At 35.6% G+C, this 72089-nt stretch overlaps 2 protein-coding genes and 1 pseudogene across 2 annotated transcripts; 1 reads left to right on the top strand and 2 right to left on the bottom strand.

The window, feature by feature from the left end:
- Positions 1 to 35639: 35639 nt before the first annotated feature.
- LOC149189781 (21 kDa protein pseudogene) lies at positions 35640 to 37905 on the bottom strand (annotated as a pseudogene).
- A 744-nt stretch (positions 37906 to 38649) lies between these two features.
- Positions 38650 to 44544, top strand: LOC149189780 (nematode resistance protein-like HSPRO2). The gene is made up of 3 exons (XM_089410339.1): positions 38650 to 39196; positions 39335 to 39773; positions 44442 to 44544. Exons 1-3 carry the CDS (start codon positions 38650 to 38652, stop codon positions 44542 to 44544), a joined length of 1089 nt encoding a protein of 362 aa, XP_089266465.1.
- A 6937-nt stretch (positions 44545 to 51481) lies between these two features.
- Positions 51482 to 51919, bottom strand: LOC149189779 (uncharacterized). The gene has a single exon (XM_089410338.1). It carries the CDS (start codon positions 51917 to 51919, stop codon positions 51482 to 51484), a length of 438 nt encoding a protein of 145 aa, XP_089266464.1.
- Positions 51920 to 72089: the final 20170 nt, after the last annotated feature.

Genomic DNA, 72089 nt, shown 5'->3' with positions numbered 1-72089 from the left:
TGAGTAAACAATGCTACTCCTTAAATTTATTTTCGTAAATATCGTATTTGCAACCCATTCACAAAAAAATGATGACAAATAAGAAATAAATATCGTAACTAAATACATTGTCAAACTTAACCGGTTTAAATCAGTCGTTAAAATTTATAACTTACCATTTAAATATTTATACATCAAATTGAATGTTTGAAAATACGTATATGTAAAAAAAACTGTTTGTAAAAGGTCAAATTTCCAGGCCTGATGGGGACAAATAGATGTTCTATTACTATGTAATACCAACCACCTATTTTCGATACACTTCCTCGACTTCAAGGTAGCGTTCACATGGATAGTAATAGCTCAGCGCATTACTATGGTCATTCGATGCCATGGTAATGCGATGCTGTCGGCACTGAAAATCCTACAATGATGGTTCCAGGCCATCACCTACCGCTTACAATTGACTGACGACAGCACCAGGGAAATGAATTACCTAAACCCACGAACAAGAACCATCATAAATATATTGCGACGGAAAGTGCCCCACAGCATTTTTGGTATTTGCTTAACCGACTGTGTGGTTTTGAGATCTTTGAAAATATAAGAGTTAAGTTGGGGGAGTGTTTTGTTGCATTACACAGGGGATTGCATATAATTTGTGGAGGGAATTTGTTGAAAAATAATCATGGTTGATCCTGGTTTTGTCCCTGGCCTTATTGGTGTGGGCTTACAGATGACAATCCACCAAATACTTGGGCACATTAACATTGCCCTCCGCTGCAGGAAAGTGTTGGCCGCTTTGAAAGATAAATTAATAAGAATTCAGCCTATTATCCAGCACATCCAGCATTGCCGGCTGGCATTGAACCAGCGCAAAGATGAGGCTTCAGCTGTTAACAAATGGCTTCAAGAGTTGCAGGTGCTTCTCAGAGAAGCATCAGAAATTGTGCATCAGTGTACAATACCTAGCTGGAATCTTGTTTCTCGATATAAAACCACCAAGAAGATCAACAATCTGATTGCAAATATAGAGAAATATGTAAGATTATCTCCTTTGGTTCACATGGTCCAAGTTCAAGAGCAAACTGCGAAGATCCTGGAGAGACAAAAGCAGATTATTGAAAATACCAAAGCTTTGGCTTCTTCAAGCACTTCTGCAACCACATCTCAAGCCGCGAATGCTCCAAAAAGCACAGCAAGGACTAAGTTGATCGACGAACCCCTTGTAGTGGGACAAGACAAAGCCTTTGCAAGGATGGAAAAATGGGTAATAGATGATGTTGAGGCTAACAGTATTGGCGTGCTCGGCAAGGGTGGATCTGGAAAATCTCTGCTTCTCAAGCAACTCTTCAACAGCGAAAAGGTGAGCAATCACTTCAGCGATGGTTTTTTACTTTGGCTAACTGCTTCGCAAAGTCGAACTATTACAAGTCTCAGGAATGAGCTTTATACACAAATAAATTTGCATAAAAATGTAACATTGGGGCAAAAAATGGACGAAGATGGTGTAAAAATATGTTTGAATAAGACACTGCAGCAGAGTAACAGGTTTGCCTTGTTCATAGATGATGTTTGGGAAAAGGACGCCACGGAATTGTTGGAGGGATTGGGCATACTGCGGGCTGTAACTCATCACTCCAACTCAAAAATTATTGTGAGTTCTAGGTATCGCAGTGTACTTTTAAAAATGGGAGTTGCAGATAAGTACACAGTAACAATGGAGAAGTTGTCCAAAGATGAGAGTTGGAAGTTGTTTGCATATCATGCATTTCCCTATAATAATAGAAGCATACCCGCAAACATCAATGAGGAAAACGCTAAATTGGTGTGTAGTAAGTGTGGAGGGCTTCCCCTGGCACTCAAAGTTGTAGGGAGGGAAATGGCCGGGTGTAGTGATGCACAACAGTGGAAATGGGCTGCTCAGAGGCTGGCAAATGACCATAGCCCCGATGCTTGCCTACGGTTGAGTTACGATGCACTAGGCAGGGGGAATATTGGTTTGTAGTTATGTTTTCTACACATTCCTGCAGCCAAAATTATTCGTGCCAACAATAAGATTCCATTGTGGGTAGGAGAAGGGTTGCTGGCAAGGAGAGATCGCCATCAGCTGATTTCTTAACAAGTAGTATACACTTGCATCATTTATTCTGTATCATCACGGCATATGTCATGAATCTTTGTCCACTCTTGCTCATTTTCTGTTGGAAACTCAACAGGTTCATCTCCTCTGGCACTCAAGACTCTGCACTGGCACTGAATTGTTTTCTTGATCTGTGAAGTTTCTCTGTTGGCATGAAATGAAACTTCCTTTCTTTGATTGGTTGATAATAAACTGGGAGATTGGTTGATAATAAAATGGAAGTTTCTCTGTTGTGTAAGACTGGAGATTGGTTGATAATAAAATGGAAGTTTCTCTGTTGTGTAAAACTGGAGATTGGTTGGTAATAAACTGGAGATTGTGTAAAATTTGAATAGCATTTTATAACAGGTTTATTCATTCGATGTATTGTTACACTACTATTCATATTTTTATGAGATAGAGTATCTTATTTTTATAAGATAGAATATTATTATCTTTTTAATAGATTCATACTCTCCGCATAAAGCCCCACATCACACATATAAACTTAATATCTTGTACGTGCTTGCCAGTGGATTCAGAAGGTAATTCCCCAACAAAATAAAAGATATGGAGAAACAAATACGAATATGAATACAGGCCCATATAGCAATGAGCCCTGGACACATAAATAATTAAATGGACACCTGGCACATATATGCAAATCATCCCCTATCACTTCATATTGCTAAAGTTAGGTCCGCACTCATCTCTTGCAGGTGGATCCTGGGCTTCCCAACAAAAGTTAAATCCTCACTCAATCCTTACAGGTGGGAACTGTGTTTCAGGGCTTTAGGCAGAAGGTACATGTTGATGGGTATCTTTGAAGCATGGAAAGAAAGGCTTCATACCGAAATAGAAGAAATTGAAAATGATATAATTAAAACTATAAGTTAATGTTCGAATTAAAATGATGTTTGTTATAGGGTTTTTTAAGTTGGATTTTGGATGCTATAAGATTTAAGTGTTTGGATGATTTATGGGACAATGTTTTTCGTTTCTAATTTCAATATTTTTCATATAAAATTTTAATTTTAATTTTAAATCTAAATTTAAATATTAATAGCATTTTAAATCTAAATCTAAATATTAATTTATTTCTATTAAGTGTAATTTTATTTTTATAATTTAAATTTATATACCAGTTTATATTTATTGGATCTATTAAAGTTTAAATAGATCAAATCTCTCAATTTTTCAGAGTATAAGTTTTTTTTTAATATAAAATTTGCATCTTAAGAAATTTAATCTAAATTAGTTGCTTTTTAATATGGTTTTTTATAATTGTGATCAAAATAATATCCACCATTAAACAACATTGTATTTATATATACATTATTATATTAATTTAATAAAATACTTTAACACAATCTTAATTTGAATAATAATCTCTTGTGTCATATTTTCTTACACTTCCTTTACACCGGTAACTAAGGGATCTCTATAATTAGCAATCATGACCAAGAAATCTTTTACTTTCTTTAGACTTTCTCTTTCCTTAGATTCTGTGCAAGATCATAATCATGAGGTTAGCTTTTGCCACTGCCCTTGCAACTTGATTGTCCTTTGCCACCTCGAGTTTTTGTTGAAGAAATCCTAAATTACCTTACATGTATATAAAACTAATTTTCCTTCAACCTTATATCATTACGCCCTAAGGCATTCTTCTCTGAAATCAACTCCCCTAACTGCCTTTCTGTCATAATCTTGACGTCAAATCCATTATTAGACGATTAAATGTTTTTCCACCATTAGATACTACTAACTGTCAAATCAACTAAATCTTGATTTGCACTATAACCATAGTCCCATTTACAATTCTTTCAACTCTGTGCTAGGTGCATCTAACTCTAACCCTATTGATTCTTTTTTTGTTTTCTTTCATCTTGCTAATTCTCTTTTTCTTGTCCTGCCTGCAGGTCCTCGGGTTGTTCTGCAATTCAAGGGCTTCCAGCACCGAGGAAGGCACTTGACTCCTTTGGTATAGGTAATGTGTTCTGAACCCTTTACGATTCACCAAACATAAGTGTTCTATTGTTAATCACTTCCCTGCGTCGACTTGCAAGTTATTTCCATATTCAACAGGCATTGTCGAGGGCAACCCACCTCAGAAACAAGAAATGGTAGTCGATACAGGCAGCTAGTTGTCATGGCTGGAATGTAATCCCTTATCAGCTCCTGTTTCCACTTTCAACCCCATTCTCTCCACCACTTACCGACCTATCCCCTGTAGCTCACCCGCTTGCACAAAAGAGACCAACAATTTTCGAGTTCCCACAGCCTGTAACAGCAACTGCCTCTGCCAATGCTGCTACTCTTATGCTGACGGGACCTTTGCAGACGGGGTCCTCAGTTCCGATACTGTGAACCTCAGTCTAATCCATGGCTTCCCTGTTCTAAAAATCCCCAATTATTCTTGCCTATCTTGCTCTTAATATGATATTCTTAATCACAAAACATGTTAATACTCTTTTCATTATTGATTGAGCAAGCTCAATTGATTTTTTTTCACTCATTAAGAGGCCCACCTTCTCCTCTAGTTTTCCATCGACTATAGCTACTATGAAACCCAAAATGGAGCCCAAATCTTAAAACGAACTTGACAAGACTACAATAGCAGAGAACATGGAGAAAAGGCCTCACATTCTTGTATTCCCATTCCCAACACATGGCCATATGATTTCCTTGCTTAACCTCACCCACACCCTTGCATCCCATGGCCTCTCTATAACGGTCCTCACAACTCCTCGAAATCAATCCCTCTTGAGTCCTCTTTTGCAGAGAGCTTCATCCGAGGGCCTCTAGATTCAATCTCTTATCTTTCCCCTCCCTCCCACTGAAGGGCTACCTCCGGGATGTGAAAACGCGGCGCAACTTCCTTATCATCTCATACCACTCTTTATGGATTCCTAAAAGGATCTTGCTCATCCAATAGAAGATTGGTTCCAACAACAAAAGAAGAGCTCAAATTATGAGTTCAACCCTCTTGTTTTCATTATCAGCGATTTCTTCCTTGGATGGACTCAGAACACAGCTGCCTCCCTGAGCTCTCTCATTATTCTCTCTCTCTCTCTTACTCTTGGATACTTAGAGTTTTCTTGGAACACTCTTGGAGGGTGTGGCATACTTGGATTTTTGGAGCAAGAAGGCAAAGGAAGAGCAGGAAAGCGCAAGAGGTCATAAGGATCAACTACTACAATGGGATTTGCTTGCGGGTACCGAGTTGCATGTATGTTTTCCTCACTAGTTTTGGCATGCATGGCATATGCATGTGGATTATTGATCATGATTTGTCACTGGAATGCAGGATTGCCTATATTGACAGTGGATTGCCTAGTCTTGCCATTTCCTGGATAGCCATGGAGATTGTGGGTTTATTTCCTTGTTTATTTTTGGTTGGCTCTTCTGTTTCCTTAGCTTGGGTTGAGTAACTATTTTCTGTAGCCTTGGTTGGACAAACGCTCTGGAGCCCTGTAACAGTTTGGGTTGAGTTACTAGTCCCGTAGCCTTGGTTCGAAAAATTCTTTGGAGTCCTCAGTGGGTTGAGTTACTAGTCCTGGAGCCTTGGTTGGACAAACGCTCTAGAGCCCAGAGACAACTGTGGGTTGAGTTACTAGTCCTTGAGACTTGGTTGGAACAAACATTCTGGAGCCTTGGATGACTGGAATAGAGACTGATATGATGATGGTTTTGTGATGTTCGACCGTGAGGTGGAATCACTGTTTGATGGGTTGAGGTGGTTTGGCCTCTGGAAGCCCTGGATGGTTTTGATTGATGTGTCTTATGAGACCCCAAATTCATGCTTGGAATATGGCACGGGGGTGAATGGATGAAGAGAGATTTGGCTCAATCATTCTACGATTGGGTGGAATGTAGAAGTCCCATCCCGGGTTTGGATTTTTCATCATCAATATGAGGTTGTTTCTCCTTGTATTTCTATGAGTATTATACTAGTTTTTATGTGGATCATATGGATGTGATTTCATTGGTATTTCTGTTGCTATTATGTTGGTTATATATATGTTTTATGACAATATATATGTATGGCTCTCATCATGTTTTTACTAGTAAATGAATGAATAATGTCTCTATGGCCTAATGGATGAAATGGAAGTTGATGTGTTTAGGCATCAATTCTTAACAATTCTAATCTGAGTATGCAACCCTTATGCTCAGATCTGTTATTTACACCTGTAGATTACATATTCATGATATGTTTGATGAAATGCCTGTCATGGCTAATAGGGGTCCAATCAAGGTCTCATTCAAGTGATTGCATTTATATTGTCATTTCCTTGTTATTTTACTGTTTTGAAGATGTCATTCAATTATGGGCAGTGACCTCGGCTCAGGAATTGAAAAAGTGACTCAAATCTTGGGGAACGCTGGCACAACATTGTGCAAAATAGTCCCTGGATGCTGACTTGCAAGCCTGTGAGAGCGTCCAGAGGTCCCTGGACGTTGGCATGCCCATAACATGAGAGCGTCCAGAGGTCAAGTGGTCCAAAAGCTCAGTGGGACCCAAGGGTTGGTTGGCAGAAAGGTTGGATTGGTTCATGAGGTTCCTAATGCTAATGTTGAATGTTTGTATAGTGTGTTTCCATCAGTTCCCTTCCTCAACATGACCTAAGATGTTAAATCATATCATAGTGGCTTATTGTTGCATGTTTACCCCGACTGGCCGGTTCCTTGGGTAGATGTGGGAGGAGGGTGGTTACAGAGTGGTATCAGAGCATGGTTCATCCCTTGGATTGGATGGGTTGTGTGTTTGTCATGCATGCATTTCAGTTGCATGTGTGTCTCTTACGCTTACATTCCATGTGCTTGTTGCATTTGCATAATGTTTATCATGGTTGTAGTGATGTCATCATGTGGAAGTTGATGTTGTTATTGTGGGATGCATTGTCATGAGTGTATGACTAGTTACATGTTGTTATATGTTGCTTACATGTATCATTTTTGTTTTCTTGGTTGCATGTATCATTCTTGTAGATTTGGTTTCAAGTATCGTTCATTCATGCTTGATCATATGTGTTTATGCATGTGTGTGGTTGGTTACACATTGCTTATGCATGTTCATGTTTGCATGTGGTCAAGTGTGTAGTGATGTAATGGTCGTTGTCATGCATGAGGTCATGGTATGTATTTTTGATAAGTTCATGCATTAATGACTGGACCCTAGCTAGAATGATGGTTTCATCGTTATATGCTTATGTGTTATGTTTCTATATGTTGTCATTATTATGTTATACATGTATCACACTAATTTGTCGATCTTTCAGACAAGGTATACTCCTAGATCTATGCTAAGTTACGTTGTTTTATTGTGATTTGGTTTAGTTGACATTATATACCTTGTAGGAAGAAATATTAAATGGCTAGCAAGATGGTAGACTAGAAAGACTCTCCCTATGAATTAGATGAGCAGTATGGTGTTGGGAATTCTTCTGATTTGGCAGATATAATGAGAAGCTTAAAGGAAGAAATAAGGATTTGTAAAGTAGATAACAACGTAATAATGTAGGCACAAGAGAAACAAGCAAAGGTAAATGCAGTGATGTTTTAGAGTTTGTCTGATCTGCATTGATAGGGACCATGTCGGATCAACTATGAGAAGGAGGACAGAACTAATGGGGCATATGGTAGTAAATCACATGGTGGTCACAGGTCAGATAGATATGGCAAATTTAGAGATGGTAGATTGTTGGAAACTCCAGATAGGAGGAGGGAGAGACACAGGTATTATTCTAGTTCTGATTCAGATAGGCACTATGATCGTCATCATTATCATCTGTACAGGAGGAGTGATAGGGGATACTTGCTGTATGGTTTTAAGAAAGCAAATCCACCTACTTTTGATGGAGAGATGAAGAAACCACGGGATGCAGGGGCATAGTTTCTTGGCATGAGGAAGTTCTTCAGGTTACATGACTATTCAGAGAACATGAAAGCCAGAGTAGGTACATTAAGTCTCAAAGGTAAAGCAGACATTTGGTGGGAAGATGTATTCATGAGGAGGACTTCAATTGGAGTGAGTTTGAGAGGCTATTCAAGAAGAAGTATTTTTCAAAGAGATACTTCGATGACAGGGAAAAATAATTCTATGAAATAAAGATGGTATCGATGATAGATGATGAGTACACTAATAGGTTCTTGAAATTATTGAGGTATGTGCCTTATCTCACAAAGGAGAAGGCCAAGATTCAAAGGTTCATCATTGAATTACCGGTTGCATTTATACACGTGATTTAGTTCGATGAGCCTAAATCCTTGAAGGAAACAATTTGAAAGATAAGGCATTTCTATGAGAAATCGAAGTGCAGGTCTGAGACTAAGCTAGATTGGAAAGGTAATGAAAGGAACAAAGGTAAATGGGACAATAAGTGAGCAATGCCTTAAGGTACAGATATTAAAGAGAATATTGCACCATCTAAGAAGTTTAATGCATCAGATAGAGGACAGTGACATTGACTTAAGGAGCACAATAAGGAGCTCGTGCGGTGTTGGACTTGTGGAGGAGATCATCGCAGGAGAGATTGTCCGCAGGATCAGGGTGGTAGGCCTCGGATATAGAGTGCACAAGACACACATACTGTTGGGGATGTTGGACAGAGTATTCTTCGTATTTATGCAGCATTGGATAACAAACAAGTAGACCATCATGCATCTATCATTGAGATGGATAGTAAGCTTTGTGATCAAGTTATTTCTATTTTGATTGACCTAGATCTAATATATATTTTTCAGTCTTGACTTAGTGGATAAGTGTGGTTTGAGTAAGGAATTTCATGCAGAATATTGGTTAGTGCAGTCGGCTACAAGTACAAAGAAGTGAGTTCATCCTTGGGTAAGAGCTTGTGCATTTGATTTGAATGGTATGCCTACATCAACACATTTGAATGTATTACTGTTGGGATCATACAATATGTTGTTGGGAATAGATTGGTTGTACCTTCATAGAACCAAAGTGGATTGTTATGACAAATCTATTGAGTGCTTGGATGACAATGGAGAACCAAGAGTCTTATAGGGTAAGAAGAAAGCCACATTGGTTATGATGGTGACAATTATGCAAGCAAACCATAGTCACAGAAAAGGGTGTGTGTTATTTGTAGTACATGTTTCTAGTGACAAAGGTGAGGAAGTTGAGGATGCAGATTTTTTGAGGAGGTACCCAGTTTTACAATAGTTCCAGGATGTATTTCCCGAGGACATTACAGAGTTTCCACCTCACAAGGAGGTATACTTTTCTATTGAGTTAGTGCCAGGGGTAGCTCCAACATCAAAGGAACCTTACAGGATGAGCACACCTGAGTTGGTAGAGTTGAAGCTACAGTTAAAGGAAATGTTGGACAAGGGATACATTAAGCCAAATGTGTCACCATGGGGTGCACTGGTATTGTTTGTGAAGAAGAAATATGGTACTCTCAGATTATGCGTTGACTATAGGTAGTTTAATACAGTAACCATCAAGAACAAGTATCCGTTGCCGAGGATTGATGACTTGTTCGATCAGTTGAAGGGAGAAACAATGTTCGAAGATTGATTTGAGATATGGATATCATCAGGTACACATCAAAGAGGAGTACATTTACAAGACAATTTTCTAGACTAGGTATGGGTATTATGAGTTTGTTGTAGTTCCATTCGGTTTGACTAATGCTCCAACGACATTTATGTGCTTGATTAATAGTGTGTTGCATCCGTATTTGGAAGTTTTTTATTTTGTTCATTGATGACATATTAGTATATTCTAAAAATAAGGAAGAGCATGCTGAGAATTTAACAATAGTGTTAAGATTGTTGAGAGAGTATCAGTTGTATACTAATCTTAGCAAGTGTATTTTCTTTGAGACTAAGGTACCTTACTTGGGGCATGTTGTCTCCAAGGAGGGCATTATAGTAGATCCAAAAAAGATAAGAGCCATCATGGAGTGGGTAGCTCATAGGAATGTAGATGAGGTGAGATATTTCATGGGGTTGGCAGGCTATTATAGAAGGTTCATCATGAACTTCTCACCAATTTATTATCCTATCACATCATTACAGAGAAAGAGTAAGAAGTTTGAATGGACAGAGGAGTGTGAAGCTAGTTTTGAGTAGCTTAAGCAATTGTTGACACATGCACCAGTGTTAAAGATTGCAGACCCGAAAAAAGAATTCATAGTGTGCACAAATTCTTGCAAGAAAGGACTTGGTGGAGTCCTTATGCAGGATGGACAGGTGGTATGCTATGAGTCATGAAACCTAAATGAGCACAAGAAGAAGTATCCCACACATGATCTTGAGTTGGAAATGATTATACATACTTTGAAGATGTGGAGATGCTATCTTCTGGGCAAGAGGTTTACATTAACGATTGATCACAGTGGTTTGCAGTATCTATTGGTCAGCCTAAGGACCCTATTCAACCTCACAAGAAGCCTATAAAAAGAAGCTCATCGAATCCATTTGGAGCAGCATTCTCACACACAAGTTCAAATTATCTTGTAGTTGGGAAGATGTGTGAAGTTGTCTTATAGTTGGGAAAAGGTGCGAAGTCTACCGCCAGAGAGTCGAAGTGATTGCGAGTTTGGGAAGTCTAAGGAGAGAAGGAAAATCAAAATTTTGTTGTTTCTATTTCTCTGTTCATGTCCTGGATTAGAAGATTGAAGTCTTCCAAGTTTCAATATTTTCGGAAGCTGCCGGTTGCTGTAAATTGTTGCGTAGTCAAAGTTGCTAGAAAGAGGTCAAAATTCTTGGAGGCTAACTTGGTGTGGAGGGAAGGTCTGGTCTTGGTCTAGGGTGAAGAGTCTCAAAGAATACTATTTAAAGGAAGAATTATCTTGGCTGGTTTTCCCCTCGAGGGTATGTTTCACCCTGTGTTACACAATATTTTGTCACAATTCTCGTCCCGTATCCCGAAGTGTCAAAATGATGAAATATGTCAGTGTACTCACCATGAAACACATACAGAAACATCCTTGAAGAAGAGAAGAAAAGTTACCTTGAGAGAATTCTAACGAAGTTTTCCTGAAACCCTAGTTTTAAGGACCAGCGTGATTTTCTCTACTGTTGGCCCATGTTGGTGGCATGTTGTAGCATACTGACCTAGCGCTGCCAGCGTGACTTTTGTTATCTAGGAAATCCCTTCTATAGATAGAAACGATCCCTCTAGTCCAATGAGTGGATCTAGTAACAACCAAAATAAATACATGGAAAACTCTCCTAGTTTAAATCAGAATGACATGAGAGAGCAAAGATGACCTACCTCACTCCTATGCAGTCACTTTGCGATGTCGATCTCGACCTCCTCACTTTCAATCTTGATCCTCGCTATTTTGTTGCGAATGAATACCTACAAGATATATCAAACAAAGACAACAAAGGAAAATCACATGATATGCATTCTAATGTAAGCCATATGAAAAATCAAGGAGCATCATACTAAGAAAGTAATCATTTACATGCTTATGGAAAATAAACATGCATTATATTAATAATAAACACAAGAGGGAATCATACAACCATTTCCTTGATGTTGGAAGCATCCTTCAGGATGGGTTTCCAAGTCCAAGCCAAGACTTCTCAATATCTCCTTTCTCCATCACAAATTGGTAGCAATTAGGCACAACTTAGTAGCAGCATGACCAATCTAGTCTAACCAACCATTTGAGAGTATAAGGGAATGTATTTATAGGGAAGGATAGGGAGTCAGGTATCCACAAAAGGGAGAAGAAGGTCCAAATATTAAGGGGAATATCCATAAAGGTAGGATCGAGGACTCAAAATGGGAGAACTTGACCATATCCTTAGTCAACAACAACCAGCTCATAGTTCTCGAGGATTTTAGTAAGAGAAGCTTCTGCTCCATTTTTGGAGAAATTGCCTGAAGAGGACCAACACATAATTTCTTATCCAAATTCATGCTTCCAACGCTAGTCACTAGTTATGCCAGAGGGTACCAGCACGGGTTTTCCTGCTAAAGGTAGCATTGGGCTTGCAAATAGGGTTTTTTGACAAGCTCTTCCAGAATTAATTCAAGGATTTTCTTCTTCTTTTCTCCAGTGATGTTCTGATCATTTTTTTTCATGGTGAATTCATTAACAAATTTTATCACTTTGTGAAATTTTTGGCAAAGTTCGACAACTCAGGGTATGAGACAGGGAGTGTGACAAATTATTTTATACCCTGGCATGTGCCTACATATGTTGTCTATTGTTTTATGTGCTGCTGATTTTGGTAATTGCTTGATGAATTAAATAAAGAAGATATAAAGAATCGTAATAATAAGAAACATAACAAGTAATTATCAAGAAAAATAAAATATTTCTACCTTTCTGATTTTCTACTGGTATCAGAGCTTTGGTGAAGAAGGAAGAAACATGCAGTCTCAAGCACTTGATCCATTAAAAGGGACTATCTTAGTGAAGGATTCTATTATATTCAAGGAAGATTCCTAACTCAATCAAAGGAGATAACAAACTCGAAGGAGCCTCTAACTTCAGGTCCTGGAAGAAGAGGATTGACCTAATCCTTGAAAAGAACAAGGTTCTGGACTTGGTAAGAGGAAATGTAAAGAAGCTTACAGAGGAATCCAGTGGTGCCGACAAAGTGAAATACAGGAAATTAGAATTAGTGGCCATGACTCTGATGGTAGAAGAGATAAAGGACAATCTTGTCCCATTGATAACTAACATTGTTCATGCTCAGGAAATGTATGAAGCCTTGTCGAAGTTATTTACTATTAAGAACATTGGTCAAGCAACTAGTTTGAAGAATGAGCTAAGGACCACGAAGATGACTAAAGAAGACATTGTGGCAGAATTCTTTGTGAAGATAACTAGACTCAGGGATGATATCTTGGCCATTGATGAGATTGTTCCAGACAAAGAACTTGTAATCATTGCTATATTAGGATTACCACCCTCTTGGGGTGCATTTGTTGCAGGTCTCAACAGTTGGAAGGTAGCTCCCACCTTTGAATAATTATGGACCGCCTATAGTCAAGAAGAACTAAGGATCTCAATGGTTACCAATCCTAGAGGAGTATCAAATGCTTATGTTTCTCATCATAAAGGAAATAGATCAAAGGTACCAAGGAATAAAGTTGACATGTCCAAGATAGAGTGTTATCAATGTCATAATAAGGGTCACTACACAAGTGACTCTCCCGTCAATCCAAAGAATGAGAAGAGAGGAAGGTATCAAGCCAACTTTGCAGACGAAGGAGACTCAAAGAAAGTCTAGCCCGAAGAACCCGACATTAGGGAATTATAGTACTAATTCCTTTGCTTGTATCTTTATATATCTTTTTTTGTATGTTTTAGAATTTATAGGTTTTTAAAAAAGACATTTTTTGCATTGTTTTTATAAGTCTGTAGGTATCCCTCAAGCTTTTGAGGGAGCTCCCAACAACTCGCAAAGATAAGAATCTCATGTCTCTTCAGTTTTTGTTTCCATGTACTCATTTAGTTTTGATTATATTAAATACTAATCACCATTCTCCCTCTATCGTCTTGATTAGGAAAAATATCTGCAAAAAGTATGAAGGAATACCTCTCAAGACAAGGTTGGTCAAGGAACAAAGTTATGCTTTAAATACAATGATTGAAAGGATTATTCATTTGTTGATATATTACTAACATTGTTATGTCTAAGATATATTAAATCATAGTGATTCTTTCTATTGGTGATTCATCGCTTGATAAATCTACCCACCCCACTCATATTCTTAACTGATTGTATAAAACCGTAGTCATGTTCTCTGGAAAACCCTAACCGAAGGGTATGTGAATGTGAATGTCTAAACCCCTACGATGATTAGGGATATTGTGAATTGTTGTTTGAATTTCTTACTGATGATCTTAGGTTTGGGATTTTGGTATGACCGGGAAAACCTAATTTGTTAGGATTGAACGATAAAATCTTGAACCTTTGAAGTTTTGGTAATTTTGGGTTTGCTATGTTTCTACATTGAAACCCTAGCTTATTAGGGTTTGGTGGAATGTGTGATAAAGACACTTATATTGTCTTAGAAATGAGTTCCTTGGTACGTGTGTGTTTGTCTGATCAAACCCCGTTTGTATATCTACCTTATATTGATCATTGTGAAGTAGGGCTTGACTGACACATGATATGAAATATATTTGCATGATGATGAAATTTAGGTATATATATATATGTCCTTTTGGTTGAAATCCTTGCTTGGTTTAGGTCGGATATATTAATCCTGTTGGACATATGATATACTTATGTATGATATGCATGAATTCCTAGATACATGGGTAGACAATTTGATATATATGCACTTAATGATTATTGAAAGGAATTCTAGGGTTTTGGAGTTGAACCTTAGTCGAAGTAGAAATCTTTGATGTATGATGACTATATGATAATTTGATATTTGTGTAAGATTATTGAAATTGTGAAAATGGAATTCTAAGGTTTTTGGAGTTAAACCTTAGTCGAACTAGAAATCTATGATGTATAATGACTATCTAATAATTTGAGATTTGTGACAGATTGTTCAAATTTGAGTTTTTGGATGGATTGATGGTTGATCGGAAATCTAGGGTTTGCAACTAACCCTAGTGGAAGTTGGTCATGTTAATGACTGGGCTGTGATTGATTTTGATTGATTCTCTTGTATTAAATCTAGGCTTTGTATGAATCCCTAGTGAGAAGTCTAACTTATGAATTTTGAAAGGGTGTTGGATGCTTTCTATTTGTCTAAATTATTTCTAGGTTTTGGTATATGTTGTAGTAAGGTATGTCATACCTTTGGAAGAAACATTGACTCCCTAGATGAAATGAAAGTTGTTATGAAGTAGTCTAGGGTTTATGACAAAGTCCCTAGCAAGACGTTGAAGAGTATATGTCTCTTGTTTGTAATTGAGCTTGGGTATCTGATATGTATAAAGATGAAATGATTCCATGCTTCTGATATGGATAACATCATGCCTCTATAGATTTGGTTGTACTTTCTATTTAAAGTTGTACATGCACACAATCTTCAATATGGTGATGATGCTCGTTGATATGATAAGCATGACAAGGATAATAATAAATCTAATGAAATGGTTGGAAGCCATGAAAGATTCTCCGATGTCAAAAAGAAGAAGTTGGTCTCCTTGAATTAAAAGGAAGCCTGAATAGAAAAAATCTCCCTAAGATTAAGAGGGAGTCTGGATGAAGGGATGCTTTCTGGTTAAGAGGGAGGGCATAACTTGGTGTTAAATTAAAGAATGAATTTCAGAGGATATGTTGCTGCATGAGAAGTAGGAAGGAAATTTTATGATTGAGGAATCCTTTATCAAAGATTCGGTTAATAGTCCTATTATGAAAAGATAAGAGGCAACATCAAGTTGTCTAAAAGACCTCGAAGGTTTGTATTTGATTATGTACATATGAAAGTATATTATTGATTGGGGTTGTGTTTGTACATGTGATTCTCTCGAAGGTTTTTATAGCATGATGGTTACCAATCAGTTTGATCGGGAGCTATTGGTCATTCTTGATCTGCTAGATCAAGGGGTGATGAGGATTTGTGAGTGAAGCATTGCTTGAGAAGACATATGGCTAGCATTTTGTGTTGATGTCTGGATCCTGAAGCTGAAAAAGTGGTATTAGTTATTGAGCTATGTTTTGGATACACACCTAGATCTTTGGGTTGATGGTTAGAAAGTAAGCTTGAGGGTACCTAAAGGGGCTAAAAGCTTGAGTCCATATTAGTCCAACTTGGATAGATTATCTTGGTCAAGAATCTACTCCATCGCATTGCAGTGCCTAAAATGTTGAGTGACTGTTTGGATAAATTTCCCAGGTCATGAATTTAGTCCATGCATTATGCTGCCTAAAGTTATTCATGGTTCATATAATTTGAGATCTTCCATTGTATTTGTACATTATGAATACCTCCCTAGTTAAGAGGGATTGTTTAAAAATGTAACTATGTTTGGTCTTCATTAATGTACTTGAGTCATCATGTAATGTACTTGTCAAAATAATAATAAAAAAGAATTATTACTATTATTATTGTGACTTATTAAAGCACGAGTTTCATGCTTGGGTCACCATGTTTCAGGTCAAAGTCCCCATTGAGTACTTCTAAGATTTATTATGAGTCAATAGAGTTATTGTACTTTTAAAGAGACCCTTCCTGGGCTTTTGAATCATGTAAAAATATTAAGTATTGAGTCAAATGTGAATTACACAACCTCCACACCATGTCAGCCTAGAAGAAGATCAAGTCAGCCTAAGGACCCTATTCGACCTCACAAGAAGCCTATAAAAGGAAGGTCGTCGAATTCATTTGGAGCATCATTCTCACACACAAGTTCAAATTCTCTTGTAGTTGGGAAGAAGTGCAAAAATCTCTTGTAGCTGAGAAGAAGTATGAAGTTGTCTTGTCGTTGGGAAAAGGTGTGAACTCTGTTGTCGGAGAGTCGAAGTGAATGCGAGTTTAGGAAGCCTAAGGAGAGAAGGAAAATCAAAATTTTAGTGTTTCTCTTTATCTTCTTTGTGTCCTAGATTGGGAGATCGAAGTCTTCCAAGTTTCATTATTTTCGGAACCTGCGAGTTGTCGTAAGTTGCTACCTAGTTGAAGTTGCTGGAAAGAGGTTGAAATTATGGGAGGCTGACTTGGTGTGGAGGGAAGGACTGGTCTTGTTCTAGGGTGAAGAGTCTCAAAGAATACTATTGAAAGGAAGAATTATCTTGACTGGGTTTTCCTCTTGAGGGGGGGTTTTGCCCTGGTATGTGCCTACATCTAGTGTCTATTGTTTTATGTGTTGCTGCTTTTGTTAATTTTTTGATGAATTAAAGAAAGAAGATATAAAGAATCATACTAATAAGAAACATCACAAGTAATTATCAAGAACAATAAAATCTTTTTGCCTTTCTTATTTTCTAACAAAATATTGTATACTTTGATTTAAATTCATCATTCATTATTCAAGAATTTGATTATAACTAAGCAAAATAATAGAAATGAAAGTTTGAAGTTTAGATTAATGAATTAAAAAATAGTAAAGATTGACAAGTCAAAGACCTATTTTGAGGTCATTAGCATATAGATTCAAGACTCAAAAGTTAAAACTGAAAATGCAAAATCGACACTGAACCAACATTATTGGAACCAAACTAGTTATTGAATTGATCGACCCCAAAACTAGGAATAGGAGAAAAACCAAGCCAAAAAACATGTTGAGCAAAAAATACATAAATATTCAAATTTTGAAAAAAATACATAAATGTTCATGTGCATCCATATGAATCCAAAGTATTATACAAAAATATGCAAATTTTCTTGTATATACAACATGGGTGCATATAACCAAAACAACATCGAGTGTAATCTATTTTTGAACCAAAAATACATCAATAAAGAGGTTCTAGATGATTGATATAAGTAAAAAAAATCATTTTTACGATAAATACATACATATCATCAAAATCATTTCCTATATTGGAATCCTCATCATGAGTATCAACATCAAAGCATTAAAAGAAGATAAAAAAACTTAACATGTAAAATTGAGATTTTGTTAGAGTGATGGGTACATTTCAACTAGGGTCATGACAAATGAATTCAACAATCAATGCCATGAATGTTGAGGTGCTAAATGCTAGTTCCGTACTCTCATACATAATAAAATCCAATGGAAACATTGCTATCCCCCATCCTAAAATCCTAAAACCGGTTAATTCTACTTAATTTTGAATGAAATTTAATATTATATTTTCTCTGTATGAAATCTAATGAGATTGGAACCACTCTCAAACATTCTAAAATAATTAATTGCACCGAGAGGTGCTCTCCAACCCAATATAATGGGGATGTTATAATGTTTAACATTTAGAATCGATTAAAATAAAATAAAACAAAATTAAATTAAAATTAAAAAAAAAAAAAAAAAATACAAAATGAAAACACAAAATTCTTTAGCCATGGTTTTTTCCCATGGTATTCTTAATCCATAGTTTTTTCCCATGGAATTCTTCTATAATGTGGCATATTTAAAGGCTAATAATTAAACCATCCTAGATTTATCTTAACTCCAGATCGACCTCTCTTACGTTCAAAACTCTTTTATAGTGAAAAAGGAGTTTTGATCCCTCTCGACACTTGGTAGATCCAAAGTTAAGTTGGATCTAGACTGGTGGTAATGTTAAAAAATGCAAATAAAAGTGACCTTTTACTTTAAAAAATTAATAATATCATAAATTACATAGAATTAATAGGGTTAAATATCAAGCTTACTCCCTCATAAATTATTGTTTTTAGGCAAATTCAGGGAAACCCCACAACCACATTTTTTGGAAAAACACATCCTCTAACTGAGCGAAAAGTTTACCGTTGTATTTCTTCAAACAAGGGACATGGAGAAACATTTTTCCAAACATCCCCTATCCTAGAAGCTTGGAAAAGACGAAGAACGCATTGCCCACCATAAGAGATGCATCCCTTGCAACATTGATTGTTTCTATACCATCAAATGGCTCTTTTGATCTCTGAAAGTTATTTCCATACATAGATTTATTTAAATTTATGTCATAGATATTTCATTTTCGCATTATTGCTTTGGACCAATTGAAGCAATTCATGGTGAAAGTAATAAGAAACATTTATTTTTATGCCGATAGGCGTCTCTTTTGAATTGGTTCACCACCGACTTTTTTCTACACTTTTACTTGTAATTTGACACCTATTTTTGGGTGTGGTCATGTGATGAGACAAATTGACAACGACCAAGGTTTCTTTCCACTTCGTCGACATCTGTGTCATTAGGTTTCATCATGGTCTTCAATTACAAGTGAGTTACGACTTTTGTCTACAATTTTACCTGTAATTTGACACTTGTTTTTGGGTGTGGTCATCTGACGAGACAAATTGACGGTGACAAGGTTTTCTTTCCACTTCGTCGACATCTATTTCGCTATGTTGTGTCATGGTCTTCAGTTACGGGTGGAATGGTTTCTTCATTATGGACAGTGTTATGGATCAGAGCTTGTATAAGGTAGGGACCTCTTAGCTAATGATAACCCTTATCTGCGTTGTTATAGGTAAAATATCTGCGTTGTTATAGGTAAAATATGTCACAACTATCTTGGGTTTCTTAATCATGGATGGTGTTACATATGAGAGCTTGTATAAGATAATGGTCTCTCAGCTCCCGCATGTGCTGAATGAGAACTCTCATCTGCTCTGTCTTTACAAGTAAACTCTATCACGGCTTCCTGAAGCCCTACCAAGGTATATTGTCTTCCTAATTTTTCAGTCCGATAAAGATTATGACCCAATCAGTTAACTAAAATTCTAACTATGTTTCTTCATTTTAGAGTTGCGCTCCAAACTCATCTTGAAATTCGATATAGGTTTTACAGTATTTTTGAGAAACCCTTCTGATACCTGCGGGAATTTTTTGGTCCTTCGAAGAGATTTGGTATGATCCCTTCTTATACCTGTGGGTTTTTTTTAGGTCCTTCGAAGAGCTTTGACATGATCCACTTTAAAAAAGAGAATTGAAAATTTGTTTCAATTAAATGGTGGAATGCAGAGGATGTTTCAGGACCAAAATGATATCCAGTTCAAATATTTTAATAAAGTAACCAGAGGATATTTACAGTCCATACTAGTATCCCATTCATATATTTTATCTTCTAAATTCTTATAAATTGAGAGCGTGGCTTCTAGACACTCACCCATATGTGTGTTTTCCGTTTTCTGGTTGTAGAATTATAGTTAGCAATGGAAATCGATAACTCTTGTGCCTATGTTATTGCAAAATCCATAGAAACAGAGTTCGAGGAGTCATGTTTTAGTTTGTTGGAGGGGAAGTTGAGTTTGCAGGGAGTTATGATCCTTACTGAAGTTCCTGATAACATTTTTCTGACTAGTTTGTCAATCATATGTACAACTTGATTTTCCTTCTATTGCAGTCAATTCCTATAAGGGATCCTTCATTGGATTCAATGCAAGAAATCCATCTAGTAGAGTATTAAACTCTCTAGACAAGCTCAAGGATATCAAGTTTATGAGTATATTTATTTTTAAGGTATGGTGGGTTACCATGTTATCTGGTCGAAACGACTCAGACCTGTAAATAGAGACAGAAATTATTCTTTTGCACATTGAAGACATAAGTTCATATGTGTTGATCCTGCTTATTACTAAAGGAAAATTTAGAGTAACCCTCCATCTTGGAGTAGATGACATCATAGTTATCAGTGAGAAGATTAGGTTACATCTCATCAATGGCTCCAACTTCAAGGTCCATGTTTATGTTCATATGAATGATAATCATTTTGAATTTACCAAAGATGCATGCAACACCATGAGATTCCATCTAGGAACCTTCATATTGCTGGAAGAGATAAGGGTCCCTGATATAGTTGATAGATTTGGATGGTGTACTTGGGATGCATTTAATTTGACTGTTGAACCTGTTGGTGTTTGTAAGGGAGTTAAGGAGTTGGTAGATGGGGTGCCCTCCTAGGTTTCTCATAATTGATGATGGATGAAAGAGTATCAATTTTGATGAAGAACAAAATTCTCTGAAAGGAATTTCTGGTTCTAGGTTCCAAATGGCGATCGCATGGGTGGTTATTGGCTACAAGGAGTTAATATGATTGATTGCAGATTCAACATCTTATGGATGTGAAACTTCATACAACATGACTAGGATGTGTTTCATTCTGATCGTGTCTGTGCCAAATTCCATGCAACATCTCGAGCCATATGCATAAGCCTAGTGTATGTGAGTGATGCAGTTGGAGGCCATGACCTTGATCTTCTTAAGAATATTTTTCTTCGCAATGGAACAATCCTCAGGTGCCAACATTATTCTCTTCCTATTTGTGATTTCATATTCACATTTCCATCCCACAATGGTATATGTTGAAGCTTTGGAATTTGAACAAGGTAAATAGTATATGGTCACCTTATGGAACTATATGTGTGTAGGGTATGGAATTGTGTAACTAGAGGGATTCCTAATCAAGGATTTTAGTCATATTTTTTTTATCAATATCAAAAATAATATTCCCCTCTAAGCCATATAGTTCCATTTAATCCTAACAATCTCTTTGAAAATTAGCATTTTTGTTAAATTCAAATTCTTTCTTTTTCCTTCTCCAATAATAAATTTGTAATTTATGTATTTCTTTTATCATTCCAAGTTATCCAATTCATTTCATTTTATTTAACTGAGTCTTGCACTCTCTTTTTCATTCTAAAAAAAAAGGTTTGTAAATTTGTAATTTATTCCCCAATTTAATCATTTATTTTATCATTTCAAGTTATCCAATTCATTTCATTTTATTTAACCGGGTCTTGCACTCTATTTTTCATTCATAAAAAAAACTTTGTTCATCCCTAGGATGAGGGAGTGTCCAATAGAATGTTCCCATAGGCTCCACAATTTCTTCCATTTCTTCCAAAAACACTTAATCAACAACAAATGTATTATAGTTAAAAATACTTTTTACAGGATAGATTGTTTTTTTTAATCAGAAGCCTATCAATATTTATTTTATCCATGGACCCTCACATTCAAGGAATATGCAGTTAAGATAATCTAGATAAGAATGATCATTTTGAATGTTGCTTTCATAGCTAGCCTTTCATGTTCAAAGAATATGCAATCCATTGCAAATTCCTTAAATTTGTATGACTGCAGATTCCTTGAACATGTGATGTCAGTTTAATTAAACTTTCTTTTAAAGAAAGTAAAATTGAAAAAAACCTAATATGGGTTTTTCATATTCAATAAATCTGCAATCTAGATAAGGATGACTATTTCAATTATTTCAATTTGGTTTGGTTACAATTTACTCAACTAGGTTTTAAACAAAGCTAACAATAACTCAATATGATTTATCATACTGTAAAAAAATTGCAAACCGGATAAAGATGACCATTTCAATTTGGTTGGATGAGTTTTCATAACTCCATAAATAATGAATCTAAATGATCATCCTTAAAATACTTAATATTTCAATTTGATTGGATGAGTTTTCATAACTCCATAATGAATCTAAATGATCATCCTTAAAATAGTTAATAAAATAAAACACATGTAAGAGACTCTGGTTGTTTAGAACGAAGTTTACAAAGTATTAATGGGCTTTTGGTTGTTTACAATAAGGTCTAATTGAATTTGTGGCTATTTTATTTTAAAAATTTGGAGGAGTAGTGGGTGCATTCAATTACCAAGGAGCTCGGTGTTGTCCTCGGGAAAGAAAAATCAAAGCTTTTCCACATTTCTACAGGCAGCTTTATGGATTTGTACTGGATATGTATTTCCCAAAGATGTTGAATGGACACATAGACATGAGACTACTGCAATGGGTAATGCTTGAATGAGTATGCAATTTATCTGAACCAATCCAAAAAGCTTGTGATCATGCAACAACAATCAAGTTCTGCAATCACATTACTACCATCTACATTTGAGATCTTCACCATTGTTCCAGTGCACATCATGAAGGGGTAGAGGGACATTTTTGTAGCTTCAGTTGTACTAATGCAACTCTAAGTCTAGACCTCCCAGAGGATTTGGCGAGGACAAACTACTAGCCTTGTCAAAATACAAGTCTTTGTTTGTCTTTATGCCAGAACCTGCTGAGACTCACAGAAAATAGCCACCATTTGTTGTTAGATCTTATCAAAAGGCAGAGGATTTGACACTTGTTCCTTCTTACAAGAATCCAGATGATATGTCACATGTAGGATTGAGCCACAAGTTAGATCTACAAGAGCTTGTGAGCTCTGGGACATTATGATTCTCTTTCAATGAGTTCCATGCAGACATCCATTTTCTTATGCATCCTATAGAGGCGATGCAATGCACTTGTGTATATTTTCCTTTTTTTATCTAACCAATGTACATGGCCCTAATTAGGAGGCTTCCTGTTTCTTGAAACCCCTTACAAAAGCTTATCTAAGGTTTCATTTTTTATTTAAACTCTCCTATAATTTTCAAGCAACCATTTTGACATTTTATATCATATTAAGAAAACCCATCTCCTTGTTTTTTTCCTTTCTTCTATAGGAACATTCAATAACTCTATTTGTGGATATATCTGTATTAAATCCATAGGGAATTCCCTGATATGCCACTTGTTCCTCCTTACAAGAATCCAAATGATATGGCACCTGTAGGATTGAGCTGCAAGTCATATTTACAAGAGCTTGTGAGCTCAGGGACATTACGATTCTCTTTCAATGAGTTCCAAGCATACATCCATTTTCTTATGCATCCTATAGAGGATATGCAATGCACTTGTGTATATTTTCCTTTTTTATCTATCCATTGTACATGGCCCTGATTAGGAGGCTTCATATTTTTTGAAACCCCTTACATAAGCTTATCTAAGCTTTCATTTTTATTGAAACCTCTCCTATAATTTTCAAGCAAGCATTTTGACATTTTATATCATATTAAGAAAACCCATGTCCTTGTTTTTCCTTTCTTCTATAGGAACATTCAATTACTCTATTTGTGGATATACCTGTATTAAATCCTGACTGTGGATATACCTGTAATTAAACAATTGGGCATTACCTGACTGAAGATTGATTTTTGTATTGCCCGTGATTTTATTACAAGGCATGTGTCACTAAAACCGTGTTATTTGGAAGGCAGTCTTAGGGATTTAGGATAGTTTTTTTTTTGTCTTGCCAATTACCATTTCAGGCCTTGGTTTAGTCTTTTAGTTAAGGATCTATGTTCACATGAAATAAGTTTTGAGCTTCAAGGTTGATTTGCTGTGAGATGGGCTTTGTAATCCTGGTAGTTTTACATTTTGTAATTTTGTATCATGGCGATGCATTTTCTGCAATGCCAGTCATGCATTTCAATAAATAAGAGTATGTTTTACATCCTATAATTTTGTATTGATGGCAATGCAATTCTGCGATGCTAATCATGTATTTCATTAAATACAATTTGTTTATATGGTGTACCTCTTTCAATATTCGATGTTGATCTGCAATGAGAGGGCCTTTGGAATCCTGAAGTGAATTTTACATTTTGTAATTTTGTATTGATGGCCATGCAATTTTGCAATGCCAATCATGCATTTCAATATATAAAGAGTATGTTTACATGGTTTGTACATGTTGGCCTCTAATGCAAATATCTTCATGGCTAAAATTAATTGAGTAAATAATTTCATTTTATTTAAAATCAGAGTCAAAGTTATTTTAATCCTCTATATTATAATATCACTTGTAATATTGTCCCAACAAACAATCCTCGTAATTTTATATATGTGATTATTAATATTTTTCATTTGGAAAGAGTGCACACATAACATGAAATAAAGGGGACAAATAAAATATTCCTAACAAAATTCTCATATTCTTTCCATTTGACCAAAATGAAAAGTGGAGGGAAACCAGCGGAAAGCATAATAAATATAAAGACAACTTTTCATTTCGCATTGAAATCTTTGTAAGTATCACTCCTACATTAGGATAAGCATTCGCTCAAATAATACTTCTAAATAGTGAAAAATCTTGATTTTCTCACGTTTCCAAGGTTTATTCAATGAAGGGGGATTATCTTTAACACCATAAACCAAACATTGGTCTTGAAATCATTCACTTGCACCAAACAACATAAATATTCTAAAGTTAGTGGATTGAATTTTGAGAAAACATGATGGAAAGAAAAAGACATGAAATCAGTCTTGGTTAGTTCCCCTTCGTTGGAATGGAGATACCTTTAATTAGAGCTTAAGCCTTAGTAATGTTTTAGTTGGTAATGTCAATGAATATGTGTTTTAAGATGGAACCCTTGTCTATGTAAAATTATTTTATTGACAATACATCATTAATTAAGACAAAAATTGAAGCATTGGAAGAACAATTTTCAACCATGAAAACAAATTGCTTTGTTTTCATCCCTCAAATCACCTTCTCATATCATCCAAGTCAATTTTCCAATGGAATAGTTTGTTAGACTACTACCCTTGACCCACTTTAGGGTGAATAATTTGTGTCACATATCATTGGATCCTCTAAATCAAGTAGCTTTACCAAAATATTATAATCTTACAGGACACATTTAGTGAGGTGACTCACGCCAACCTTTTTAAAATGGAAGAGTATGTTAGACTAGTGCCCTTGGCCCACTTTAGGCTGAACAATTTGTGTCACACGTCGTTGGGTCCTTTAAGGCAAGTACACTTACCAAAATCTTATAATGGAAGAATATGTTAGACTAGTGCCCTTGGCCCACTTTAGGGTGAACAATTTGTGTCACACACCATTGCATCCTTTAAGGCAAGTACCTTTACCAAAATATTATAATCTTATAGGACACATTAGTGATGTGACTAATGCCAACCTTTGATGGTGAACTAAACTAAACTTGACAAGGGGAAGGAGTCTTTCATCCATAAGTTTTGTGACAAAGTAATGGGATATGATTATAGCTTATGAATTGTGAAAGATAATCGAACATCCACTAAAATGTGAAAAGGAAAATATTTCGTTAGAATATTAAATCTTATCTATTCTCTTAAGTTTTGTTCAGTGGTCTCATTTTATTGGTCCCCATTTAATTTTAAGGTCATAGACAAACCATATGCCAAATTCCAAATTGGTGTAGGATACTCTCTTGTTTGTGCGACAAAGGAACCCCCTCCATGCACCAATTTGAGTACTAAAGTCTATGGAGGTGTATGTACTCTCGCTCCCTCTAGATTTGAACGTGTGACCTCGTAGGAGGAAATACGTTCTCTTAACCATTAGGTTCACTCAAACTATTTTTGTGCCTTGCAAAAACAGGAACTTCAAAACTAGTAATGAGTGGATGAGAAATAACATATCTTGCAATTGTCTAGGAATGTCTCCATGTTCATATTCATAAACACAAGTGGGATATTGACACAATGTTTTTTTGATATGTATCTCAAAACATATTAGTTTTACTAATCCAACGTACAATGAAGACTACTTAATACATGTTCACATACACTCTAAATTATACACCAAAAACTTAAATTTAGCTTATGAATTATTATTTGGTTGATTATAGAAATTAAAGGACAATTTTTTTCAATTTAACAAAATCCTATCGGAGTCTAAGTACACCTTTTAGGGCAATTACGAAAAAGGTATTTTAGCGTAAAAATATCTCTGTTCTCGAATTTTCAGTTAACGTGTCACAGATGGTATCCTTGATTACGTCTGCGCCATTACATCCCTGCACATCTTCTTTGTTGTGAAGCTGTGATTCTCACTGACTTCAATAGGTTCCTGGCAGGGATAAGGGGCCATATTGAAGTTATTCTAACGATACGATTTTTTGTGACCGAAAAATCTGACACCACATGATAAAAAATCGCCTCGTTAGATTATGCCCGTGAAATGACATAATCAATGACTCTATCATTTGTTTCTTAGTCAGAGCGGGGCAGCGGGGTCATATTAAGATTTCGGGAAGGGAGAGGAAAATTTCGTATCATTCCACGTTAGGAGATTGTACTCCTCCGCCCACTTATAAAAGCGTAATTTAAATATGCTTATTTGATATTTTTAATTATATTTATTTCAAATTTATAATGGTTGGAATCTTAAATATTAATTTTTAATATTATATAATTTAAATATAATAAAAAATTGAAACATGTTGAATTTAGTTTGATATTTAAAAATAAAATTTTAAAAATTACTTAATTAAATTAAGTTTGGCTAATGACTTATATTAAGTTATTGGTTGAGATTTTAGAGGAGGGGTATTAAAAAAAATGTTTTACCAAGTCTCACAAAATCATGATACATATTTTAGTTAAGCAGGGTATTCTCTCATTTAATGTAATGTAGGGATTGGTATTTTCATTTAACATTGGGACTAGCCTTTTTATTTAACATTGGGGCTAGGCCTGACATAGTTTCAATATAACTCGAAAAAAAAGTTCATAGTTCAAAAAAAAGTTAGAATAATAACTATTGAAATATCCCAAATATTATAACAAATATCAAGGAGTTTGACTTAAAATTATTTCTACTTGTTAAGGGATTGCTTTCATTGGACATCGTTTTAATGGTTGAAGACCTAGAGGCATGTAACAAGAGTGGAAATTTTTCCTTCATATGGACCATTGATGGGTTATTCCACGTGGGGTCATTTTCCTTGAATAATGATGAAGAGTCAGCCTCCATTTTCGAATAACATCTTGTGGTGGTTGTCCCCACTACTAGTTTGATCACTCTGTTATGATAGGGTTTCCCATTGGTAAAAAGAAAACTTATCCCAAAATTTGAAGTGCATTTTTTTATAAAAAGATTTATACGAAGCAATAGTATTTTGCTGATAAGCTTGCAACTTAGCACATTTGTGAGCCTTTGGACATAACCTATTTATTAATTCTAAGTCGTTGTTCAAAGACTTTGTGGTAGTATTAGTGCACATGCATATTTACCTAGTTCATATTTTCTTGAGCCCTATAGTTCATAGTGCACTCGGTCCAAGATATGTTCCTTAGGTGAGAAGATTCTCTTCCTAGACAAGTGCAAACTTCTCTTTGAGATAACCTTTTTTATACATTAGTTACTTAAGTGGAGAAGATTCTCCACCTAGACAAGTGCAAACTTCTCTTTGAGTTAGCATTAGTTACACATTAGTTACTCAAGTGGAGCCTTAGTTTTGCACGCATCACTTCACCCATGTGCATGTGTAGGAATGCGGTTGCAGTGGTTATGTACGCATGAGTTCTTCGCTTATCCATGACTAGTTAACTAAGGCTTGTTATGCATGCATAAGTTCTTCACTTATGCATGACTATTTAACTAAGCTATTATGCATGCATGAGTTTTTCACTTGTGCATGACTAGTTAATTAAGGACTAACTCTATTGCAAGGCCAAATAACACGGACTAAGGGATTGTTTATGAGCGATTACTAATGTACATGTATTAGAAGTCCAACTTAATGTGTACTAGCTCACTCATGGAGAATATGTTTTTATATGTGATTCATTCATTCTTTGAAACAATATGAATTCATTCATTCTCTTTGGCCTCAATCTTGCAATTGTCATTTCTTCTTTGCAATTAGATTTTGTGTATAAGTTATCCAAGGTTTTTGCAAGGTATTAGAGCACAAGAGGAGCTTGTAAGAAGAAGCCCATATTTTTCTTTGCATGTTACAAAGGATTGTAACACTCATAGAGAATGGATAAGCCCTTGTTAGTGATCCTCACACTATTCAATCATTTTGAATGGAAACCAAAGTGTCTCCTTGTACTTAGAAGCAAAGGACTCTATATATCACTATGAGAAACAAACTAGATCCAAATTCAATAGTTAAGAAAGAAAACTATTTCAATAGGATGGATGAAGCATTTAGGTTGTTATGGTTGTCAATATCTCTAGATTTATTCTTCCATGTAGAATATGATGCCACATTAAAGGGCCTATGTAGGAAACATGATGAGATACAAGGATATGATTTGGAGAATGAACTCAACTCATTGAGCCCAAGTAGTTTTGATACCCTACAAGACCTTTTCACAAAGTTCAAATCTTTGCTTCTACAAATCAAGACATGTGGAGAGAAGCAACTAATCCTCTATATTCTCTTGAAGTGAGTCCTAAGTACTTGATATTCATTTCCTCATTTAAATCTTCAAAGCTAACAATAAGAGTGTTGTGGAAAATGCCTCTTGTGGATGCATTCATAAAATCCTTCCTACGAAAGCATGATAAGTTCATAAAAGTGGGTGCTCTCAAGAATTCCAAGTCCCATGTGCTTGCATTGCATGAAAGCAACAAGAAAATTGATAAATACAAGTAGAAGGAAGCTCATATAGGAACAAACATCATCTTTTATTTATTTTCATGGTTGTTTTGTACATGGGTGCCTAATATGGTTGCCTATGGTCGGGACTCATTTATTCAACACACATTAGTTGTGCTCCAAGTCAAGTATTAGTGCACTTGGTTGTAGATGTTCTTCCTTGGGAGAGAATATTCACTTTCTACACAACCGTGCATTTCTCCTTATGCATTAGTTGCACTTTAATTACTCAAGTGGAATGAAATTTTGCATGCACCACTAGCTTATCACTACACTCATATGCATGCATGAATTCTTCACTTATACATAACTACTTAACTAAAACTTGTTATACAAGCATGAATTCTTCTATTATACATAATTAGTTAATTAAGAACTAACTCCATTGTCTAACCAATTAATTAAAAAAAAATTATCATTAATATTTACCTATATATTTCCTAAAAGCCTAACCTAATATACATTAACTCTTAAAATATTTATATAGTTCATTCTTTTTTTAACTATTCAACTTCATTTTTGTCCTCATCAAACTTGTCTTTTGTTTGAGAACTTAAAAATATGATGTAAAAAACACCCCAATACTAACCAAAACATATATATATATATATGCCACTTCGCACCTTGAGAAGCCGCATTATAGTAGTGGCATTTTGCACATACTTGAAATGGTTAAAATGTCAATTGGCATTTTGAAAAGTCACAACAATTTTGGTATTGTTGTCCAAAACAACCAACACAAGCATCGCACTTTAAAAAATCTACAAGATTTGGGAAGCATCACAAAAACGGGGAAAAATGGAGACATTGTTATAAAAAATAATTAACAAATGGAAGATTGCTGACAAGTTTCGTATTGAATCGAAGAAGTTAACCTTAAAAGTAGGCCGGCGTAAGAACAGATCGAAGTGTACCGCCGTTGGCTTTGAAGCATCTCATTATATGATTATTATATAATAAATTAATGCATATTTTAATATTTTTATTTGGTTAATTAAATATTATATTATTTTTATTTAATTAATAAAATAAAAGAATAATGATGAATTAAATTAAACAAAAAAATTAATAGAAATTACATGACATTTCGAACTAATAAGTGTAATTAAATTCAATATAAATACAAAATCAATAATTTACATGTGATCCTTCTTTAAAATAACAAATGTGTAAAGCAATTTAGGTGGAAATATATCCACGTAACTGCTGCACGGTAATTGGTACTAGACATGGAAGTTCAAATTTATTTCAAATTTAGAATTTCAAATTTATTCATTTGGTGATGGCCATTTTTTTCATGCATGTTATTTATCTTTTTAATAATTTGACTAACATCTCCTAACAAATTTATTCTATTTATTGTTACACTATTATTTCATATTCTTATAAAATGGAGTATCTTATTTTTTTATAAGATGGAGTATTATTATCTTTTTAATAATTTGATTCTGAACAAAATTATATTGGCTTTTTAAAAACTTAAATATTATTATATTTATATGTATACTTTTACATTAATTTAATAAAATACTTTAACTCACTTTTGGATATGAAAAAAAAACTCTAGTCTCTTATTTTCTTATGCTTACAAATTTACAACTAAGGGATCTTTACTGTTACTAACCATGATCAAATCATTGTTAAGTGTGAAGCCAAATTCATGCAGGATTTTAGATCCTTCTACATTGCCATTAGTTTCTAGATCTCCATCTAAATCACATGCAGGATTCTAGATCCTTCTTCAGCCTCTATAAATTTGTAATTTCTCTGGCCAAGGAAAGCAAGCCAAGGTCCAAGCCTGTTATGTAATGCTAAGTGTTTTCTGTTCTCCAGTGATTGTTTTATCTATTCCGCTGTTTTTTATTGAGTAATCTTGTTGTTTCTCCATTTCTCTGTCTCTGAAATTATTCTTTGCTATTGCCATCTAAGTCTCTAAGTATAAATTTGTTTTGTGTTATGTATGCTCTAAAATAACAACTGGTATCAGAGCTAGGGTTGAATATCCACTGTGCAAGCCACTTAGTGCCATCGCCTTACTCTGGCAGCGTTCGTTAAAACGTTGGTTGTTACCTCTGGAGCTGTTGAAGGATCTATCCAAGAAATCAGAAATCGCTGCAAAGAAGGGAGTCGAGGAAAAGGATCTGTCCAGGAAATAGCCGAGGAATGTTAAGATAGTTGTTGCAAGAAATAAAAAGGCCGTGGGCATATGGTGAAACATGCCATGAAGCCTAAAACGTGGAGTGCGTAACTGCTTTACGTGGAGTTCATAATTTTTTTTACATCAAGCTTGCATGTATACGTCATGTTTTTTTTTCCTCTCAAACCAACACATGTATGTGTGAAATGTGAAAATGTTAAAACATTATGAAACATATATAGCTATATGTTGGAATTTTTGAAAAGTATATTTTAAAAAGGAGTAGGAATTTTGAAGAGGGTATTTTAAAAGGAGGAAGGTCAGTTTTATTTTTAAGTGGAGTTTTAGTGTTTTGGGGCATGAATTTGATTGAAAATGGAGACAACAGTTACAAATATGGAGAAGTTGAGCGGGCCTAATTTTTCCCTATGGAAATCACAGATGGAGGATACTGATTTTAAAGGATCAGTATTTGTCGATTGAGGGCACAACAAAGAAACCCTCATCGATGACAAATGAAGAGTGGAATAAGCTAAATAGAAAGGAGATTGTAACAATCCGCCAATATTTAGCAAAGAATGTTTATTTCAATGTGTCCGGAGAAAAGACGACAGAAGGATTATGGAAGAAGCTCCATGATCTATATGAGAAGAACACGGCATCAAACAAAGTGTTCTTGATGAAGAAGCTTTATAATCTCAAGATGAAAGAGGGTGCTTCAGTTGTTGAGCACTTGAATGCATTTAATACTATTACCAATCAACTTGCCTCTGCTAAAATCATTTTAGATGATGAAATTAGAGACATTTTGCTAATGTGTTCTATGCCAGACAGTTGGGAAAATTTAATTGTAGCTACGAGCACTTCAATGACTACAGGGACCCTGAAGTTTGATGATGTCAACAGCAGTTTAATGAATGAGGAGCTATGACACAAGTCAATTGAGGAAAACCAGGGAGGAGAGGCTCTAGCTCTAGCTGATCTTGGTAGGAGAATGGATCGAGGCTGGCAAGGGCAATCAAGATCGAGAGGCCGATCAAAATCAAGGAGAGGCAGAATCATTTGCTTTCATTGTGGCATACCCGCGCACATGAAGAAAGAATGTCTATTTTGGAAGAAAGGAAAAAAGGGTCAGAGATCGTCCAGAACAAATCACAAGTCATCCAACACAAATGAAGGTGAGACTACTGCTGTAGCCATAGATGGTGATGTGTTGTTTACTGTTTCAGTGGAGGATGCATGTGTATATACATATAGCAATAGCTTTGATTGGATCCTTGACTCTGGGGCATCTCACCATGTAACCCCATGCAAAGATAGTTTTGTTTCGTATAATCTTAGTGATTATGGTAGAGTGCATTTGGGGAATAATCATTTTTGTAGTATTGTTGGAGTGGGAGATGTCCAGATCAAGATGAAAGATGGACAAGATATATTGTTGAAACAGGTCAGGCATGTACTAGAAATGTCCATGAGTTTAATCTCTATGGGACGACTAGATGATGAAGGCTATTCCACAAGCTTTGGGAAAGGAGGCTAGAAAATTAGCAAAGGAGCATTGGTCGTGACCAAAGGACCCAAGACAAGAACATTATACACATTGAAGACACTGATAGGAAAATCAGATTTGGCTGTTGTCACAAAAAACGGAAATTCAACAGATCTGTGGCATAAGTGCTTGGGTCACATGAGCAAGAAGGGATTAAAAATCCTTGTTGGTAAAAATTTATTGCCAGGTTTGAAATCCTACAATCTTGACCTTTGTGAGCATTGTATATATGGTAGACAAAGAAGGGTTTCATTCCTTAGAGGTGGTCATGACAGAGAGAAAAATGTGTTAGAATTGGTACACTTAGATGTGTTTGGGCCTGTTAACATCAAATCATTAGGAGGAGCATCATATTTTGTAACCTTTATAGATGATGCACCCAGGAAGGTTTGGGAATATCCTATGAAAAGTAAAAGTGAAGTGTTTGGAATATTTCAAAAATTTCATGTTGTTGTTGAAAGAGAGGCTAACAAATTTCTCAAGTGTTTAAGAACAGATATTGGTGGAGAATATTTCTCAAATGCATTTAAGGAATATTGTAATAGGTTTGGCATAAAGCATGAGAAGACTATGCCTGGTACTCCTCAATAGAATGGTGTCGCAGAAAGGATGAATCGCACCATTATGGAAAAGGTGTGAAGTATGTTGTCCAATTCTGGTTTGGAGAAGAATTTTTGGGCTGAAGCAGTCAGGACCACTTGCTACCTCATAAATAGATCTCCAACTAAACCCTTGGATGGCGATATCCTTGAAGAGGTTTGGACTGGTAAGAAGTTGAATTATTCTCACTTGAAAATCTTTGGATGTGAAACATCTATACATATTCCCAAAGAAAATAGAACTAAGCTAGATGATAAATCTATGAAATGCATATTTTTGGGGTATGCGGATGAAGATTTTGGTTATCGTCTATGGGATCCAGTTAAACATAAAATTGTTAGAAGCAGGGATGTTATATTTAATGAGTCAGAAATGTTCAAGAGGACTGTAGGTGAGTTGGAGGTCAAGAAGGTTATTGACAGGTTTGAAGAGCAGCAGGAAAACATCCCACCAATACAAGAAAATGAACAACAAATTCAGGAGCATGAGGAACAACAAGTGGAAAATGATGAACAATAAGAGGAAGGAATCTTGCAGGAACCCTTATAGGAGATTCAACCTGATAATGCACCACCACAGTTGGTTCGCAGATCTTCTAAGCCTCATAAGTCTTCACAAAGGTATCCTCCTTCAAACTATATTTTGTTGACTAATGAAGGTGAACATAATTGTTTTCAAGAAGTTTGTAAAATTGAGCACAGTAAAGAATAGAAGAAGAAATGAACTCTTTGCTACAAAATAAAACTTGGGAGTTGGTAAACTTCCCAAAAGGTAGAAAGGCTCTACAAAAGAAGTGAGTTTACAGGATTAAGCATGAAGGTGACGAAAAGAAGGAGAGCTATAAAGCAAGGCTGGTGGTGAAAGGATTTTCCCAAAAAAAAGGTATTGACTTCACTGAAATTTTCTCACCTATTATTAAAATGTCATCCATTATAATCATTCTTGGTCTAGTTGTTGCTTTAGACCTAGAATGGAGACATTGTTATAAAAAATAACCCACAAATGGAATATTACTAACAAGTTTCGTATTGAATCGAAGAAGTTAACCTTAAAATAGGTGGGCATAAGAACAGATCGAAGTGTACGGCTGGATCCAGGTTTTGTTGGTTTTGAAGCATCTTATATAAAAGGGCAAGTCCTATTTCCACCTCCATAGCAAAGTTAATGCTATGGAGGTACCCCTCTGACAGCCTCATAGAGCATCATCGACCATACATCATCGGACCATGCATCGTAAACTTTATCTGTCTCCGGCATCCCGCTCCGGCTGCCCATCGAAACCCCCGGCGACCCTGCCCGCAGCCACCCGCAGCCTCCCATCAGATCGTATTGATGACGGACGGAGATCGTATTGATGACGGACGGGAGAGCGTGGCCTCCACTCAGATCGGATTAATGACCGACGGGAGAGCTCATTTACCTCACGCACGAACGGGACCAACCTCCTCCGGCCTTCAAAGTCCCGGCCAGCTCATCTGCAAAACCATTCCTGAGCACTCCGCGGCGAACAGAACATTATCTGCAAAACCATTCCTGAGCACTCCGCGGTGAACAGAACATTATCTGCAAAACCATTCCTGAGCACTCCGTGGCGAACAAAACAGAGGAGACGTTCAATACCTGGAGGAGCTGGCCATTGGTTATCGAGATTTGCTGTTGGCAAGGTTAGTACATCTGAAGCCTGCGAATTCTTGGTGAATTTTAACATCTATTTGGACTCGCCTAACATTCTAATTTGAGCTGCAAATCACTTCATTGAAGTGCAAAATTTTAATCTGGTGTAATAATTTCCGTCATCACTGTCTCTGCGTAAAAGACCATTTATCTCCTCTGCGAATTTATGTCCGTTCATCAATCTGTTGATAAAATTGCTGTTTTTGAATTTATTGCTCAGTTATGTCCGTTCATCCATCTGGTGTTAAAATTGTTGTTTTTGAATTTACTTTCATTTTGTTCAAATTCGAGGGTTCATAATCTCAGAATTAACAAATATTTTAGTGACGCCCAAAATTCCATTATTGAGCTCCGCTGGAACTGAATTCCAAAAACTGTATTACACAGTTTCGAGGGTTTTTTTTTTTTTTTTTCAGCGAGAATCAATTATAACTAACTTTATATCAACATAGCATATAGTTTACAATTCAAAATATGCTAAATTTCGCATAATGTGAAAGGTACTGAAGGCGAGAAACCTCTAATACGCAGATTCTATTAACATTGAAAATATATATCAAGGGCCATCAAAGAACTCCGTGAGGGCTTCTGCTGTCAGACATCGAGCTCATATATCAACCTAGCATATAGTTTACAATTCAAAATATGCTAAATTTCGCATAACGTCAAAGGTACAGATGGCGAGAAACCTCTAATACGCAGATTCTATTAACATTGAAAATATATATTAATCGACATCAAAGAACTCCGTGAGGGTTTCTGCTGTCAGACATCGAGCTCAAATTCTTATCCAGTGGCTGCGAATTTGTTGACAAGGGCAAGGGAATTACTGATTAATTTACTCACTTTCTGCACGCGGGGCGTGACCATGGCCTTAACCCTCCCACTGGCAGGCTGAAATCCGTCGAGACAGGAGTCCTCGTTGGTGAGCGCCGCGCTCATCCACGTTTCCACGTTGCTCATCTGAGCCTTGAACGTGTTACACCTCAAGTGCTTCAGCTCCGCCAGAGATTGATGAATCTGGCCCGTGGTGTCCCCGAAATCCTCAATACAATACACAGTTCGAGGGTTTGCATGATTATCGGATGGATCAAACCCTTGATTGGGCCTCTTGACGCATTTCCCTCCCCACAAATTTATTACTTTTTAAAATACTTAAGTTAAATCAACACAATTAAATTTTATAGAGAGAAATTAAAAAATTGAAATATAAATTGTTTTTCTATTTTTTAATTAATTTTTAAAATTATTTTATTAAAAAATTTATAATTTTAAGTCGTTGAATTAACACAATATTTTACTAAACTAATTAATAAATATGTAACATAAAATATATTTGAATTACTGAATCTATTAATATACTATTTATTGAATCAGTAAACTAATTAATAAACCAATTTTTGACAACTTTATCCTCTCCCGGTGAATCTAATCCTCTCTCACATTGATAACTTTTTCATAAAGGGTATCATTATTTGCTTCATTAGATGTCACGAAGACAAAGTGAGAAAGGATACAGTTAATGGAACATATTTTCGATATTGGGGGAATGCCTTTTTATTAAACAATGGGTATTTTATGCTTTATGAGCATACTGAGAATGAGTGTTGTTCTTTCTTCGCAGAGGCATTGCAGCTGATGTTACATCATAATTTATTCAACTCTCAGCTCAAACCCAGAGAAAATATTGATGTTTCTATGTCCAGGATTGAAACCGGAAACCTTTCCGTCGAGATGCTTTTAATGAGTTTAATCAGGGAATCTTGTCATCATATTTTTCAATTCATTTATATTCCAAAGATGCATCACATTTTTTTGGCCCAATCAAGGGTTGCCTCATAAATGGATTTAGATTTTGTAGTGTCTTTGACTAATTCTACTTTTAGTCGCTGCATACAAATCAAATGCGTTCAGAAGTCAAATTTTAGTCAAATATCATATCAGAGCTTACTGGGCAGTCCAAGTACCAGTGGTAATTAGGCTGGGACTTGTATGACTGGTAACAATAAAAGGTCAAAGTTATAATGTATTGTAACAATGGTGACAACAATTAAAGTTTGGCATTCTCATCAATTGTATATAGTTGTATAACTAAAACCAGAAATAACGTGAGCCTGTTAATTCCATCTAATTGATTGCGTTTAGAAACTCTCTATACACGATTTCATTGAGTATACTATTCTACTTTAGTTTGCTTGAGGTCACTTTTTCTTTTTAAGATTTGTTTTATGTAAGAATTTTTCAACAGAGTTCATCATTCTCATACTTGTCTCACTACTTATGGAGAGCCTGCCATAATCATTCTGGAATTCGTTAGATTTGTGCAACAATTCTCACCATAACATTAAAACTTGTGATTAATAAGTATTCGTGTTGCCTGCAAAATCTAACAGCAAATCATCTGTCCTCATTTCATTCAATTTTATATTATACAAATGAATTATGAATACTGTAGATATATTATACGCAGCCGTATAAAAGATTATGAGCTGTTGAGGTGTGCAAAAGTGGAGCTGCAACGGTTTAAGATAACTACTTTTGATTATCTCAACTACTATTATCTTACTCTTCATTATCTTAACTATGAAATTATAAATTAATTACTTTAGAACTCAATCATCATTCGCATAATTTTGTATCAAGCACTAGCATAATTTTGAAACAAGGGTTGCGCCTATACCAACCATAGTCTATAACCTTTTTTTAATTACTAATGATAATGATATCGTCAACATCCATAGACTCTATCCATCCATAGACTCTATCAACGCAAATACGTACACAGAAAAGTTCATTTTTAATTAAATAATAAAAATGATGTCATCACCATCCACAAAAAAACTTGAACAAAACAAAACTGTATAAAGAAAAGTCCATTTTATTAGGTTGGTTTCCGAAATCTGATAATGTTGGTTGCGTGATATGAGTATGTTTTTCCTTCATAGATTAATATCTACTTCTGCAATAGAATGTCTTCTATATTGTATGAACTCATATCACGCAACCAACATTAAATAATCGCTAGTTTACATCTTAATTACAGGGTACCCATTTAAACGTGTATGTCGGTAGATGAAACTGGTGTCATCTGTTTGGATGGAGAAATGGAAAACGATAGTAAAAAATTACAAAACAATTGCATAGTCTAATAAATGTGGAATATTGTTGTTAAGGAATCTGTTTAGTTATTAACACTGTGAGTATATATGCACAGTGGAAACAATAGATAAATTTGATCTAATAAGTATAAATGGAGAAATAAAGAAATGAGGTACACATGGAAATAGGAAGAAATGAGAGTTGACATTATTTACATTAAATATTAACACTTTAGATATTCAGACTAAAATCAGTTGATGAAAGCACTTACAGAGTTTGTCCTTGCCGGATGTGCAACAGTAATGTGCTCAGAATTTAAGTGCCAACAGACCAACCATCGTATATTTAGCTTATATCTATTCACTTTGTTAACTGGAAAAATATATATTTATGTGTTGACATTATTTAACTCTTTTCATTATTTATGTGTTGAGTTTTTATCATCTACATAAAAAGTTGAGTTGCAACAAATAGATATGTTTTTTGTCCAGTAACGTATTATATATAGCTTTTTAAATATATCAAGGATTTAAGAACATTTTATTCTATTCCAGTTTTCAAAATTTTAGTGTTTAAAATGGATTTTAGTGTTTACTCTATTATTATGTTGTTCTTTTTAGATTATGGTATATGGAGAGCATTAGTGTCTTTACTCTCCTCGTTTTGTTTGCAGGGAAAAAATATGTCCTGTAAAAAAATGGCATCCTATTTTGCCTTTGTTGAAGAATCCATAGAGCCCTCCCCCATGGAGTGTGCGGGTTACGAGCAGTATGTGCATCTCCCTGAGCTCAGTGCCATGTGGAAATTCAAGGAATGGCCTGGTTGGTCTAGAGAGGGGTTGGTAAAGGCTGCCTTACAGTCATTGGAGATTACTTTTCAGTTTGTTATGTCTGTCCTCTGTGACACAAGGACTTACATTGACAAAGAGGAATGGAAGAGAAGGCTTGAATCCTTAATTAGTTCCCAGATTGAGTTGATTTCAATGATTTGTGAAAATGACAAGCAGGTTCCCACTCTTCAGTTGTCACTAAGTAGTGGTGTTCTCTCATGGAAAGTTTTCCATGAGGTATGGCAGAGACCTGGTGCTTTACCTGTGGTTAGCAGAACAAGTGAAGAGAGCTTACTTCCTCATTTGGGTACATGGAAAAGCGCTGAAGCTATGGTTTCTAGAATATGGCTTGCCATTGAAGGCCATATGCATAGGACTCCCTTCACTTTAGGTCTGGGGGAACCAAATATTTCAAGTAAGCCTCTTCTTGAATATGATAGAATCTACAAGCCAAGATATTTGCACTCTTTAAAACAACATAAACAGTTCCATAATCTAAAAGATGCCAAACTTTGCAATGTCCTCCAGATCTTTGAGGTCTGGGTATTTGTAGGCCAAGAATTGTTGCAGAGAGTATATGAAAGAATAGACTCTGGGGATTTCGTAGGAGCATCCACAGACTGTTGGATGGTTGAAAGGATGTGGAACATGCTCACAGAAATTGTCAATTTGCTTCTAGTGATGGACCCAGATGATTTCCTTTGCCTTAAACACAAGTTGGCAATTAGCAGCACTAGTACGCTTGCAGGCGCATATTGCCTTCGGTCTGCCCCCCTTAGAGACCTTACAAATGCATGCAAGGAACTAAGGCATCTGGTGCCCAAATTCATCGGTGTTGAGGCTGATCCAAAGGGTGGACCAAGGCTCCAGGAGGCACTTATGCATTTGTTTCATTCACATGGACTGCGCTCACATAACACTTCAGGTGCTTACCATGTTGCAACAATACATGTTCTGTTGGCCTTCCAGGCAATAGAAGCCGCGGTGAAAAGGTTTTTCTTCTCATATCAGCAGCTGGTAGTAACAACCATGGGTAGCACTGAAATGAAGGGTCCATCATATCTAGGTGCTTGTGATGCCCTACGTCATATATATTTTGAACCACCTTATTTCCCTAGTGTGGATGGTGCAAAGACATTTTTGGGTTACTATTGGCACTAAAAGTTACAACTATGGTGGATGGTACACTGGAAGATCTACAGACAAATCAAGTGAAGTGTACAAGAGAAAGAATAGTGCCTTCAGTTTTTCAATGTATTACCCCAAATTCATACATACACTTTTTACATTGACAGTTTTGAGTACTATACATAGAATTATATTGGATATAGGATTAGACTCATTTTTGTTCATCCCCATCAGTAGGACCAATCAATAGAACAGTGCTAGAAATTTGGGATTTTTTTTTTTTTTTTCCCTCTCCAACATGGATAGGATACTAAGGATTCATAGTGTGCAATTCCTCCTTCGTTAAATAGTGTAAAAGATTGTCCAAAATTAAAAAGGTAATTATTAAAATTATTAAATTTTACGAGTTGTTTCTTTTTTTAATTCTTTACCTAAATTTTATGATGAGTTTAATGATATTTATATAATTCATTATAAATTTTAACATGAAATGTAGTTTAATGCTGTTATTTTTATATATATTTTTAAGATTTTTTAATTCAGTGTGTGAAACTGAGATAATTATAATTATAATTTGTTAAGTTTATTTAATGGAATGCATCATAATTTTTTTGATGCATTATTTTTTTTTTTTATCAGATTTTTTGTTTTTTAAGATTTTTTAATTCACCGTGTGAAATTGAGATAATTATAATTTTAGATTATTGAATTTATTTAATGGAATATATCATAAAAAATTTAATGTATTAAATCTATATCATATTCAAGCTACATTCCTACCATAAATATCCACTCATTTCCAAAGTTTTGAGAAAAAATATTAGATAATGCATTTCAGATTGACTAATAACATATAATTAGTATAGTTTTTTATCTCTACATTTATTTTACAAAGTACTCTGATACTTCTTTATACTCTACTTTAATTTTCTTGCACATGGCCTTGTGTTATTTCTTAGGATGTCATTTAATTTAACTGAATTTATGGTAAAGGTATAAATTTTGCCTTTAGTTCTTCAATTCAAATTTGTTTTAATGAGATTGTAAATTTTAGTCAAATTATTTCTAGTATAGTATCATTTATAAAATACGTTGTTCTTTAATCATATAAGTTTAAATTTAGAACATTGATAATGCATATTGCTTATAATCATTCTCACTCTTAATATCTATAATTTGGTTTAACACTTATCATTTTCTTGCAGATTGACACACAGTTCGCTCGCTTGTGCAGAGCCTAACCCCACAGTTTACAAAGAACAAAAACAATCATTGTAATTTTTCTTTCGTGGGTGACTGGCAACCTTTAGTGAATTGCCTTCACCTCTGCAATTTTTTTCCATATAGTTCAGATTGTTTTAATAATCAGTATTAGTAGGGCAATTACTTAGCATTTACTTTAAAATTTTTACATTTCACACATAGCTTAATAACGGGAAAAGTAAGTGGCCATAATCCACACATTTTTTCAATTTGTTTTGCTATTTTACCGAAGTCAAATAGTTTAATTAGCAAAGGAGTAAGTGGCCCATAATTCACTCATATTTTTTACTAACCAAAGCATCTTTACTTCATTAGCATTGGGACTAGGAACTGGTGTTATTAAAGAAAGGGAGTAGCCCCTGCTTCCCTTGCGTCTTTTAGACGATCCTGGGCTTGCATCTGAAATCTTTCTCAAAGCACTAAGTTTTTCATCTCCCTTTTTAGGCTCACATAGTGTAATAGGAAGGAAGTAAGTGGCCCATCAACCACACATTATTTTATTTGCAGGTAAGGAACAAACATAATTTAGTGTAAGTAGACGAATTTGAAAAGGATCATCGAATATCCACATGACTACAAACTTTGTATGTTCACTATGTCACTTACACACACATTTCACTACACACACTAAGCTACTCTAAACTTTGAACAAAGGGAATCAAGTGTAAAAACCCTTTGTACTTAGATTATTTAAGCTTAATTTTTCACACCATAAGTGAAGGAAGACACGTAAAAGCAATCATAACTTGAACAAACTAAATTTCCCCACATGGGCCACAAAATAATTTATAGTTTAGGTTAGGACTGTTGGGGGTAGGCATCCAATAAGCCGCCATGGTCATGTTACATTTTGAAACATAGAAGTTGTCTTTTAGGGTGCTTCAAATCCTTCAATCAGTCCACGGAAAAGACAACCCAGGCAGCACAGAGACCCGATTCAGAGGGGGTTCGGCTTAGGCTCAGTGTGTGCGGTCCTATATGGGGCTACCCAACCTGTATAGTGCTCGGTACTGATAACCGATTACCAAGAAGCTAAAGACTCGACTGCCTCCGTGAGACGAAGGTATCCTATTGGCCAAATTTTAGGGCATCTTTCCCTATAGGTGGAGGTGTGGGAAGCACTAAAGCCTCATTCAATACCTTGGTTGATTCTTTTCGTTGCTGGAAGCGTCACCAGTTCTTTCGGGACGTAGCCCCAGTACTCGTCATTCTTTGGCTGCTGGAAGCGTCACAAGTTCTTTTGGGACATAGCCCCAGTACTCGTCATTTTTTGGCTGCTGGAAGCGTCACCAGTTCTTTCGGGACGTAGCCCCAGTACCCGTCACAAAAGATATCTCCGCAAGGCCCAGTTACTTATAGAGTGGAAAGGACGAATAGGTCTTCATAGGACCTTTTATCATACGCAAAACAATCTAAAATATTTTCCTTGTTTGATTGATCACATAGCTTAACTTAAAGGGAAAGTAACACTTTATTTTTCATTTTGCTTTATGTATGTAATTTCTTTTTATACACATTCCTCTCCTCACCACAAAAGTGACACACATTCCATTTTAAGAATACATAAATACTTTACTTTTTCATATTAAGAATAACAAGACAATTCTACACAAAACATTCCATATTAAGTTCTACTAGCTGATATTATAATTACCAAAAACATGTTCTGTTTAGAGGCCTATTAATGGTGAATGATTAACCAATAACATTAGGAAATAGTTGAGTTAATATCAATGGTGATTAAGTTGAATTTAGATAGCAGATTTCTGAGTAAAATGTTACTTAGAAATCTAATTTTAGCATATTATGTGAGCAAAAGAGAAAATTGATAACGGACCTATAAGGCTCGTGAACTAGTTAGCTAATTCAAAAGACAACCTTCCACATCAAACAATAGTGCATAATATAATGAAGCTTCACACAGATATGCTATTCAAAATGAAATTTGCATTACAAATAATAGTATTTAAAATACAAATTTATTAAAACCTGGTCTCTATGCTTTGTTCCTTTAACTGACCTCCAACAATCTTTTATAAATCAAACACTCCGTCATTAAAAGGAAGAGTTGCAATAGTGCAATCTTTTCTTATAATACAAAGTCCATATTTGAAAAAGGCAAATCCCACTGACTCAAATATGAGTTTTTCCTCCTACTTCTACAGCTAGAAAATCCCTTACAGTAGTGCTTCAGAATTCACTAGGTGCAAAGAAGAGGAAATTAACATTCTCTAAAATTCATATTTATAATTACAAATGAAAATCAAAATAGGAGAATTGTTTGGAGAATAAATTTTCTCCCACAAATTTGATTGGCCAAAATTATTTTTCCTATCTTGCTAGAGCAATTTCATTGCTTCAAATATTCTCTTCATCATCCTTCGAACTGCTCTCCTACTAAAAACCAATCAAAATTAAATTAAAATGCAAATAAAAAAAAATACCAAATCTAGGAAAGCAAACATCTCCAATCAAAATTTAAATAAATATCAACTTTCCATTGATCCTTGTGAATATATTGTTGATCAAAGAGAACAAAATTGAATGGATCTGCAATTGCTAGAAGCTTTGGGCAAATGAAAATGCAAAAAACTAAACTCAAGAAATTAGTATTGGTTAAAAATTCGGAGCTTAATTTTCTGCTAAATTTTAGACTTAGTTAATGATTGAATCTGGTCATGCAACCAGTTTAGAGATATTCTCTGTGATTTTATTTATCCAATAAGCCATCCCGGACCTTATTTGGCCAAGCAAAATTCAACTCAGGCCAAAATTAAAAAAAAAATAATTAAAAAATCTAGTTTTAATTAACTGTTATTAATTATAATTATTTAATTAATTATAAGTATTTAAATAATTAAATACTTTTTTTAAAATGTTAATTTAAATCATAATTACAACTAATTAACCTAAACTAATCTACAGTTAATTAATTTACAAGTTACAAAACATTTTTTTTTTTCTCGATAAAGACTAATTCTATTAATTAAAATATATAGTACAATCAGGAGAAGCAAGAGACCGGCAGACCGGAAATGATGGATTCATCAACCTCGGTCCCGGAGAAAAGATTCAAACTCATAGCTACAGCAGATGACTTGAGATCACAGACTGACTAACTGACTTTTACCCCATAGGGGCAGAAACTCCAACACATTGTTTTTTCCCCTTCTTTTTGTTGACTTTTGTCCAGCCATCATGGGGAGAATGAGCTAGGACAACTTGAAGACTGGAATTCTCTATCATCGGGAATTCCTTTTCTGATTCAGAGGAGGTCTCATGGGCGCGTTTCTGGGATATCGCTGTGTCATGGGTGAGCCCCATATTATCCATGGGCGGATCCATCGGCTGAGGCACCTGGTCCGGTTCTGAGTCACTTTCCCCATCCTCCGAACTAGGGGAGCTGGAGCTCCCAGCTGGCGGCGGAGGACAGGGAGCCCAACGCTTGGGTTTGGTTTTTGCAAAGGTTCCCTTTTTCGATCTTGCTGTCAGCGAAGGGCAGGAGTTCTGAAGGTGCCCTGTCAGGTGACAATGACGGCATCGGAAGGCAGTGTTTTCGTAATCTATAAACTGGGTCCAAACAGTGTCATTAATCTTGAGATTGATTTGCTCTGGCAATCCCTTGCTTAGATCTAGCTCCACACAAACTCTGGCATATGTGTAGAGACCTTGCCGTTCCCTCTCGTAATCTCCCTTTAAGAAGCAACCCAAAGTGTTGCCTATTTGCCTGTATACTTCTGTTCTCCACAGGTGTATTGGGAGATTTGGAAGTCTGATCCAGACAGGGGCTTTTGTGATAGCTGCAGAAGCTGGGTCAAAGTCTGGGAACCATGGAGTTAAGAAGAGACCTGCCGAACCCATGAACCAGGGGCCTTCCTCTAAGGCCTCTTCGTAATGCTCGAGATTATCGAACAACACTATAAAAAATCCCTTTGCACAGAAGTAAATCTTGCAACGGTGAGTCCAGTTGTCCTTGATCCAGTCATAAAGATCCTTTGAGCGTGGCCAGAGCCCATTGAATCTGCAGATGATTGCCCTTTCAGCAAATTTTTGGGTGTCGTCTGCCAGGTCCGGGTAAGAGATCTCAACAGAAGGAACCTCCTCCGATTTGTCAACCAAAAAAGGCTTGGGTGGAGCCTGATCCTGTGGGACTGTCTTTTCAGGCCTCTTAGCATGGACTGCATCTTTATATGAAAATGCCTTAGCTGAGGATGAACCTCCAGCAGCTCCTCCTCTCAAACGAAGGGTTAAAATAATGGATGCATCTTTCTTAATGCCATAAAAAGAAATAGGATGGAGATCCTCTAGTTGTTTACCTTCGTGGAGAAGCCGTTGAGCTGCAGAGGGGATCCCCAGTTTGATGTTCAGTGTATGCTTGAGCTTCTGCACCAGATCGGTCTGGCTTACCCATTGTAGCATAGTTTTGCCTGTAATGAGCTTGATTTGTATCTGGAATGAGGAAGAAAAGTCCGAATGCCTCTTTCCCCTGCAGATCTGTGAAGAGTGGAGGCATACGCGTTGATTGATTTTCGTTTCCTGGATTTGCCCCATGGGCAGAAGAGGCGTACAGCCTATCGGTGCAAACCCTTCCTTCCCGAAAGCCGAGCTTCCTTGAGCAGATCTGCTGTGGCTATTTCCCATCCGGGGGAGCGGATCTGCAATATCTTGCCCGATCTGAAGCGTCAGAGACATTGAGTTCGGGCGATCCGTCTTATTCCGAAGAATCGATTCCAGGACTTGATGATCCACCTGAAGCCGCCGAGAAGCTTCAGCTCCCATCTTGCCATCTCGTATAACCCTAAGGTTCTTCAGCGGCGAACCCTTCCGGGTAGATAATAATCGGAGAAATAAAGGTTCACGGGAGTACTGGGCCGAGATCGGGTAATGCTTTGTCGCCCAAGAGGGAGATGCGTATGAAAATTTGCTCAGAAGAGCTCCGGACCAGCCTTCGATTTGCGTTTGCTCTGTTCGAAACCCTTGAGCCCTCCGCGCGGCAGCCAGAGGAAGGGAGGCGGCATCCAAGAAAAAAGGAATCATCTTACCAGCCTGCAAATCCTTGCTTGACGCGAAAACCAACTCCTTGAGGCTGAGGTTTGCTTCGCCGTCCTCATCATGGTCGAGCAGAGACCAGGCGGCGGCCATGGGAACGGAGGCGGTGATCATGAAGCTAGGGTTCATCGCTCCTTCCATCCTCTCAATTCAAAGAGTTTAAATCTCGTTACAAAACAAAATTAAATTATATAAGAAATTTTAATTAAAATTAAGATTTTAATTAAATTAAATTAATCTTTGGTATTTAAAAAAATATAACACAAAACCTATTTAATAATCGAATAAACTATTGACATCACACCTTTCTCATAATTACCAAAGTGTTATAACAAAGGAAGAATAAGGCATGAGAGGAGTTAAGCATATCAGAGGTTTTATGAAAAAGCTGTCAACGAAGTTTCGAGGGACATCGGGAGGTGTTGAAGTAGACATCATAGAGATTTTGCATCCAAGGTTACATTAAAAAAAAAAAAAGTTATGATATTATAAAAATGTTGAGGTCCGATATATGAATCGTCCTAATGTAACAAATTTTAATATAAAGTGTTTTGTAACCAATCTATTGGAGGTTTGTTTAAAAAATTAACATATATAAATGTTGTGAGTTCGGATGGAACGAAGGAGGAGGGAGGTGACGTGAGAAGGATGATGGAGTGGGACCTACTTCATATAAGATTAACGATATTTTATAATTTAAAAGTTTAATAAAATGAATTATAACTATTTTGGTTTTGGTTTTTTTTAATTTTTGAAATTGGGATTTAGAATAGATTTTCAAGATCCTTAAAGCACCATAGTTTTAATTGTTTTACAATTTGGCTGTGGTGATTTTGTAGGATCATTAACGAAAAATGAATTAATTAGTAAAAATTAATTAAAAACCAATATTTACAATTAATCTACAAAATTAAAATAATATACATTTTGCACATTTTTTAGCTCAGAGGTAAAAATTATCAAACTTCGGAGAGGTGTCATTTGCAAACCATGTAACCAAATGAGATGAAACAAGTATTGGTGGAAAGCTAGTGTAAAATCAAACATAATGAAGCAATCAAAATGGAAATACGAAGACAATAGAAATCTAGCAAAACTGTAGGACACTTATTCAAATGAAAAATATTAAAAGGCGTTTTAGCCAAAATTAGCAGAAAGGGTCCCTATTATTTGAAATAAATAAGATAAAAATGGGGTGTTTATTTTTCACCTCAATGGAACTATGGCTGCAAATTCTAAATCATGAGTGACATAATTTTGTTCATGTTCATTTAACTTCCTGGTCTCATAACAGACCACTTGGCCTTCCTGCATCAAGACTCCACTAATTCCTTCCTTGTGGGCATCCATACACACCCCAGAGTCATTGTCTGGGTCATCAATCCTTAACACCAGTGCATGTGGAAGAAAATTTTTCAATTGTTCAAAGCTCTCAACACATTGATCTATTTATTGGGAATTAACCCATTTTCTTTGCAATGCAGTGATTGGGTAACCAATCTTAGAGAAGTTTCAAATAAACCTACAATAGTAACTTACAACCCTATGAAAGATCTTACCTCAGTCACATTGTAAGGAGTAGGCCACTCCATGAATACCTTAACTTTTTTTGGGTCTAGTACAAAGCCTTACTTTGAAACAACATGCTCCAAATACTAAATCTGAGTTTGGTAGAACTCACATTTGTTGACTTTTACATAGATCTTATTCTCTCTCAACAATTGTAGCACAACTGTGAGGTGTTTCTCATGATCGTCCTTATTCTTAGAATACATGAGGATGTTGTCCATAAAAACGAGCACAAACTTTTCCAAATAAGGAATCAAAATGTTATTCACAAGGAACACGAAAGTAGCCAAAGCACTTGTAAGTTCGAATGGTACAACCGTGAATTCGTAGTGCCCATATCTAGTTCGAAATGTTGTCTTGTGTGTGTCTTCTTCTTTGATATGCACCTGATGGTACCCTGATCTAAAATCAATTTTTTAGAATAATAATTCCCCTTTAATATGTTCATATAGATCAACAATCTATGGAAATGGATGTATGTTCTTAATAGTGCCCTTGTTTATTTTTCAATAATTAACACACAATCGCAAAGTGCCATATTTCCTTTTCCCAAATAACACATCTGTTACCCACGGTGATACACTTGACCTAATGTTCCCTTTATCCAACATTTCGTCTAGCTACAACTCAATTAAATCAAGCGTGCTCATTTGATAAGGAGTTTCCACAGGCATGAGTTCAATCAAGAAATCAACCTCCCTATGTGGTGGTGGTCATTGGATCTTCTCTAGGAAAACATCTACATACTAATTTACAATTGGATGTTCCCTCATGTTATTCGTGTTGCCTCTCGATCCACTGGAGATGTGAATAATGAATAGGATATAGCCCTTGTGACCACAATGCTTAAGTTGCAATATTGTTACTAGTCTGATTGACACTAGCTTGATCTTCCCCTATAATATGGTATTTTCCCCATTGTTACTAAGGAATCTGATCGAATTTCTATAAAAAATGATTTTTTTTGGTGTTGCATCAGCCAATCCACCCTAATCAGGATGTCATATGCTCCTATGGGCAACAAATTTAAATTAATTACAATGGGCATGTCATTTAGCATGATTAGGCATGAATTGGATGGAATAATCCACTTTCTTCCTGGTCTCAATAGCCAATTGGACTAGCCAAGACTCCTTATGAATTGTCCTGAGTAAGGAACTCTTCTCGACCACTTATGGGCTTACGTAGTTTGTCCTGGGTTTAACAAAATAGAAATGGATTGGTCATTGATCTTACCTTCCATTTAGATTATTGAGGCCCAATGATCCACTTATCTGTTGTCCATGGATGCATATATGCATGGTGCACACCTCTCCATGTCGTTCACAGTCTCTTCTTCATGTACGTTATACGATCTTGGGTGACTTTGTTGCCGTTGAGGGAAGTCATTTTTCCAATGGTTCTCCCACGTGCCCAACATTACATAGGCCCTACCCTAAGCTTCTCAATTTCATATTGTGTGGGTTTCATGAACCACTCTTCACTTGCCAATGACATCTCTCTATTGAGGTTCTCCTTTGGCATGAGCGACTGGCTTATGGCGTCCCATTGCTAGCTTCATTCCTTTCCCTTTAAAGTTTGGCTTGACCTTCTCCTTCCAGTCTATTCTCGCAAATGGACATTTATTAAGTATATGCTCTTGGGTTTCAGCTTCTTTTCTGCATAAGCTACATATTGAGGGCCCATAGAAGCCTCTTTGCTGGATTTTGTCCCATGTCAGAGTCCGCTCTTTGCTCACCAACCATGCAAAAATTGTTACTTTCGGCCACCACTTGCCTTCCCATATTACTCTCCAATCAACAGCTCCTTCCTCCCTTTCCTGTTTCGTTGCTAAATAATACGCTTCTTTTACTGTATAGGTTCCTTTCATAGATTTTCCCCACCTGAGGATATCCCTTCCTGGTCTGATTTTAATTTTCCTCAATTCTACCTCCTTAATATATAATTTTTCTATATCCTGGTTTATATTTTCATACCATTCCTCTGGCCTCCTCCAAACCCTCCATATATCATTGGACTCTCCCTCTTTCCAGTAATCCCTCACATATTCTAATCCTGCCCTCTTCGCTTTTTGTTGGACTTCTTGTAGGGTTTGTATCCTTGCCAATTTATCTCGCTGCTGCCATCCTTCCTCCCAGAATCTGGCATTGCTCCCTGCATGGATTTCCCAAAAGGAATGATTATTAACTATGTCCCTATTCTGGCTTGCAAGTTCCCAGAATGAAGATCCTTTTGGGATTTCCTCAGCTCTCAGTCTTCCCTCTACTGTTTCCGGCATATTATATTTTTGATTCCATATTCTCTTCCATACATCATTTCCCCCCCTGCACCCATCTCCACCAAAGTTTTGCCCCTAGTACCTTATTTAAAATTTCCGGATCTCTCACACCCAGACCTCCTTCTTCTTTTCTTTTAGTTACATTTTTCCATGAAACTAGAGCCCATTTCCTCTGTTGCTTGGGTCCGCCCCATATGAATTTCCCAAATATTTCCTTCATTCTTGAACATACTCCTTTGGGTGCTGCCATAATGGACAGAGGATAGATAGGTATCGATTGCAGTACTGATTTTAACAGTACAATCCTACTTGCAATGTTCAAGGATCTAAAGGACCAACTTGCCAATTTGTTTTTTATTTTTTCCAACGTACTCTGCCAGTTTTTCATCCGAGTAGGGTTTATGTCCAACTGGATTCCGAAATACTTAGTAGGTAGTTCTCCCTATCTAAAGCCTAGAGTTCTGGTAAGATGAGCTTTGATAGAATCAAGAGTATTAAATATGAAAGTGCATGATTTTTCATTGTTTATTTCCATACCTGATGCCTCCATGAATATTTCCAATACTCTCTTGAAGTTCCTCACCTCTTTGACTGAAACTTCGCCAAATAGCATCACATCGTTTACAAACTGCTGGTGTGTGATGGGCAGATAATTTCCCCATAGTTTTATGCCTTTAATTCTCTTTTCCCTTAGCTCTTTTATGGGATTTCTTCCTAAACCCTCCACTGCCATTATAAATAGGAATGGAGAAATAGGATCTCCTTGCCTGATTCCCCTTGTTGCATTGAAAGTACTCGTTGGTGTACCATTTACCAGAATTGAGAAATTCAGAGTTGAAATCATACTGTAGACCCATTCAATCCATCTATTATCGAATCCATATGCTCCAAGAATCGCTCTGAGGTAATTCCAATTCAACCGATCATAGGCTTTTGACAAATCAAACTTCATCATCATCCCTCTCTGCTTTTTCGTCTTTAAGGAGTCTATCACTTCCTGAGTAACTACTATTCCGTCAAGTATTTGGCGACCCTCCACAAAGCCAGTTTTCTCTGGTGCAATTATATTCGGGATTAATGGCTTCAACCTTTTCGCTATCAGAGTGGCTATAATCTTATAGATGACATTGCACAGTGCTATTGGCCGAAAACCTTGCGCCTCCTCCGAATTGTTATTCTTAGGGATCAGGGTCAAAAAGGTTGAATTTATACCAGGCCATATCTTTTGCTTCATTCTTGATTCCTCTACATCCTCCAAGACCTCCTTTCGTAGAAAATGCCACCCTACCTGATAAAATTCCATCGTATATCCATCCGGTCCTGGTGCCTTGATCTTGCTCATATTCATCACGATCTCTTCTACCTCTTCCATGGTTACTGCCCTCATCAGAGCATTGTTTTGTTCATTTTTTATTAACCTTGGAATTCCCTCTCATCGTTTTCCGATCCTTCTCCTTTCCCCTGTTCCTCCGTCAGATTCTTTGTTGCCTCCTCTTGTCGGTTTTGTGGGCATTCCCTGAATAGATGTCCATACTCATGACACCTTCTGCACCTGAAGGGAATGTGCTCATAGTCTATGGGCTGCTGCCATATTTCATCATGGTATTCCACTTCTATGGACTCCGGCAAGGGTTCTGCTATGTTCATATACACACAAATCCTTGCATAAGATGTGTATTTCCCTCTTTTGGTTGACTCTGCCACCTTTACAAAGGTTCCGATCGAGTTTCCAATCCCTTCCAATATTTCAGGATCCCAGAACTCCATTGGTAATCCGAACAGTCTAACCCATATGGGGGCTTCCAGTATTTTCTCTTCATCCGGATTGTATATGTCCTCCCAGTGTCTCATAAACAGTAATGCATTGTTCATGAAATATGGTCCCTCCTTAAAAGTTCTTTCTTTATCCTCTAGGTTCACAAAGATGACTGTGAAAAAGCCTTTGGCTCCCCGTTTTAGGTCTATATGCCCTTTTGGCCTCCACCTTTGTTGAATCCATTTTGTTAAATCCTTTTCGGATGGCCAAAATCCTATAAACTTACAGATCAGAGCATGGTCTCTCATATAGCATCGGTAATCTTCAAGCTTATTACTCTTGATATTGGGGGTTTGTTGGGGACAGGTTTTATGTCTCTCCCTTTCATCCCTATTTGAAGGGACCCATTAACGCACCATCTTATGTGTCAGTGTTAGGCAGTTCCCTTTGACCAATTCCAGCGCAGCGACTCATCACAAGTCGCCCCTCGACAATAACATGGTGGCCCCACCTCCAGAAAGAATTCATATGTCATGCATGGGTTAGTCTAAATTTGTCAGAGATATTTAAGCTTATTAATGACCCAATTTCTTATGATCTTAGTTATCGTACAATGTCATCTAAGATCCCCTGAATATTACTTAATCCCAAAGTGGTTTACGTGAAAAGTATAAAATATTTACTAAAAAACGTGACTTCCATGCTTAGTACGCTATGCATTGATCAAGACCATATTATTTACTCAAACTAAATTATTTTCAATGCAATTTGTATAGGTATTTTAAGAATGAATAAGTGGAGGAGGATTAACGAGTTGGAAGTTGAAGACCCGGAAGTTATGATACAATTTTCAACAGAAGACTCAACATGGACAGAGATTGAGGGGGACCAAGTTGCAGTTATTCCATATTGTCGACTTGATGATTTCATAAGTGGAGAGGAATCAAATGAAAGTGCACCCACTCAATTTCTTCTTAAGAATCATCGAAGTAACAAAATAGAGGATATCAAAGTCACCAATTACTCAACATTCTTGGAGTACAGTGTGTGAGTCTATATATGCTTTTTCAAGATATGTGTAATTTTTTCAATATGCATAAATATTATATCTAATTTGCAGTAATTTTTTTACGTACAGTTATTGGTGTTCATATGGTCCACAGTCGACAAGGAGAATTAGGAGTGCATCATCAGATCCAAAGACAACCCGCAATCGACATGAAAGTATTAAAGTTGGTTGCCAGTGTCACTTCTTTGTGCGACGACTTGTGATGAGACCAGATGATGCTGTAATAATATATACTGCATGTAGACATATTGATGAATCCAATGTTATTTGTCATGGGACAGATGCAATCGAAAGGTCCATGAGATTCAATTATGCACCACATTTAAGTTGGCATATGCGATCTAGATTCCAACATTTTGTTAAAAGAGGTTTTAATGTTACAATGATATGGGACAAGTTCATCTCTGATGTGAAGGATGGATCCAGTGAGTTATACACAGGGATACCTCGAGATACCTACATGACAAAAAAAGATATAAGTAACATTTACAATGATATCATAAGGCTAGAGTATATTAAAGATCAAAGTGATCCAAAGAGTGTGGAGTGCTGGTACAAGGAAAACCCAGAGAGTTTTTTCTTCTACCAAAAACAAGATCTTGTTGAAAATATCCCTTTTATCATAGGCATACAAACAAAGTGGATGTGTTCAATGATGCTGAAATACTCTCACAATAATATTATCTCAATGGATTCAACCTTTAGTACAAATAAGTACGGGGTGAGTACATATTTATCCTAAATCCGATTCATTTATTTAACCTCATATTAATGCATGTATCTTATATAAATATAATTATGCATATTTTTTGTAATGCAGTATCAACTTTACACCTTAATGGTTTTCGACGAACATCACAATGGGGTTCCAATAGCTTGGGTGATATCATCACGCAACACTATAGCTGATCTTTCTAAATGGATGTTGGCCTTACTTGCAATTGGAAACAAAGAGCGACCAGATTGGCATGTTCTTGCCTTCATCACGGATGATGCTACTGCTGAAATTGAAGCATTGAGGTGATGTGTTTATTATTTTTATAAGAGGCATAAAAAATATTGTTAATGTATAATCTCTCTAAAAATTATGTTATTGCAGGTCTGCAATCAAGTGCAAAGTATTATTATGTGTGTGGCATGTTCGTCGTGCATGGTTGAAAAATGTTGGAAACAAGGTCAAAGGGAGGGAAAACCAAATACGCATTTTTCGTGGATTAGGTGAAATCATGCACATGTGTAAAGATGATGAATCTGTGCGAAAGAAAGTTGAAAGCTTATTTGAAGAATTCAGTGAACAAAAAAGATTTTTGGAATATTTTAGAAATACTTGGCTGTCCAACAACAAAATATGTAAGCTTCTTATTGGTGGTTATAATGACTCTATTTTTCATGTCATATGTATACTTATTAATATATAACTAATAAATTTCTTTCTACAGATATGTGGGCAAAAGCATACAGAAATTTTCCACATTCAAATCAAGATACGAACAACGCCATTGAATCTTACCATCGGTATATCAAGGAAAGGTACCTATGTGAGAAGAACAATGCATGCCACAGAAGGGTTGATTGGTTAATCTATGTTTTGTTGACAAAGGTTGTATTATTTTACAATCATATGCACCGTTTAAAAGAAGCTGGTTTTGTACGACCCAGAAAAATACAGGAACAACTGAATTCATCCAAGTGTAGAGCTAAGAAAATCCCAAATGAAGATTGTGTGCCTGATGAAAAGAGTAATGACTACTGGGTTCGTAGCCAAAATAAGGATACTCGTGACATTTGGTACAATGTCATATATAAGGGTTCTAATCTACACTTTTGCAATTGCAATTGGGCCCTAAATGGAAATATCTGTAAACATGTATTGAAAGTTGAGATGTTAGTGAGTAACACTATTTTGGGTGAAAATGTAGCACCTGGTGTCACTGATCCCACGACAGAAAGGCCTAGAATTTGATTTGATTTGAATGAAACACCTATATTGGTCCCAGAAAATCCAAACAGAGCTTTTTCCATGCTTTGATTCTCCTCCCAATCTGAATTATCATAATGAAACAAGCATTGATAATTTAGAGAATTTCTCATACAATGTTGAATCGACCAATGTACGACAAGATAGTGCATTCTCTGAACACGATGAGATGAAACGTGTTAACTCATCAACTCTTGAGAAATTGAGATCCATAATACCTACAAATTTGGAACAGGCATATGCATTGAACAACTTGGTTGACAAAGCATGTCAAGAATACAACAAAATGTTTTTCAATACTATAACTCCATCCAAGATCACCACCAAGAGAAAACATAGTTTCTTGAGTCCAGTAAATAAAAAGAGGCTATGTGGTCGCAAGTCAAAATGAGGGACAGATATTCTACAATTTGAAAGGGTTGGACGAGTTCATGTAAGGAAAAACATTAAAAAACATCAATAATCTCACTCTCTCTTAGCTAATTTTGTTGTTGATATCACAACCCCATATGAAAGAGATATAGTAAAAATATTTTACTCACTCTTAAAAAAAAAAAAAATATTTGGATGCTCATGTGAAATAACATAATATTATATCAATTTTAAAAGTTTTAATTAAAAACATCAATAATCTCACTCTCTCTTAGCTAAGTTTGTTGTTAATATTACAACCCTATATGAAAGAGATGTAGTAAAAATATTTCGCTCACTCTTAACCAAAAACAAAATATTTAGATGTTCATGTGAAATAACATTATTTGTATCAATTTTACAAAAAGAAAGTGTCATATATATGTGTGTGTAAAATGCATAATTCTTACATTCTTTAAAAATATTCCAATATAAAACTTGAATAAACTATCTTAATATCTGCATTATCAACTTTATACATGTAGATAAATAAAGTCGAAAAAAAAATATGTATAAAAAATATTTCAACTTGAAAAATGTAGTAAATGAGAATAAAAAATTTAGTTATTTCCTAGAATAATTAGAGATCTGTGTATTTTGTTTAATTTTAAATTTCTGGCATTTAAAAAATATTGATAACACAACCAAAATATATATATATATATATATATAGAGAGAGAGAGAGAGAGAGAGAGAGAGAGAGAGAGAGGGGGGGTTATAAATTAAATATTTCAATATGGAGAGTTGAGTGATTTGATGTTTATTTCAAAAATTATTTACTAATAATCAAGATTGCAAAAACATTTTGACATGGAAAATAGAATTTATAACAAATATTTTAATGAACTTATGAAGTATATATTTCAATGTCAAATATATACATATTACATATATTTAAAATATATATGTATTTATCATATAAAACACCTTGAAAAATAAAATTTTTCGGTTAAAATATTTCAATAATTGAAAATATAATTTATTTTGGTTAAAACATTTTAAGTATTACCACTATTCTATGTTTTAGCTCTTTTTCGGGTATTTTTTTGGGTCATTTGAGATTGATTTATCAAAAACTTGTTAAATTGTAAATTTACTTTGTGTAATCTATGTAATCCTAGTGCTCAAAAGATATGCGCATGTCTTACGTATATACGGAAGATATGCGCATGTCTTCCGTATATGCCCAGTTTTCGTATACAGGAATTGCGCATATACGGAAACTGTGCATATACGGAAGATGTGCGCATATATGGAAATTGGGCATATACGGAAGATATGCGCATGTCTTCCGTGTATACAGAAGATATGCGCATATACGAAAATCTGTGCATATACGGAAATTGGGCATATACGGAAGATATGCGCACATGCGCATATGCGCATATCTTCCGTATATGCACAGATTCCATATACAGAAATTGGGCATACGGAAATTGGGCATATACAGAAGATGCGCGCATATACGGAAATTGAGCATACGGAAATCTGTGCATATACGGAAATTGGGCATACGGAAATCTGTGCATATACGGAAATTGGGCATATGCGGAAGACATGCACATATACGGAAATTGAGCATATACGGAAGACATGCGCATGTCTTCCGTATATGCACAGATTCCATATACAGAAATTGTGCATATACGGAAACTGGGCATATACAGAAGACGTGCGCATATCTTCCGTATATGCGCATATCTTCCGTATACAGGAATTGCACACATACGGAAACTGTGCATATATGGAAGATGTGCGCATATACAGAAATTGGACATATACGGAAGATATGCACATGTCTTCCATATATACGGAAAATATGCGCATATACGGAAATTGGGCATATACGGAAGATATGCGCATATACGGAAATATGCGCATATACAGAAATTGGGCATATACGGCAGATATGCGCATATACGGAAATTGGGCATATACGGAAGGAATGCTCATATCTTCCGTATATGCACAGATTCCATATACGAAAATTGGGCATATACGGAAATTCGGCATATACGGAAAATATGTCAAATTTCCGTATATGCGCATATCTTCCGTATACAGGAATTGCACACATACAGAAACTGTGCATATATAGAAGATGTGCGCATATACGAAAATTGGGCATATACGGAAGATATGCGCATGTCTTCCATATATACGGAAGACATGCGCATATACGGAAACTGTGCATATACGGAAGATGTGCGCATATACGAAAATTGGGCATATACGAAACACATGCGCATGTCTTCCGTATATGCCTAGATTCCATATACAGAAATTGTACATATACGGAAATTGGGCATATACGGAAGACATGCGCATATATTCTGTATATGCGAAAGATATGCGAATATACAGAAATTGGGCATATACGGAAGATATGCGCATATCTTCCGTATATGCCCAGTTTCCGTATATGCATAATTTCTGTATATGGAATCTGTGCATATACGGAAGACATACGCATGTCTTCCGTATATGCGCACATCTTCCGTATATGCCCAATTTCCGTATACATATACGGAAATTGGGCATATACGGAAGATGTGCGCATATACGGAAATTGGGCATATACGTAAGATATGTGCATGTCTTCCGTATATACGGAATATATGCGCATATACGGAAGATATGTGCATGTCTTCCGTATATACGGAAGATATGCGCATATACGGAAATTGGGCATATACGGAAGATATGCGCATGTCTTCCATATATGCACAATTTCTGTATATGGAATCTGTGCATATACGGAAGAGATGATATGCGCATCTCTTCCGTATATGTCCAATTTCCGTATATGCGCATATCTTCCGTATATGTCCAATTTCCGTATATGCCCATATCTTCCGTATATGCACAGTTTCCGTATATGCGCACATCTTCCGTATATGCACAGTTTCCGTATATGCGCATATCTTTCGTATATACGGAAGACATGCGCATATCTTCCGTATATGCGCACATCTTCCATATATGCACAGTTTCCGTATGTGTGCAAATTCTGTATACGGAAAATATGTGCATATACGGAAATTGGGCATATCTTCCGTATATGCTCAATTTCTATATATGGAACTATGCATATACGGAAGATATGCGCATGCCTTCCGTATATGCCCAATTTCCGTATATGCGCATATCTTCCGTATATGCTCAATTTCCGTATATGCGCATATTTTCCGTATATACGAAAGACGTGCGCATATCTTCCGTATATGCGCACATCTTCCATATATGCACAGTTTCTGTATGTGTGCAATTCCTGTATACGGAAGATATGCGCATATATGCGCATATACGAAAATTGGGCATATACGAAAGATATGCGCACGTCTTCCGTATATGCCCAGTTTCCATATATGCACAATTTTTGTATATGGAATCTGTGCATATACGGAAGACATGCGCATGTCTTCCGTATATGCTCAATTTCCATATATGCGCATATCTTCCGTATATGCGCATATTTCTGTATATGCGCATGTCTTCCGTATATGCCCAAATTCCGTATATGCGCATATCTTCCGTATATACGCATATCTTCCGTATACAGGAATTGCACACATACAGAAACTGTGCATATATGGAAGATGTGCACATATACGGAAATTGGGCATATACGGAAGATATACGCACGTCTTCCGTATATACGGAAAATATGCGCATATACGGAAGATATGCGCATATACGGAAATTAGGCATATACGGAAGGCATGCGCATATCTTCCTTATATGCACAAATTCCATATATAGAAATTGAGCATATACGGAAATTGAGCATATACGAAAGATATGCCCAATTTCCGTATATGCGCATATCTTCCGTATACAGGAATTGCACACATACGGAAACTGTGCATATATGGAAGATGTACGCATATACGGAAATTAGGCATATACGGAAGATATGCGCTTATACGGAAACTATGCATATACGGAAGATGTGCGCATATACGGAAACTGTGCATATACGGAAGATATGCGCATATACGGAAATTGGGCATATACGGAAGATATGCGCATGTCTTCCATGTATACGGAAGATATGCGCATATACGGAAATATGTGCATATACCGAAATCTGTGCATATACGGAAATTGGGCATATACGGAAGATATGCACATATAATTATGGAGTGTCTTATTTAATTAAAAAAAATTGCAAGATCAAGCGATACAAACCTAATAGAAAGAAAACTTGATTATTTGACATCATTTATGAGATAATTTAATTGGATTACAGTCCCTTTAAACAAATTATTTTTAAATGTAGACGATTTTAGCTTTTTTTGTAGAAGATATATTACATATGAATTGTATGGTGATATATATATATATGAGAATTTATGTCATACAATTTATTCTTTTAGAACACCATGAGTAAGATTTCTTCCATCTTGATGTCTGTGTTTTTTTACTAAATGTACAGCTAGAAGAAAAAAAAGTTCTTGAAAATGTACTTGTTACAATTTTTGCAGTAATTCAAGAAGGGAATGATGTCAATATTTGTGGTAGAATAACAAGTGCACTTTTGTTAGGTAGTGTGCACTATACTGTGCTTTTGTTTACTCACACATATGCACAAAGTATGGTTGGCTCATATCTTTATTTGGTAAATTTAAATGAATAATAGCTCCTAAGTCATAAGCCATATTATAATGAATAGAAATCAATCAATGTTTAGTTCAGTTAATTAATGTGCATAAAATCATAAATCAATAGCACTTAGGTGTTTTGTATATATAAATATATGATCTCCTATGTCTTTATTATTATTTTATTCACGATATTATGGATAGGTAATTATTATTTTACCTAAATTTATTTATTAAAAATATAATATAAATAAACTAATTTTATTAAAACATTTTAAAATTAATATTCAATATTTTTTTTGAATAAATTATGTATTTTTTTTTTTTTTTTTTTTGTAGGCTGGGGTGGGACTCTCCGATTTACATGTCCATTATGAACCCCTCTACGGGGGAAGGGTAGCCCAAGATTTGAACCCAAGATCTCCGGTTCGGTGAGACTTCATTTCCACGGCCCTTGCCGCTTGAGCTACCCCATGTGGACGAATAAATTATGTATCTAATTTGAAACAGAACATTATTTAAATCTAAATTGAAATTGTTGTAAACTTACATTTTAATAATAATTAAGTTTTCACAATTATCAAATTTACCTTAATCTTAACTAGAGTATTTGATTTCAATTTTGTTAAAATTGGTGAAAAGTGCATATGTAAATAAATGACAGATACACAAAATGCTTTAGATAATTGTCATTATTATAATATACGGAATCGAATATACATGAGTTTGGATTGTGTTAAAGTTCATTATCACCCTTACATCGAGGTGTCAATGTACTAAAGAGCATAGTAAATTTATGCACATTTCATATATTTAGGTGTCAATGTACCAAAGAGCATAGTTGATATTAACATGAATAAGCACTAACAAAAATATATTTAGTAAAACTTTTACCTAAATTTATTTAATAAAAATATAATATAAATAAACTAATTTTATTAAAACATTTTAAAATTAATATTCAATATTTTTTTTGAATAAATTATGTATCTAATTTGAAACAGAACATTATTTAAATCTAAATTGAAATTGTTGTAAACTTACATTTTAATAATAATTAAGTTTTCACAATTATCAAATTTACCTTAATCTTAACTAGAGTATTTGATTTCAATTTTGTTAAAATTGGTGAAAAGTGCATATGTAAATAAATGACATATACACAAAATGCTTTAGATAATTGTCAATATCATAATATACGGAATCGAATATACATGAGTTTGGATTGTGTTAAAGTTCATTATCACCCTTACATCGAGGTGTCAATGTACCAAAGAGCATAGTAAATTTATGCACATTTCATATATGACTATTTGATGCACTTCAAACAATAGTGAGTTTTGTTAATTGATCTGACCTGTGTACATGCTTAGAGTTAGCATGGTTTGAATTCCAAGGTGACACTATTAAGAACCTTTTAAAAGAAAAAGAAAGAAAATAGAAATGTAGGCTAATTTTAAATGTCATATATGTACCAAAGAGCATAGTTGATATTAACATGAATAAGCACTAACAAAAATATATTTAGTAAAACTTTTACCTAAATTTATTTATTAAAAATATAATATAATTAAACTAATTTAATTAAAACATTTTAAAATTAATATTTAATATTTTTTGAATAAATTATGTATTAAATTTGAAACAAAACATTATTTAAATCTAAATTGAGAAATGTTGATTCTGAGATAAATAATACTTATTGACATAACTAGAAATTACTCTGAAATAAACCACACCTATTGGAATGTCAAGTGGAATGTTGAATCATCTTTGACCATTCTTCAACTCCCAAGCCATAAGCAAAGGAGTTGTTGGACCTCCAAAGGAATCTTGAGTCAATTCAACCCCTTAGTGGGAAAATTCATGAATTGGTTTTAATTAAAAGTTATTGAGTCTTCAACATGTGGATGACTAGTAAAAACAAATTATAGAGGAAGAGTCCAACTAGCCATTCGCTAGTCGTTATCTAACCATTAAGAAAAGTTTTACAAAAGGATAGTCTCTCCTCTAGTAAGTGTTGTTGAGTAGGAGATGATTTTGACACGATAATACAAAGAAACTATTTGTGAAAATACTCTCTTATGCATTGAGTTGATCTTCTATGCCTTTTCTTCTTGGTTTTTTTCTACAATTTTGTGCTTTTAAGGACTAAGTTGCAGGTATACTTAAGCTATCACAATAGTATCACAACAGTCTGTAGAGGGTCATGTGGAAGGGGAGATCAAGGCCCAGGTCTTCACCTCACAATTTGCTAGTTGCCAAAAATACTCTTTTCCAAGTGTTGGACAAGCTCTCTTAGGGGGGAATCTCCCTTCACATTTGTGAGCTATCGACACTAGTGTTGCTATTATAGTTGGGGGATCTCAAAGGAGTAGATCCTCCTAGTGTGGTTGAATTTTCTTGCAGGTTGTCCAAGGCTAAAAGAGGGGGATAATCTTGCCCCCAACTCCCCACTCATCTCTAGTCTCAAAGGGAAAATCAACAAAAAAAAAGGTTGTGATCGAAACTCTGCAAATCGGTAAGCTTAAACAGAAACGGTAAAACCTCACCCTTCAACCATCTCATCATTTAAAAGTTCTTTAAAAAAATTCCTTTTATATTTTTATTACTAGCTTCCTGCAATTTACCTATCATATATAGCGCTAGTAAACCTTGAAGAAAAAGAGCTTAAGTATTTATCACAGCCAAGGAATTGATATATCTATTTTTAAGATTATTTTGCCACATTTACACGAGTATATCTAGTTTATGTGTGCAGATGTGAGGGAAGATATAGCTGTAGCAAACTTTCATTTGCATATTTTCACTCAACAAAGCTCCCTTTTACAAGCAAATATATTTTATTTACCTTGGTTTAGCTCAGATTTATTTATTAAGTTTATATCTTGAAAATATAGCATGGATTTAGTTATTTCAACCCTTTATAAATGTATTTATCTGTTGAAACAAATTTCTATGTTGCGTACCCAAGGGGTTTTGACCCCAAGACCTCATAATGAATTTTCAGCTTTGTAGAAAATCATTTTATTGCAGGCCTAAAGGATTAAAAGTGGTTTAAATAGTCCAAACTTATACCTTCTAACCTCCTCCCAGGCACTTTTGGGTGAATCTCAAGGGGAAGTATCAAGAACATTGACTTTATATAACCATAAAATTAAACAATGCTCCCGTAAAATAATTTCAACAAAAACAAAACCATGTTTAAAAGAATTCAAAGTTCGGAAAACATTGTTTTAAATACAAATTTAAATGATTAAAAATAAATAAAATGTTTTAAAAATTATTATTATAGAAATTATAACACATGAAAAACAAGTGTTACATAGTCGCTAGTGTAGCTAGTTCTGCCTTTTAGTTTAAATATAGCTAAATTGAAATAAAAAACAATAAAGACAAATAACTTCTATTGTATTTTCTCTTTCTTTCATAAGTGGTGATAACACTTAGCTCATGCATATGGAAAAATACTTTTAATGCTAGTGGAAATACACATCCCATCATCAATCTCGAAATGAATGTAAAATTGAGATATAACCGGAGCTTCAACATAATGAATACTCTCTACAATTGCTATATATATGTAAGCCATGTACCAAGGGCTTGAATTGATATAATACTTTGAAAGTATATTTCATATTCTCTTTATTGTATCAATTAGTTAATCGATTTTAGATACCATTATCTTTTATAGAAGTGGTTATAGTTAGGGATCTTCCATTTATCATAAGGAACTTACTTGCTTTAAAGCATGCTATTATATAATCTCTTTATCTAGAACTTCTCATTTCACAAAACATTTTATTTTATTTTATACACACACACACACATATATATAGCATGCTTACCTCGTAATATTAATCGATACATTTCCATGAACACTTTAAACGGACCTTCCCCTTATTGTTAAATATTAAAAAATTAATTAACATATTGTAAGTTCAAATTTATATTTATTTTTAATCTTATTTTAATTTATCTTTATTTTTTTAAATCATGTTTATCCTTGTTTGATATTAAAACAATATGATAATGACAAATGAGATCTGAAAAAAAAAAAAAATAATAATAATAATAAGGTATTTCATTTTTTACAATTTTATTTTCATGTTTAAAAATTATCATAAATATTCCAACATTAATATAATTTTGTTAATTCTTCAAAATGTATTAAAAATATTTTACTTTTGTTGATTGTCTAAAAAGTATTCAAAAAATTCCATTAACATCATAGTTTTGTTGAGTTAAAAAATTAAGAATGTGAGTAGCATGACACATATTTTAAAATGTAGATTTAATTTTAATTCTAGGTTGGATATTATAAGAGAGAATATTTTTGATCTTCTATCTTTTTAGATTCATAAAAGTGACAAACATATTTATCTGAATATGTTTTGGGAATTAATTCATATTTTAACATGTTTAATTTCTTTTTTTTTTCCCTCTTCACACTAATTAAGACAAGGTGATACTTTTGATTTTAGAAATTCTGATTAATCTCATCATTATAATATCTTAGTGTTAATTCATATTTTAACATGTTTAATTTCCTTTTTTTCCTCTTCACACTAATTAAGACAAGGAATGACTTTTGATTTTAGAAATACGAGTTAATCTCATCATTATAATATCTTAGTTTTATTCTTCTTCATATTTCTTTATCATGGCAAAACTTTTCATTAAATATTATGTCATTTTAACTTGAGCAAAAAGTGACTTTGAATAAAGTGAAAAATAATTTTAAGAAACCTCTTACTTTCATAATACTTATCCATATATATAATATACATAATCATATCCATAATTTTAATAACAAAAAAAACTTGTTTAGTTTTATAATAAAATAAGATTTATTAAATATTAATATTTTAAATATTAATTTTTATATTTTTTTTTTCTCGGTAAAGCTATCTATTCTATTATATTATGTACAGGCAAACATTACAATCAAAAAGATAGGCTGCCTAGGGCCGACTGTGGCACTTTGGGTGGCTTTTCTTGACTTAGAATTCGCCCTCGCAGGGGCAGCGCTTCCCACATGACATAACACAGAGTTGTTTTCGGACCATACCAAAACAGTCCGCGTAGGGGCATTAAACAAAAAGACTCGTAACAGACCTTGCAAGGCCTACTGCCCAGACTATAGTAAACGTGAACATAAACAAGAACTAAAGAGACACAAACATAGATATATAGCCTAATCCAGGCCCCAACAGAGACCAAGAACCTATACCAGACCTGAGAGAGAGAAATGTATGCCAGAGTGGGCTGCTGGAGACTATTCCTCTGGCTTTTCCTCAATAATTCTGCACCACCCGTGGCCTTCTGGGTAGCCCTCCCACATTGCCTCCTGCGTGGAGGCTGGCGTCTCCTGCTCTTGAAGTCGGGTGGGGGTCTGCTTAGGCTCCTTTGCTGGATTATCCTCTGCAATTGCCATCTGCGCATCCAGGCGTTTCTCCCCACTACCCTCTGGATGTTCCTCTGCAATGCCCGGTTGCGTTCCCTCGGCATCCTCCTGAGGAACCTTTGTGAAGAAAACCGATATGTGTGCGTTAATGCCAGGATTGTCCCGCGAGCTGCCCAGGGTGAATATGACTGAGCCAAACGCTGGAAGCAGGGGCGCTCCTTCATTGGAACTGCCGGCCTCCATGAATTGACTGGCCGGTATAGGGGTGGCTCCCGCCCTTCTATGGCAGTAGCAGCAGTAACAGTGATGGTGGGCATCCGCCGCAGGGTGACGTGAAGAACCTCCTTGCCCAGAACCTCTTCTACATGGCATCCTTTCCCGGGGACGAGCCATGGTTGCAGAGACGCCAACAGCTTGTAACCGAACAACGCTTGAGGGCTTGTCGGGATTGAGTCGCCCCCCAACTGAATTTCGTCCCCCAACTGTTCCGTGACAGAGCTCAGCCTCACAGAAGCAGCGGTACCCCGGATAAACAAGCATGAAGTTTTCTTCGTCAATATGAATGCCGTCGCTCCCAGCAAGAACATAAGCTTTAAAGAGACAATTTCCCTCAGAGATCTGAGCTTCTTGCTCTGCGCTCTAAGTCCAAAACCGCAACATTCCTTCATTCTTAAAACAACAGACATTCCCTCGATTTTTGCCCGCTTTGATTGCTCTCTGCAAGCTCGTCATCGTACCTTGCTTCCTCATTAAGGTTTCTGCTCTGCGCCTCCCGTCTTAACTCCTCGGCGGCGAGGGGCATTAAACTCCCTTGGCGATCACGAGGTGGCACATGTTGGGCATGTGGCTCCTCACTGCCTGGCATGTTGACACCCGCATCCGGGGAGGCGGCCTCTCCTTGGATCAGGCTTTCACATTCCTGGAGCTGGTGCATGTTAGGAATGATGTTCGTGTTTCCGAATAGGAGGATATGTTCGGTCTCTACTCCAATGTTGGCCAGGAGGTCAGCTATTTTGTTGCCCTCTCTTTTAGTGTGATTGAAGGAGATGGCTCTATGATTGCTCAGCTTTTGTGCAATGTCATTTAGCCTCGCTTCTAGTCTCCAACTGGGTGCTACTTTCCTTGCTTGCGAGCCGTTCTGTATGCGAGTGGCCATGTTAATAAGAATCTGTGAGTCGCCTTCTACAATCAGGGGTTGAAGATTGAGATTCCAGGCTTGCAGGAGACCTTGCCAAAGCCCTTCTAGCTCTGCTGAGTTGTTGGTATCCCACCCCATATTCCCGAAGTATATCTGCATAGGAGTGCCTTCATGGTTCCTCAATATGCCGCCAAATCCAGCTGCTCCTGGATTACCTTTGGAAGCCCCATCAAAATTAAGTTTATATGAGTTTTTAGGGGGGGCTTTCCAATGGCAGTTGTCCTTGAAGTTGCTATTAGATGGGCTATTCTTGAGCGTTTCTTGAGGTAAATGCAGCTGCCAATTGTCCAGAATGCTTTTTTCATTGTTTGTGGATGGGAGATCTTCCTTTGTCCACGATTGAAGCGACATTGTTTCTTGGAGATTCCTGTGTATCCTGTTCCAGGTTTCTTCAATAGGAGAGCGTTTGTTTTTAAATATACGTTGGTTTCTTTCCTTCCAAACGTTCCATAAGACGATCCCCGGGATGATGCTCCATAAATGGTTGAGGATCTCGCTTTTGTAGGGATGCTTTGGCCATTGTCTTATGGAGTTGATGATGTCATTTTCCTCTCTGCATCTTTTTTGGCATCTGAAGCCGACCTTATCCCATAGTTGATTGGCAAGAGGACAAGTATCCAGGAGGTGTTGAAGAGTTTCTTCACTTTGAAAGCAGTTGTAACAAACAGAGGGACCATGAAAGTTACGTTTTCTAAGTTTATCCCATGTGAGAATTTTTTTATGTCCTACCAGCCAGAGAAAGTAGGAGATTTTTGGCCAGGATCCGAGCCCCCAGATTTTGCTCCATAAAGGGTCTGGTGGAGTGGGGAAGTTGCATATCACCTTGTAGGCTTCTGAGGTAGTGTAGGTCCCCTTGGGTTGGTATCCCCATCTGAGGATATCCCCGCCGTCATCCTGCCTTATGCTTCTTTTCCTTAACTCTGTCCCCAGCTCTTCTTCCTTCCGAGCATCTGTGTTGTTGAGAATTTGGTTACTCTGTTTCCATTTTCTGAATCCATGCTCCATCTCCTGCGTCCAAAATTGTTGTACTTTTTCCTGCTGCTGCTCCTGTCTATCTGGTATCAGAGAAGGGTGAAGAACACTTGTGAGCTTGGGCATTTGGTTCCAGGCATCTGTCCAGAATCTTGCCGTACGTCCATTCCTGATTTCCCAGAAGCTGTGCTGTTGAATTAGCTGATAGTGCTGTTTGGCCGCATTCCATATTAGCGATCCCTTTTCGGTAGGAGTAAATCTGATGAGTTCTTCTTGAGGTCTGTTGCCAGCATATTTGGCTGTCCAGATTTTGACCCAGGGCTTATCTGGGTTAGTGATCCAATGCCACCAGATCTTGGCGTTCATAATGGAATTGCTGTACTCCGGGTCCCTCAGCCCAATGCCTCCCTTATCTTTGGGCATGCATACAGTGGTCCATTTGACCAGGGCCCATTTGCGATTGGTAGCCGAGCTGCTCCATAGAAAATTGCGCTGAAGGTTCCTTATGCTTTTTAGAACCCACTTTGGCGCAGCAAGGATAGAGAACAGATACAGTGGCATTGCCTGAAGGACAGATTTGATGAGAACCACGCGACTGGCTAAGTTTAGAGATCTATAAGTCCAGAGGTTGAGGCGGGAATCAAGTTTCTCAAGGAGGGTGCGCCACGCGGGCTGCTTTATGGCTGATGCGGTGAGGGGCGCGCCAAGGTATTTGGAGGGGAGGGTTGCAGAGGGGAAGCCCAAGATGCGAGTTACAGCAGATTTGACCGAAGGGGGAGTGTGAAAGAAGAAAACCTGCGATTTAGAGCAGTTGACATGGGTGCCAGAGGCTTCCGAGAAATCCTGGAGGAGGGATTTTAGGCGGGAGGCTTCTTGTACAGAGGGATAGCCAAAAAGCATGGTGTCATCAACGAACTGCTGATGAGAGGTGGCAGAAGTGTTGTGAACGGAGATGCCTTTGAGCTGATGAGAATGGAGGGCCTGTTTAATGTGTCGACCAAGTCCTTCAGCCATGAGAACAAAGAGAAAGGGGGATAAGGGATCCCCTTGCCGGATACCCCTAGAGGGTTTGAAGGGGCGGGAGGGAATGCCATTCACCAGGATTGAAAATTGAGTAGATGTGATTAGGCTCATAATCCATCGGACCCAAGTGGAGCAAAAACCAAAAGCTTTTAGCATATGAGATATGTAATTCCAACTGAGTTTATCAAATGCCTTGGAAAGATCCAATTTAAGAAGCATACCTGCTTGCTTTGAGTGCTTGAGGGAGTGAATGATCTCGTGAGTGAGTAGAATACCATCCATTATTTGTCGACCTTCCACGTACCCTGACTGTTCCGGAGAGATGAGCCGAGGTAGGAGGGGTTTAAGCCGATTTGCAATGACTTTAGATATGACTTAATATTAATTTTTATATTAATTAAAAAGTAATTATTATATTTTTTTCCAACCCAGGACTTAAATATAATTTACAAAAAATTAAATAAACTTTCTATAAAATTATTTTATTAATTAAAAATAAATAATTTACAAAATTTCTAAATAAACTTTTTATAAAAAAATTAGAAATTTATACCTTTACTTTATTATTTAAAAATAAATTTAAAGTAGGAACTATATCTCAACTAATAACAACATCTTTTAATTGCAATTCTTATATTTTAGTTTTTGGAAAGAATTAATATTTAACGTAACTAATCATTATTTATAAGTGAGTTAGGGCATAGTCTCAGTCTTATCAAATATTATGAATTCTAAATTTATTTGTAACGAGGATGTAATGATGCTAAGATTGAGATTATTTGGAACAAAATTTCTGTTATAACCTTGGACATTGATATTGTTTGTTTTTATGGCCAAGATAAGAGATATTTTTGGAACAAAACTCCCATTATAACCTTGGGATATTGATACTATTTGTTTTAAGGAGAATCCTACCTCGATAACAAACCCACAACTAATGATCCTCTAAACTTTAGGTTTTGTTTTTTGTTTTTTCTTTTGGTTGAAGTAGTTCTATTAAATGCAAGGAGAAAATAACAATAACGCGGAGATAATTTTCATTATTTTATTAATGGTTTTTTTTTAGTACATTAAAGTTGTAACTAAAATTAGATGTTGGGGAAAACACAAAATTAAATTAGTTATCACCATTTAACATTAATAACCAAGTGTGATTGTTGTAAAATTTCCTCTCCATCTATCCATAATCTTCCCTTCACATGCATGGATGGTGTTGGTGATAAAAACCTTAAATTCCATGAAACATTTATCAATTGCAATCTTTCTTTTATTTTCCTTTACTTTAATAATGTATATAGTACGGATTAATAATAGAAATAACATATTTAACAAATAACATATTTAACAAATAACATATATTTTAATTTAACTATATTTAAACTAAGTCAGCATTTTTAGAAGGCACCTTTACTTTTTTTTGATGAAAAAAATATAAATTTTCCATAAAATTTTATACAGACAATAGATTAATATGAACAAATATGATATTAAAGCTTACAAAAAAATCATTCATAAATAGAGTTCGTATTATCTCTGGGTAGCTATAGATAATGCAATCATGAAATATCTCATTATTTTAATTGTACTTTTTATTAATAGAAAGTGATATGTTTTTATTGTTTTTTACTCTAATTTAACTATATTTAAACTAAGTAAAGATAGCTACTTTGCAGTCTTTGTTCAAATGTGAGAACTAGTTCATACTTTTGGAAACTTAATAATTAAACTATGCCAAAGCTAGCTTATTTTGAATTATAAGTTTTAATGGTCGAATATTAAAAAAACCATTATGTTGTGTGATTGTGAAAATAAAGAATCAGTTACATATTATTATTTTGCGATTGGAATATTTGCAAATTAACAATGTTTAATATTCCGAAATGGTCCAATATAATTGGTTTGATGGGAATCAATGAAAGTTGATGATTACATTGCAGTGCACTGTTATTATTATAAATCATTTAGTTCAATTTTCGTGAGATTGGAATTTAGCTAATTTTTGTGAGATTGTAATTTAATTAAAATTTTAAAAGTAAAAATTTAGCCTAAATTTGAGAGGATATATATTTAATATAATTTTATAAATAATAAAAAATATATAAATTTTAATTATGTATATAGAAATAGATTTTATATAGCTTTGGGGGTTAATATAGTTTGTTGAGCTTCTCTAATTAAGGCATCTTTGTTATTGAGAGGTCATGAGTTGATTTCTCTCAATACTCTGGGGTTAGACTTTGTGATTGAGTCAACAGAAAGTGATCCTTTTGAGTAGATCTTCCTATTACAACTATTATGTGAACATAGTGGTCACTCATCTCCGAGAACATAAACCACATAGAAAAAGACAAAAAAAAATTATATGTAAATTAATATTAATTTATAAGTTAAATATATTATATTAGTTTTTATATTTTATTTTTATAACAAACTTAGGAATATATATAAGTTGACTGTAAACATTAATGGCTTGTGGATAAATTGGAGATTCATCGAGGTTGTCCACCTCATAAAGCTATCCATCAATGTACAAAACCATAGTTTGGATTATTTATATTTGTTATAACATTGTGGGTGCATGTATAAATGGAAAAATTGCAATTCAAGTCAGTCCCAATTTTCCCAATTTCCACTGAAACAATATTCCAATTTCTTTTTGGGCGAGACTTACGATGTAACAATTTAGGCAACAATATCAAAGAAATAGTTTAGCTATTACATAAAACATGTGATCCTCGACCCATAAAGCATAAATTTAAACCATACATTCTTATAATTATAAGAATTAAACAAATAAAGTACGTGAGTGTTAATGGGTTGCGAATAAATTGGAGATTCAACGAGGTTGTCCACATCACAAAGTTATCTATCAATCTACAAAACCATAGATTAGATGCTTTATACAGGTGCATGTATGAATGGACAAATTGTGATTCAAGTTGATCCAAATTTCCACTGCAACAATATTCCAATTTCTCTTCGAGCGAGACTTACTATGTAACCTTTTGAGCAACAATATCAAAAAAATAGTTTAACTATTGAAGAAAACCTTTGATCCTCGACCCATAAAGCATATTTTGAACCATACATTCCTACAATTATAAGAATTAAACAAATATCAACAAATTCTCCTTTAAAATAGTGAAAATACGGGTAAATTTAAGAGTTTAATTAATGGAAATGAGATGAACCAAATATAAAAGACGAATTTGAATTGATAGTTCGATGTCTCTTGAAATCCGATGAATTTCAAATTTCACGGACAAAAGTAGCAGGAAATAGTAACTTAGTTGTTATTGCATTGACATGATGATGCTAACATAACATTAGCCTTTTTTTCAGGAAAGAAAAAACATGTTTTTACTATAAAAATCCAGTTTACATATGCCAATATTCAATGTGCAATATGTTCTGCATAACCATAATACTACACCACCTAGCCAACAAGGTGTAAGTGTGATCTCAAAGAAAAAAATTCCCGATGGGCCGGCCAAAAAATGTATAGACCTAAAAGCGACCATATAACCAGAGTTTATATGCACCTGTTTTAGTTGTGAACATATACAAAAAGACATATTTTCCATGACGTTGGGAAAACATTGA

This window comes from Pinus tabuliformis, chromosome 3_1 (assembly GCF_031772625.1).
Source record: "Pinus tabuliformis cultivar Carrire ecotype Pingquan chromosome 3_1, CPIR1, whole genome shotgun sequence".
Classification (NCBI taxonomy): Eukaryota; Viridiplantae; Streptophyta; class Pinopsida; order Pinales; family Pinaceae; genus Pinus; species Pinus tabuliformis.
The sequence above is the reverse complement of the archived record's forward strand: the minus strand, read 5'-3'. Positions and strand labels throughout refer to the sequence as shown.

What these genes read in the sequence shown, in the direction of transcription:
- LOC149189780 (XM_089410339.1), top strand. Translation starts at nt 38,650, where the DNA reads ATGGCATCCTATTTTGCCTTTGTTGAAGAATCCATAGAGCCCTCCCCC. An exon ending in GGGGGAACCAAATATTTCAA is followed by an intron (nt 39,197 to 39,334) that starts GTAAGCCTCTTC and finishes GGGTATTTGTAG; the next exon opens with GCCAAGAATTGTTGCAGAGA. An exon ending in ATAGAAGCCGCGGTGAAAAG is followed by an intron (nt 39,774 to 44,441) that starts GTTTTTCTTCTC and finishes TTTCTGATTCAG; the next exon opens with AGGAGGTCTCATGGGCGCGT.
- LOC149189779 (XM_089410338.1), bottom strand. Translation starts at nt 51,919, where the DNA reads ATGAGACACTGGGAGGACATATACAATCCGGATGAAGAGAAAATACTG.